At 38.0% G+C, this 72,089-nt stretch overlaps 3 protein-coding genes and 1 long non-coding RNA gene across 7 annotated transcripts; 2 read left to right on the forward strand and 2 right to left on the reverse strand.

Moving 5' to 3' along the window:
• Positions 1-8,009: 8,009 nt before the first annotated feature.
• LOC130715064 (protein DETOXIFICATION 30-like) lies at positions 8,010-35,434 on the forward strand. Of its 3 annotated transcripts, none has more exons than XR_009011547.1 (5): positions 8,010-8,379; positions 8,467-8,550; positions 8,803-9,260; positions 12,911-12,979; positions 18,219-18,428. XR_009011547.1 is itself a non-coding variant. In XM_057565062.1 (5 exons), exons 1-5 carry the CDS (start codon positions 8,077-8,079, stop codon positions 35,388-35,390), a joined length of 1,020 nt encoding a protein of 339 aa, XP_057421045.1. In that variant the 5' UTR covers positions 8,010-8,076; the 3' UTR covers positions 35,391-35,434. The 3 variants fall into 3 exon arrangements, 2 of the variants coding, with proteins under 2 accessions (XP_057421045.1, XP_057421044.1); XM_057565062.1 differs by lacking the exons at positions 12,911-12,979; positions 18,219-18,428 and adding exons at positions 23,200-23,286; positions 35,303-35,434; XM_057565061.1 differs by lacking the exons at positions 12,911-12,979; positions 18,219-18,428 and having other exon boundaries at positions 8,803-9,555.
• A 4,311-nt stretch (positions 35,435-39,745) lies between these two features.
• On the reverse strand, positions 39,746-40,427 carry LOC130714916 (60S ribosomal protein L27a-3-like). Its single transcript, XM_057564897.1, has one exon. It carries the CDS (start codon positions 40,358-40,360, stop codon positions 39,914-39,916), a length of 447 nt encoding a protein of 148 aa, XP_057420880.1. The 5' UTR covers positions 40,361-40,427; the 3' UTR covers positions 39,746-39,913.
• Positions 40,428-43,482: 3,055 nt separating this feature from the next.
• LOC130714901 (uncharacterized) lies at positions 43,483-47,631 on the reverse strand. Its single transcript, XM_057564879.1, has 4 exons — positions 47,051-47,631; positions 45,459-45,611; positions 45,123-45,328; positions 43,483-43,853 (listed from the first exon to the last, which is right to left on the reverse strand). The coding sequence occupies exons 1-4, from the start codon at positions 47,483-47,485 to the stop codon at positions 43,649-43,651; spliced, it is 999 nt and encodes a 332-aa protein (XP_057420862.1). The 5' UTR covers positions 47,486-47,631; the 3' UTR covers positions 43,483-43,648.
• Positions 47,632-48,303: 672 nt separating this feature from the next.
• On the forward strand, positions 48,304-54,401 carry LOC130714902 (uncharacterized). 2 transcript variants are annotated; one of them, XR_009011475.1, is made up of 7 exons: positions 48,304-49,153; positions 49,293-49,492; positions 49,637-49,736; positions 51,443-51,507; positions 52,436-52,549; positions 52,651-52,717; positions 54,052-54,401. It is a non-coding gene; the product is annotated as an uncharacterized LOC130714902 (long non-coding RNA). The 2 variants fall into 2 exon arrangements; XR_009011476.1 differs by lacking the exon at positions 52,651-52,717 and having other exon boundaries at positions 48,306-49,153.
• The last annotated feature ends 17,688 nt before the right edge of the window (positions 54,402-72,089 follow it).

Genomic DNA, 72,089 nt, shown 5'->3' on the forward strand with positions numbered 1-72,089 from the left:
ACGGGAGTTTTTTAACGAGGCATCCCTTGATGTAAAAATTCAAACAAATCAAATACAAAAGCATATTCTTAGTAATACTCCTAACTATCGAACTGAGACGGCAACCTGGTGGGAAAAATTCCCTGAAGGTGGCGATCCCAACACGACCTTGATGTATGGGGATCGCTCCGGAAAGTCCGGCGCTGACCGTAGCCCCTGCAGGCGACGTGTGCGGATGAGCTTCCCGTCGCCACCCGTTGGCGGCGTGCGCGAATAAAGCTCCTTATCCAAAGAACCTCCCCGAAATTTGGGCGAGTCGAGTCTTCCTGAAACGCGGGAAGCATTTTTTAACTAGGCCAAAAGTGTCGGGTAAACTCATATGGCCATTGGGCCCCGAGCAACTGTAAGTCCCCACCTAATAAGGCTGGAGGGGCCGCACCTGCTCTTACGAGAAATATTGGTGCGAACAAAAGCCTCGGTAAAATACCGAGCGAAAGTCCTAGTTATACGCAGCACACTCTCGAAAATTACTCATGCAAAACTGGGAGACTAGCACTGAAAACACGTGCTAAGCGGCGATCAACGAAAGGCGAAGATAAGTAGCGGGCCGCCCGCCTCGCCCGCTTAACTATCCTTCGCTCATTTAATTATTCATTTATTCCTTCATTTATCTGTTTGTGTCGTGACGATTTACTAACTCGGTTATTTGTTTGCTCGTATGATTCATAATGATGCACGTCAAAAAAATTCGGGAAACAAAGCTTTTATTCAAATATTTGACTTTATACATTCAAAAGTGGGGATCTCTCCTCATTTTCCTACATTCTTTGCGTTGCTTCCCAGGTCTTCGTTCGAAAGCCAATGATTTCTTCTTCATTGAGGGGAGCCCCTCCCGGAGGGGGTGAGACGACGGGAGGAACGCATCGCAAAGGGGTGGCGATAGTAACTTTGCGCTTAGGGTTTTTGGTCTGACGTTTTGGTGTCATTGTGAAAGGGGTACGAGGGGTGAAGGTTACTCTGGTGTGCGAGAGTTTGCCGGAAAAGGAGGTGATGAGCAGAAAGTCGCAAAAAGCCAAAGTAATGAACCGTGAAGCAAGAAATCAACACCTTTTTAAGCGGGAAGTGACGTTTGAAAGGAAACGTGTGAAGAGAGGCTAAGGGACGTTGTTGAAATACATGGAGGAAAAGTGGGGAATCGTGCCCCATGACGTCAGAAAATGGTATGATGGTAGTTGCGGGATTTTGGGAAATGGGAAGGATGCATTATATGAAAAGTTACCACAGTTAAAGCTTATTGGCCCAAATTCGGGACGACAGGCTTCACAAAGATTCGAGGGGACGTTTCAGAGATAGCAGTTAGGATTCTAGGGATTTGCTGACCTTAACACTACCTCAGCGCTCAACAAACAGAAATTAAAAGAGATTTAATTCAGATAAAAGAAGGTGTTAGTCCTCGGATTATAACATTCAAGTGCAACAAACCTTCATTGGTTACAAAAGATTAATTCTTCATTTTGTTTCCCTAATTCGTGAGAGTTGATTAACTAAGCGAAAATCAATTCACAGTTTCCTAAACTAAGCGATTAAGAAACAGTTACGAACTAACATGAACTAAGCGAACATGCATCAACTCTTATTTCTAAAACTACGGAATTAAGCAAACCCTAGATCAGAAATAGAGATGAAGAGAATTAATAAAGAAGAAATTTGCATTAAGAACAGAACCTCAAGTTTGCAAACACAAGACTATTAAAATTCCTAAGACTAACTATGGAGTTTAGCAACTCATACAAGAAAAGATGGAGAGAGATATTAGGAGAAGGTGGAAGAGGTGATGGTGAGATGTGGTGAGGTCTAACAAAAGCCTAAACTCACTTATTTATACTAATAAATAAACTTGTTCATCAAGTAACAATCTTTATTATCTAAATCTTTTCTAAATCTTCACAAAATCGGGCCCACATAAAGGAGTAAGCTGCTGAACAATCAGGCATTCGCGGGTCCCACAAGAAGTCTGAATCTTCAATTGAGGTAGACATGAGAGTTGTATCTCTTTAAATCAGCTTCGCGGGCCTTCAATCGGATCCTAATTCGGAGCTCTATAACCCAAGATATGATCATTTTAGTGCAGACTGTTCCAGACTCGCAGGATTAGCGACAGCAACTTTGAAAGGAAATTCTGACCATGTTAGAGGATGATTCTAGAATTGTGCTGAACATGAAAGTTGTAGGGCTTCGAGTTAGCTTTCCAACGACATATTATTTGCCTTATTTGGATATTTGTAGCTCAAGATTCAACCCGTTCTAACAAAACAGTCACAAAAACTAAAAGTGTAGAATTAAGCTCTTTTCCATGAATAATCCAAATAAACACTAATGGTCAAAACATGGATAAGTCATAACAATTAAGCACAAAAATGTATATAATGAAGCTTAGAAAGACACACGTAAAGTGCATCAATTATGCGCTTATCAAGTACCCGTAGGACCCGCTGTGAGGACTGATGCAGTCATTGACCTGATCGTCTTGGATTCAGATTCAGACGAAGATCATGGTGATGCGTAGCTGGGAGTGGTGTGTAGTACTCCTCTAGTCAGGATTAGGGTAGGAGTAGCGTCGTGGCTCTGATCTTCAGTTTTTCTCATTTTGGGGCAGGGTAGGTCCCCGACCTTTAGCTTTTTGTGTGGTTCTCTTTACGGGAGTCACAGGGAGTTGGTCGGATTAGGACGTCTTCGGGCTGTTTTGAGCTGACCTACTTTCGTTTGGAGGACTGTATTCAGAATACTGACCTTATATTTTGTTTTGTACATATTTGCCGACAGGCACTACTTTCCCGTCACTGGAGGTTACTCGTGATGTGGCATGTTGTTTACTGTGGGGATGTATATATATATCTGTATATTAGTCATGTTTATCTTTCGTCGATACGTCTTTAAATTCGACAAGTCTTTTATTTACTGAAAACAAATATCGAAAAAAAAAATATTTACGTTTTTCCGCTTTTATTTTCTTTTTGGTTACTAAAGTGACGCCACCGAAATCGGGGTGTTACAGGTGCATTATGTATGTATGTTAGAGTACCAAATTCGTCAGAAGAGTGTTTTTATGGTCAGGAAGTTGTGGTGGACTTTTTTATCTTCTAATTCTTGTTGATTCTCACTTTCCATTTATCTGTAACTTGTATATATCTGACTAATCTTCTGTTTTGAGAAGTGTTTGTGTTTGAAGAGCTTAAGCAGCTGAAGAAAATGTGATTTGTTTTGTGCTTGAGGACAAGCTTTCTTAAGTTTTACGCTTGAGGATAAGTTGTCATTTAGTATAGTGGTGTGATACTGTGATGACCAGGGATATTGAGGTCATTTTACCTTGTTTAATTCTCATGTGGGTTACTAACCCACAAGTCAATAGACCAATAGAATTTTTTATAAATAAATTAATAAATAAAATATAAAAATTTCAACTCACTTATCTTCAATGTGATTGGACGATGGGTTACTTAACCCAAACTTTTCATGAGTCATTTAGACAATCCCTTATTTTTATCTTTTGGAGTCTCATTTAGTGTTTTAGCCTTAATTGTGTCTTTTTTACACTTTCAACATGGTCTTTACATTTGAGTCATTTTTAGTGTTTTTATTGCCCTTTTAGTCCTTATTTTTCTTTATTTAGCTTCGAGCTCCCGGTGTAGGATGTTAGAGGAAATAAGGGCAAGAATGACAAATTTTCCATGTGCTGAATTATGATATGAACTCTTGGTTGATTGTACTTAAATGGATGTTAGCCAGTTACAAATGTGTTTTGATGAGTTCATTTAGTGAGCAGCCTTTCATTAATGCTCATGATGGAGTATCTTGAAATCTTTTGATGGAAGAATAGCAAAGGTTGATGAAGGTTAGAGCTGAAGGGAAGGTTTCAAAAACTTGCAATGAAGGGAATGAAGGCCCATGAAGACCATTAATTGCATTGAAAGCCAGAACTTGAGCTGAAAGAAGTTGATCAAGAGGTCCTGAATATGATGCTCTACACACATGAGCTTGGCTAGGAGTGCTTGCTGAAGAAGCACCCCAAGCATGAGTGTGCATAGCCACCCTCATGCGTGGCAAGGGTCAGTGAGCTTGGCTTCTCAAGGGTCTAGGCACACATGAGCGTGCATTAAGTCACGCTCATGTGTGGCCTGTCGGTTATTTTTCTATAAATAGTGAATTTTGTGTATCTTAGTTTTTATCCTGGTTTTTCTGAACAAAGTCTTGAAATGTTTTTCTTAGAGCTCTCTTGGATGCTTGTTTCAGGTTAGATTATGTCTTATTTAGCCATATTTGGCTAATTCCTTTTTAGAACTTGGGATGTGATCCTTTTCTAAGTTATGTATGAACACGGTTTTCATTCTATGAATCTTTTCTCTGATTTTATTCAAGCTTGTGTGCACACAAGTTTATTGCTTAATCCCTCTACGAACGAAATTAAAGTTTGATTAGATTAAGGGACCTGAGATTAGATTGATTTGTTTATCAATAGCTTAGAAATAGAGTGGCAACTTATAGTGGTGACCTGAATATAGCAACTCTAATCTCCATTTTACGTAGTTTAGGTGTTAAGTGATTAGACCTTTAAAATTAACCTGGAAGTTTTTCTTGTGTAAGACCATTAGCAAGTAGGGATCAAGGCTAAATCACCATAGATCAAATTTCATAAGTTTCATACATGCTTAGTTTTCTTGAACGTAGCCTGAATTGGTGAAGCAAAATCAAAGTGTTATTCTTAATCGTCATCAAGTTTCACTTTTATAATTAGTTCTTATTATTAAATTTAATCACAAATCAAAATCATATTCGTCATTTATTTTTTCTGATCTTGACAATTAATGTTATCTCTTTTTTTTTTAATTTACAATGTTAATCTCTTGTAAATTGGTTATGCACAATTCATGTGGTTCAATATTCTTTTATACTACTTCGAACGATCCATGCACATGCGTAACACGTATCAATATTTACAACGTCCAGTACAATTTAATTAATCGCAATCAAATTATATGGACACAATTCAATCACTTATTATGTCCATGTGGTTTAGCCTTCAGATTTGAGTAAAAAATTTATCATATAAGAACTATAAAGTTATTTGTTCTTATAAAAGTTTAGAGAAAAACACTATATATACAAAAAAAAATCCAATGACCTCGAATATATATAGCTCAAGTGGTAAGAGTTATAAGACATATATATTGGGATGAGAGAGGTCCAGCCGACCGGGGTCATTTTTTGGAGAGTGCAATTTATCTTTTTCATTTAAAAATATAAAAAACTTGCAACATCTCTGCTCCCTAGTAATCTTGTATAGTATCACTATTATATTGATTTGGGTATTTTGAGACTAACACTTATATCTAACTTTGTAGGATTTTAAACTTAAAGTGTTGGAAGATCTTAAGGGGAAATCTTCAAGATCGTTCCAGGGAGATGTACCGAGAAAATGGGTATTGAAGATATATCAAGAAAATGTTCAGAAAGAAACAGGAGCTAGCAGACCAGATCAATGACATATTGAATTTGATTAGTCATGCAGATTAGCTATAGTTTGATTTTACAATAGTTAGTACTACTCCGTTCCTTAATAACTGTCTACTTTAGAAGAAAAAAAATTGTTTCTATATATTTGTCCACTTAGAGTTTCAACAGCACTAACTGATGTTTTTCCAAGAAATGTCTTTGCGGGAACAATAAATAAAGAAAGATAAAATACATTCTAAAGGGTGAAATAGAAAAACAAATACTCCCTCCGTTCTTAAATAACTGACACTATTTCTAGCTAAATTTTGTTCCTAATTATCTGCCACTTTACAAAGTTCAAGAGAGCATTAATTATACTTTACCAATTGTACCATTCATTTATTGGTGGTAGAAAAGTTGAAAAGTTAGAATTAATATGAGCGATAAAAGGTATAGTAGGAAGTTAGATTGTAATTTTAATAAAACAAGAACATTAATTGATATTTCTTAATACTTGTGCAACAACCTTAAAGTGTCAGTTATTTAGAAACGGTGGGAGTAATATTTTTCTGAAAATTAATAAAATTAGTTGCACTTCTTAATATGTGTGTTTCTTATCTTTCTGGACCGTTAATAGGAACGGAGGAGGTAGTAGTGGTTACAACTTACAAGAATAGGGATCCCAACTCCCAAGAATAGTTAGTGATGGAAGCTGTGTAGCCAATGCACCAGGATTAAACTTTTAGTGACTATGTACTTTTTTCTTTCTCATGTGTGTAAACAGGCACAAAAATGTAATCAAATTAGTGATGCCCATTGTAACTTGCAATGTATTTCAAATCTGGAAGAACAAATGAAACGAAGTAAAAGCTTTCAAAATTGCTCCATAAATTTGATATTGAAAAAGTAAAAGAAGCAACTTTCACAGTTGTGGGAAAAAAATTAACAACCATTTCATTACAAAATCACAACTTTATCATATCATTATATAGTCACTTGATACAAAAGAAGCATCTTTCCCAGTTGTGGACATTTGTAAAGATTGGAACCTAACACATCAGTCATCAAATATTCAATTCTATACTGGATGAGGCATAATCCAACTTCAATCCATGCCTCATCCAACTTCAATCTATGAATTTGGCACTGTCGAACACGATCAACATTTGTTAACTTGTCCTAAGACTCTTCCCTTTTATGGCCAGACACTGAACATTGTTGCTAGAAGCTTTGGCTGTATTTTTAATTAATAAAAGATTGTTGCTTGCTGCTAATCTCAGTCCAGAATTACTAAATTCTTTGTTTGTATATTTCTTCAACCCTTAGCTTCCAAAGATGCACCCTTGCATTAATAAATGAACTAATTTGCATCCTGATATGAACTAAAGATAATTAATTAGAAAACATGGAATAGGACTAATATCTCTGATTGCATCCTGATATAATATATATATATATATATAGGGGAATGCTAACTTACTCCCACTAGATTTTGTGAAGGAGTAAGTTAGCACTTAACACCTTTTACTTTGGACAAAAAAGTCCCAAGTTTGTTCTCTTTAAAAACAATGTTATGGTGGGTACTTAAGTAATTTACATCGTCATTAATTATCTTTTCGTTTGAATTTTGAAAACCTGCAGCCCGTTTCTCTCTCTTTTTCCATCTTTTCTCTCTCTTTCTCCAAGCTTCAGTGATACCTTGAACCATGGTTGCTGTGAAGAAATTGAATTCAATTAACACCACCAACTCTTCCATTTTGTTTATGACTTAATCTTTTGTGCTAAAATTCAGCAATTGCGATGATGACTCACCCAATAAGTTCATCCAAATCAGTTCTACTTCAACTACTCACTAATATTTTCTTGACATTAATTCTCTGTTTAACTATGGAACATAAAAGTCCAATTGGGTTTCGTTAAAGCACCTGGATCCAATTGGATCTCATTTTTTATTCAAGTGAAGTGGGTGAAATCAATCGGAAGATTAAAAAAAAAAGAAACTTGGCAGAGCAAATCCCTCTAGCCTTCGAAACTGGTTTTGATTAGGTCCATGAAAACCTCAATACCGATTTAATGGCTTCGATTGTAATGGGTGATGGTCGGATGCCGAGAGTGTGGAAGTAACAGAGAAATGTAGGAGAAGGAGAATGAAGGAAGAGAAAGGTAAAGTAGGTAATAAATGAAGAAAGAGAAAAATGTGAATTTTAAGAATAAACAAAATTATGATTACATAAATACCCCTAACTTAAATTACTATTAAAAGGAGAAAGTCTGACTTTTTTTTGTCCAAAATAAAAAGGTATTGGGTGCTAACTTACTCCTTCACAAAATCAAGTGGGAGTAAGTTAGCATTCCCCTATATATATATAGACATATATGAGAAACGCATGGATTGGGCCCCTGGTTAGTCAGTAGTTTTATGAAGCAAAGAAAAATCTTAAAATAAAAACGCATGGTTGATTATTTTTGTATAAGATGACTTTGAAGTTTAACCTTCAATTCTATTTTATTTTTTGGTACAACCTATCCTTCATTTAAATGAAAATTATGCAGTTGAGAATTTAATTTGCAATTTTTGTATTGGCTCTTTAGTCTTTAGGATTGACCATGGATGAAAATATCAGCCAAAATCATCCACTCCTCACACCGCTAAACCACCACGACACTGCTGTGTTCACAACAAAATCTGATGACATCCCTCCGATCACCGGCGCCGGAGACTTCGCCAGAGAATTCCTCGCCGAGTCCAAGAAGCTCTGGTACCTCGCCGGCCCCGCCATCTTCACCTCCATCTGCCAATACTCCCTGGGTGCCGACACTCAGGTCTTCGCCGGCCACGTCGGAACACTGGAGCTCGCCGCTGTCTCCATCGAAAACTCTGTCATCGCCGGCTTCTGCTTAGGCATCACGGTTAGTTCCACAATTATATAAATATCAAAGTAATTTCACAGTTCAGTAATCTGTATACTTGATGGGAATTAATATACATACATGCAGTTTGGGATGGGAAGCGCGTTGGAAACGCTTTGCGGGCAAGCTTTCGGCGCAGGACAACTTCATATGCTGGGAATATACATGCAGGTTCTTTGCATTATGAATATTTTTTTTTTTACATCGGAAAAATAAAATGCTCCCTCCAAAGATTGATCTCTGACCTCTCCACCTAACTCACATGTCCAGTAACTTTTACCACTTGAGTTATCATTCGGAGGGACCGTGTATTATGAATATAGCTAGTGATCACTTCTAATTTCCCAAAAATCATTTGAAGTGATTAGTAAGTGAGATTAATGTTTCTGTTTCCAACTTATATATTTATGTAATGCATGGCAGAGATCGTGGGTAATTCTTAACACGACGGCAGTGCTGTTGAGTCTTCTGTACATCTTCGCAGAGCCTCTTTTGAAGCTGATAGGCCAAACGGCGGCGATATCAGAGACGGCGGGGATGCTGTCACTGTGGATGATTCCGCAGCTTTTCGCGTATGCAATGAACTACCCGATTCAAAAGTTTTTGCAAGCGCAGAGCAGGATCATGGCCATGGCGTGGATAGCCGCGGCGGCGCTGGTGCTTCACACGCTCTTCAGCTGGCTACTCATGCTGCACCTGGGGTGGGGCCTTGCCGGTGCCGCTGTGGTGCTCAACTCATCTTGGTGGTTCATAGTAGTGGCTCAGCTTGTTTACATCTTGAGTGGGTCGTGTGGTCAAGCTTGGAGTGGCTTCTCATTCAAAGCCTTTCAGAATCTTTGGGGATTTGTTCGTCTCTCACTTGCGTCTGCTGTTATGCTCTGGTATGTTGACTTTCTTTTGTTTAATTTGTTTGAGATGATGCAAAGAAATGTATCACCCGCTTTAATTATTATCACGTGTCTTTATTTAATGGCAAATCTTAGTTATTTAAGATCACGATCTCCTCCTTCAATTCCTAATTCAACAGTTAACAACCAGCAGCCCCACAATTGTATGTAAACACACTACAACATAAAAGGTTTTTCGCAGCGACAATTTTCGCTGCGAAAATCCGTAAGTTGTTGGGAAAAGTACTTTTCGCAGCGATAAAAATGTCGTTGCATGTCGTCACGAATAGTCCCGGTGCGAAAAGTTTTGCAACGATATTTGTGGTCGCTGTCATTTGTTTATGTTTTCACAACGACTATTGTCGCTGCAATAGAAAAACTTTATTGATGCTATAAACTATTTGTTGGAACCACTTATGTCGCTGCTATATTGAACATGTCTTAGCGACTTTAAAGTCGCTGCAAAAAGGTTTTTTTCCCAACAAATCAAGTTGTTGCGAAAAGTAATTTTTCTCAACAAATAAAGTCATTGCAAAAAGTATTTTTCTCAACAAATAAAGTCGTTATATAACATATTTTTCTCAACGACTAAAGTTGTTGCTATAAGAAATATTTTCCCAACAATTAAATCGTCGCATTGAGTTACTTTTCTCAACCAACAAAATTGTTGTCATAAGTTATCTTTATCAATAACAAGAGTTGTGGCGATATGATACTATTTGACAACTATTATTTGAGTTATTAGTAATATTAAATTTCATTTTAATGAAAATATTTTAAAAATTAATATTAATCACACCTGCTAATTTCATTAACCAAACTATTCAAATTGTTAATACCAAAAGTACTAACAAAGCAAACATAGTATAGTTGCATAAGATAAATAACATTTACATAGCTTAATGAGTCATAAAAGACATAGATAAATAACATTTACATAGCCTATATATAATCTAAAAATAACCACAACATCAACTTCTTGTCTAAAATTGTTGAGCACGTCATCATAAAGTTGTTGAAATACCACCAATTGACCTGCAATTAACACAATCAAATTGTATTTTAGAAAAAAGAAATGATAATACAATCAAACAAGGGGGAATAAAACAGGATCAGCTAACAACATAACAAGCCTCACAACCAGCCTCTCTTACAGGACCTAAATAGCATAATCCATTTCTAGTTTATAAAGAAAAACTACAGCCCATTTTTAAAGCCATATGCAACTAACAGAACATAATCACAAGGCACGGAGTACAACACTATAGCATGTACAAAACGTGATAACCAAACAAATTGACAGATGTAAAGCAAGAAGATAGTGCAGTCTTGAAAGCTTCACAAGCAGAGGAGCACTATATGAGAGGGCATGTCTACAGTATAGAGCAAACCAGAAAAAATAGGCAGCAAGGAGTAGGAACAACAACTGAATTAAACACCAAGTCATGATATTGAGGAGTGAACTCCAGCAAAGGCAAGATTTTGTCCACCCCCTTTGCTAAAAGGTCTGCCAAAGAATTAGGAAATTTGACATAGTTTAATACTTTTTTTAAGAATCAAAAGGATATGTTGATAGAGAAGGGATGTTACCCCTAACAGATATCAATACAGCAAATAGAAAAATAAAATAAAAGGGGGGTAACAATCCCAAAGCAAAGAAGAAAGCTACTGGTCAATTAAAGAAGCTAAAACAAAAGCAGGTCAAAACAATAAGTTGGGCAACACACATATAAGGTGAGAAGCTTGATAGAGAAAACCCAAACTCTGTCCTAGATAGAAGCAAAACCAAACTCATGAACCACGCCATAAAAACAAAACAGAGCTTGGGCAGAACCTAGAAGACACAAAATAGAAATGCATACTTTTTTTAGACGACAAAATGCATGCTAGAACTTAGGAAAAGTAATTATAACTTACATGTGTGCAACCCTGTTCTCAGTAGTTTCAACCTCATGAAGATTGTCCAGCCTATTAAATATTCAAAACATCAACTTATAAAAAGTTCAACATTGCAAAATAGTAGAACTTAGAAAATAAATTTAGTAACTCATCATAATGTTGTACACTTAAATGATATTCTTACTTACCGAGTGGAATCTAAAAAAGAAGGCTGCCATCCTTTCCTCAAGTTTCTTTTCCATTCTTTCCTCAAGTTGCTTTTCTACTTTTTCTTCAAATTGTTTTTCCCTTTCTTCAAGTTGCCTTTGACTATCTTCAATGCGCGCAACCATTTCTTCTCTCTTGCTACGCTCTTCTTGAAGTTGAGTCTCAACTTCTACCAGTTTCATTTCCATGCCCTGACGCTTTTCTCGCTCGCTCACTAATTGTCCATGTAAAGCTGTAGTAGATTTTCCTTTTGTTGGTTGAATTTCAGCACCAAGACCACGACAATAAAATGAACGTTCCCCTAAAACTGATTTAAAAGCACCATTGATAATTGGATCTTTCTCAGCCTCCTCATCTGCTTATTCTAACATCTTCATGGAAGTTTCTTGAACCTTCATCTATTAAAGATAAAAAGTAAAACCATAGTATAATTAAAAGATTAAAAAATGAAATTGATGAGATTGAACTTACAATGCATCTACAACCTGCACACTTGCTAAAAGAAAACATCACACATGAAACTAGTCATAATAAGAATTTATATAATAAATCATATAAATAGGGTCTTACATGAACTTCCCTAGAAGCCTCATTTACCCATTCTCCATTGTTGTTTGTATGAGTCATTCTCCATAAATCTTGATAATTGGGCTCCTTTTGAGTTTCAGGATCTCTCTGAATTTTTTTTCATAGCCATAGAGAATAATCACTATAAATTATTAATTCAATGAGCAACTTATATTCAAACAGTTTAGTGTTTTTGGTATTACCGCATCATAGCTAACAGCTTGAAATGACTTCCTTCCACATCTATGGTTGATAACTTGTTTTAATTTATTTGCTTTGTTCTTGGCACTCATTTCCTGAAAAAAATACAAGTATAATTATTGTAGTAACGTTTTTTTTAGGCATAGTACAGTTGCTGAGTTAACTTATAATATTTGCATTAGGAACTTCTATATTCAAAAAGAAAATAGAATATACTCAAAATCAATCTTGTCAGTCAGCAGTAGTGAAGTTCCACAAGACTGTATGGGGGCAGTGTAGGTTTTTCTTTTTTCTTTTTTCCCTCCAATATATATAACTACTTCTTTATGGCTTTATCAACTTCTACCTTATAGGTATATTTGCAATAAATATGATACCAACATACCTTATAGGTAGGACTTGAAAACTTATCTACCAAGTGCTCCCAATCTTCCTCACTTATCTCATCATGCTTATGTTCCAAAGCCATCTCATTTGTTTCATACTTTTTAAAGTGTTCATGAAGTTTACCTCTATGGCTTCCATAGAGTCTTTTTGTTGTATTAAGAATAACCTCTTTGTTATGCTCCGTTTGATCAATATCAAAAGTATCCTGCACCCAACAATTACATGAAATATATTGTAAGTATTGTATTAACACAAAAGAAAACAGAAAAATAAATTAAATAATGACATTTACAAAAACTTGTGATAGTATATGATCTTTTGCCGTGTCAGGAACTTTTTTCCACCCTTTGACATTAAAAGGAGCCTTTTTTTTACAAGCACAGAAATTTCAGTAACAAAATCTGGAGCTCCTGGTCCAACCGCCACCATCTTGTCAAGAGGAATACAAAGGGGTAATTTTCCAATAGCACTCTTCATTTTATTTTTTGTAACACTTGTTCCAGTTGTTTTTCCTCTTCCAGTTTTTTTTGTTCTTGAACCCTCTATTGAATTTTCACAAATAATGGGGAAAGAAAGTTATCACTAACATAATATAAGAGTTTAAGATAAGAACATAAAAAATATTATAATGAAAATAAAATTAAAATAAAAAAACTTTGAAGAAAAGAAAATTATAGTACCTCCTTGTTGTTGACTCATAGTAGCATTTGAAGAATTTGGATGTGTTGAATCCATTACCTGAGTTGGGGGTGCCATTTCTAAATAAAAGAAAAATATGCATATTAAATAAGTGAACTAAAAAGCAAACCTACTTGGGCATTAAAACGACTAGGGGCAAAGAGCAAGTCACATATAGCCAACAAATCAAAGAAGAGAGACCACCTAATGCAAAGACTACATAAAAGCCAATGAATCATTTTTATTTTTATTTTTGACAACAGAATTTTTTTATTGATTTGCAGTAATAGATTGGAAAAACCCTCCCACATAAGTTAAACCATTTATTCCTCAACAACCAACCCAGGCAGTAAGAATGAAGTCCAACAAAATCCTACAATAGTCCAACCCCAATGACATGCATATATAGCCAAGATTAAAATTTGCACAAAAAGCATAAAGCAACCCACAAACCCACAACCAGAATACGCCTAAGAATGAAGTCCACAAAATCCTCTTCACCTATTGAAAACAGTATTGTGTTGTTGGATTTTCTGCTAGTAACCTTTAATCGAATCAACAGTTCAGCAATGTTAGCACAAGGTCACCAATGATATTGAAGCAAAAAAAAACCCCAAATCAGAGATTGATCAAAAGAATACAGCCCCCAAAATTCTCAAGTTACCACCAAAAACCCCCAAGATTATCAATGGGGATAGGAAAGCTCAATAGTCTGCACCGCACAAAGGAACAACACCACCAAACCACCTGGCACACAGCAAATAGAAGCCAAAATTTCACAACTCAGAGAACCAAACCTGAGGTACAGGGATACTAAAATCCCCCCTCACCTCATACAGACATCTTCCTGTAGTGAGAGCATCAAAAATTCAAAATTGCTTTCTTTTGTTTATGAAAAATGATCACGTTTTGCATAAACATAAGAGAGAGCAAGGGAAATTCAAATCCAGGGCATCAGGGCATGAATTGCATAAGACTGAGAGAGCAAGAAAAATTCAAAACCAGGGCATCACTCATAAGGGCATGAATCGCATAAGAGAGTGAGACAGAGACTGCGAGAGAAATAGGTGAGGCTGGTGGTGGTGGCCGCTTGGCCGGTGGACGGTGGTGAACTGGTGGGCGGTGGCTGGTGCGTGTGTGCTTGACGGCTTGACCTAGGGTAGCGACATGGCAGACTGCAACTCTCCATCTCCTTTCTCACCTTTTTTCATCCCAGTTCCCACTCACAAATTCGTGGCTCTCTTCAATTAAAAAGCTGACAAATTCATGTACTTTTCCATATGACTGATGAAACATATTAGGCATATAATTTAGGAACACAAAGGCGAACAACAAACAAGATAGGGCAGGTTGGCGCAGGACAAGAGAAACCGCAAACAGAACATAGCCACCCAAAAGCATACAATTAAAAATTACTGACCTCTATTGTTGTGGAGAAACAGAGTCTATAGCTTGCAACACAGCTTCAAAAGAAAACCCTTTCGTTCAGAAACAAACACGCATCGATGGGGAGATTAGGAACAAAGAGCTGGTATGAGAAATAAGTGAAACTCCTTCATGATATGAGTGATTTTAGAACTTCTGAACATAACCAGGAAAAAAAACCCATTCACGATGAGGGAGATGATGAGATATGTGTTTAGTGCTTGTAGACAGTTTCTCAAAAATGGGAAAGTAAAAAATTGAGCGCTAAAAAGTAGCGCCAAAAAAATTAGTAAATATTTGCTTCTAGAAATTTCATAAAAGCTTGAATTTCAAATCTGTTGCTTTAATTTTTGAACGAATTTCAGATATGTTGCTGATAAATAGAATTTAAAAAACCTGTTACTGATAGATATAATTTCAAAAGAAAATAATTTTATTAAAGAAAAATAAATAAAATTAAATGCTTTATAAAGTTCATTAAAAATAATATAATAGTTCTTAATCAAGTAATTGATAGATTTGTTAATAAAATATAATAAAATCTTTAAACTGATTTTTTTTTCAATTGCATTTACTATTCAAATACAAATAAAGTATATGATTGTTTCAAATAATACATAAAACTAACGTAAAAGATAGCATAAAAAAGTAGTTTTTATAAATATTCGGTACCCGGTCACACTTTGGATGTCGCCAAATTTGAGATTTAGTCATAGTTAAGGTTCATCATCCCTCCCCATAGTGTATTGCGTGGGGATCGAACCCGAAAGTTCTTCCCACACACTCAACCTGCGTTGCCAACTGAGCTACACCTCTTGGGTATAGAAAAGTAGTTTCAATTGTTGATGTAGATTAAAATCATTTATCTAATTGTATTTTTTTTTCTAATCTTCATAAATTTTGAAATCATTTATGAATTTTTTATGTTTATCAATTTTTTTTTGCGATTTCAAAATTGTGAGTTATTCTGATATAAATTTTGAGATCAAATTAATTCACGTATAAAGGTGTACTTTGAAAAGAAAGGTGGTACATTGAAATCTCAATCAGAAATGGTGGTAGCGTACAATGAAAACCAATCATCATCAACCTCCCAAATCTGAATATCAAAGCCATAACCAGCCCACCCGGAGACAAAGCAGAGATCTCGCAGTCTCTACGGATTTTGACCGGAGAAAAAAGGGATTTTGCGTCAATAAAAGTCAAAAATAAAATATGTCAAGATTAAAATTAATTAATTAAATCAGACACTATTTAATGTGAAATTATAAGGATAAATACTTGTGTTAAAATTCAACAAAATATAAAAAATAGGTATTTTACATATTTCTTCTAAACTTTACCAAAAACTAATAAAAAATTCAGGGCCAAAATGTATCTTTTATTCTGTGTCAGAATCTTCTTTCTCAGACAAATCATATTCGCTTGCATGAGATTCTTCTTCATCACTATCTGAGTCACTTGCATCATCCAATTCTTTTTGTTCTTCTTCCTTGTCAATAATACTTTCATCCAAGCATAGACCTGCAACATCATGCCTATTTAAAACCTCATCGTCTTGATTTACTAATGGTGCATCATCATCCTCATTTAAAACAACTTCATCTTGGTTTACTGATGGTGTTTTCAGTTGTCCATGTGTATCACCCAACTCATTTAGTTGATATGCTTCCAAGTCATCGTCAACTTCAACATTTGGCAAGTCAAAGACATGTCTTGGCTTGACTTTAACAACCGTATACCAATTTTCCTTGTCACTGTATTTTACATAATAAACCAAACCAGCTTGAGAGGCCAAGATATATGGATCACTTTTGTAATATAACTTTGTCATATCTATACTAATAAATCCATATTCATCTCTCCTATATCCCATGCCCTGATTTCGGCCTTCGGAAGGAGCCTCAAACCAATCACATTCAAATAGTATAGCAAAGTTGCTATTCAAATATCTTACTTCAGTGATCTTTCTAACCACACCATAAAAATCAACATGTCCGGTTAACTCATCCCCTTTCACTATCACACCACTGTTTTGGGTTTTTAGGTGTTTCTCAGCATCTTTTGTACGAAACTTGAATCCATTTAGAATGTATCCTTTGTGGTTGAACACTCGAAAGTCCGGCCCTTTTGATAATATTTCTAGTTGTTTACTAATCCTCTCATCACCCAATTGTTGTAATCGCAAAACCTACATTTAAGTTTTGTTAAAACCATCATACCATATAAAACTAAATATAAATGATTATCACAGTATATAAAATTCTATCGACAACTTTAGGTATAAGTTAAACATCAATCTTATTACCTCATTTTCAAACCATTTGGGGAATTGCTCCTTGTGCCTCTTTTCTATGTTTCTATGACTTTCATTTTTTATCTTCGCCATGTGCTCTCTGAAAATTGTTATGAGTATACAATAATTAGAAATTCAGATATATTATAGTCACTACTAATAAGAATAAAAGTTAGACTGATGACACTTACTCAATCCAAGGCCTGACTTCTTCACAATTTTGTAATATGTAAAAATGAGCTTGTTGAAGTTCAGAAGAGTTTATACATTCCCACGAACCTCCTCCAATAGATCGACCATTGCTTTTGAACACTAACAAACCAACAGATTCATTACTTGCATAGTCCATATATCTATCTGGCCAATTTAATCTAGAATCCATGTCGGTCAAATATCGAGCACAAAATGTCATACACTCTTCAGACACATAGCCTTCTGCTATGGAACCTTCTGGCCGTGCTTTGTTGCGCACATAACTCTTTAGAACGCGCAAAAATCTAACCATAAACAAAAAAAATTACATATAAAAATTTGAGAATTAAAATATTTGGATTTATATATCAAAAATATTTAAACTAACCTTTCAATAGGATACATCCATCTATATTGAACAGGACCTCCAGTTTTTGCTTCATTTGCCAAGTGAATTGATAGATGAACCATAACATCAAAAAATGATGGTGGGAAGATGCGCTCCAGCTTACAAAGTGTCACTGCAATTTGATTCTGTAAACGATCCAGCTCATTTAATTCTAACTCTTTAGAGCATAAATCACCAAAGAATAAAGACAACTCAATCAAAGGATCACAAGCATCCTTGGGAAGCAATCCTCTTATGGCAAGGGGAAGAAGTCTCTCAAGTATAACATGATAATCATGACTTTTAAGTCCTGAAATCTTGAGTTCATTTATATTTACGCAACGACCTATATTTGAGGCATATGCATCAGGAAACCTCACATCCTTCAAGATACGACAAAAATTAATCTTTTCTTCCTTTGACATCGTGTAACGTGCTGGTGGAATCATATATTTATCCCCAACCTTTATAGGATGAAGCTGCTTCTTGAGTTCCATACGTTGCAAATCTAATCTAGACTTTATTGTATCTTTTGTTTTGCCTTCTAGATCCAACAACGTCCCAGTAACACTTTCACAAATATTTTTCTCCACGTGCATCACATCTATGTTATGCCTCAATAAATTTGTTCTCCAATAAGGTAATTCAAAAAAGATACTTTTCTTCTTCCAATTATGATTCACGTTTGCAGTTCTTTTTCTTTTTCTTGTAGCTTTTCCAAATGGTAGCAGCTCAAGACTCTCCAGTTGTGCAATCACTTGATCTCCAGTTAATGGTTCAGGTGCAATCCTTAACTCTCGTGTGTTATCAAAAGGGCTCTTTTTCATACGCCAAGGGTGTTGAGTAGGTAAGAATCTACGATGGCCCATGTAGCATTGCTTGTGACCATATTTCAAACGACAAGAGCTGGTTTCGGAATGACAACAAGGGCAAGCTAGTTTTCCTTTAGTGCTCCATCCAGATAGCATGGCATAAGCCGGAAAGTCATTGATTGTCCACAATAAGGCTGCATGCAATTGAAAATTTTGTCTCGATGCTGCATCATAAGTTTCAATACCTTCATCCCACAAATCTTTTAAGTCATCAATTAGCGGCTGAAGATAAACATCAATATCTATCCCAGGACCTTTTGGGCCTGGAATAAGCAAAGTTAAAATGAAATTTGGCTGTTTCATGCACAACCAAGGAGGCAAGTTATAAGGAATTAAAACAACTGGTCACACACTATAGTTGGTGCTCATAATACCAAATGGGTTGAAACCATCAGATGCTAAGCCAAGTCTTACATTACGAGGATCTGAAGCAAAAAGTTCATGGTTATCATCAAAACGTTTCCATGCTAATGAGTTAGCCGGGTGCCTCATAACTCCATCATCAACTCTTTTATTCTTATGCCATTTCATATCATCTGCAATTTGTTTTGACATAAATAATCTTTGTAGTCTTAGTTTTATAGGGAAGTATCGAACTACCTTATTAGGGACAACATTCTTCTTCTTATTTTCTTGCCACCTACTTTCCCCACATTTTGGACATTTATCCAGATTTTCATATTCTTCTCCTCTAAACAGAATGCAATCATTGACACAAGCATCTATCTTGACATAATCAAGTCCAAGATCTCTAATAGTCTTCTGAATCTCATACATAGAGTTGGGAAGAACATTTCCTTCAGGTAAAGCTTCAACGAGTAGTTTTATTAGTGAATCAAATGAATTATTGCTCCATCCATAAACACACTTCATTTGAAAAAGGCGCATAATAAAAGATAATTTGGAGAATTTTTGACAACCAGGATAAAGTTTTTGCTCAGCATCTTTCAACAATCCATAAAACCTTTTAGCATCCTTATTAGGCTCCTCATTCATACTGCTAGGCCCAGGATTATCAAACACATTACCTCTATCCATGTTAAGTGATTGATGCATGTCATGAAGCATGGAGTAAGTTTGAGCATTATCACTTATTTCAAGATCAACATCGCAATCGTTGCCAGCGTCATTATCAGATGATGCATCACTTAAGCTTTCGCCATGATACTCCCAACGCTCATAACTTGGTTCAAATCCCCATTTTAGTAAATCATGCATCACATCATCTCTTGATTTATAATTAAAATTATTGCATTTAGAGCATGGGCACCTGATGAACCTTTTCGGTTTCGATCCAGAGAAAGCAAAATTTAAAAAATCATCAATTCCTTTCAAGTACTCTGGCAAAGTTCTATCCTTAAGTTTTATCCATCCCCTATTCTGCTTATCCATGATCCCAGTATCTACAAATTTAAAAGAAAATATGTGTTGTATTGGTTAATAAAATGGATTAGACATATTATAAAGAAAATTATAACAAATGAATTTTTTTTTGTTACAGTGAGAAATTAGGGTTTCGTATATGAACTTAACTTCAAAATAATATGTTAATATGTTATTATAAGGAGTATGATATTTTTTTTGTGTTTTTTTATTTCTTAAATGTTTTATTTTTTTTTTAAAGAAGAAATATATATATTGATACAAATAGTCTTGGGAACACACTCTCACAAGTAAGATCAAATAAACAATAAAAAATAACTAAAAGAGATTGAGTTAAGAGTAACAGAATCTAAAATAGACACAAGTAAAAACTAAAATTATACTATAATATAGGATTACCAATACCAAATAAAGGGACAAAGATAAAGACCAGCAAACGTGGTCTATGATTTTTTTTAGTATTATTTTTAGTGCTATTTTTTATAAAATAAAATAGTGTTTGTTATATCTTAAAATTAGCCTATCTTATAATCTAAATGCTTATCTAAAATCCAAAATAAAATCTTAAGGCTTTTCTTATTTTCTAATGTTGTACCAAAAAAAAACCTTATTTTCTAATGAAGTCTCACGTGACTTTTTCTTTTTAAAATAAATTTATACTTCTTTTTCAAAATTTATACTTATCTTATATTTTTTAAAGGCTTATCTAAAAAAATAGTGTTTGTTTCTCTTTGTTATTTTTTAGTATTATTTTTAGTGCTATTTTTTTAAAAAAAATAGTGTTTGTTACATCTTAAAGTTAGCCTATCTTATTAATCTAAAAGCTTATCTAAAATCCAAAATAAAATCTAAAGGCTTATCTTATTTTCTAATGTTGTACCAAAAAAAAAACCTTATTTTCTAATGAAGTCTCACGTGACTTTTTCTTCTTAAAATAAACTTGTACTTCTTTTTTCTAAATTTATACTTATCTTATAATTTTTAAAGGCTTATCTAAAAAAATAGTGTTTGTTTCTCTTTGTTTTCTGGTTTGTATTCTCCTCCCCCCCCTTTAAAGGACCCACAAAATTAGTAATTTACCCTTTATTTTATTTTTAATTTACCCTTATTTTATTTTTTAATCAAATAACCTAATTAATGCCCAACTTAAAAAATCAAATAAATAGGAGATAATTTAAATATATTAATCTAGTTTAAATTTAGACTGCATTAAATTTGGAAGGCATACAAATCAATTTAAAATTATAATGAAAATGGCACGAAATCATATGCATTTATAATTTATGACATCAATTCACAGCACAAAACAAAAATAAAGAGAGCATGCGTGCTTACTTGGTTGAAACACAACAAAAAATCTTCTTTGAAGCTTCTGAATAGCGGATAACTTCGGTAGCTATTTCTCACTGTCTTACCCTCAGTTGCTCTCACACTCTATTGAATTGAGGTTCAAAGATGGAACCCCAACTCTCATAAGGGATGATCAATTTGCCACTTTCCACTGAATGTGTCTTTTCACTATCAATGCTCATTTATTTATAATCATTCTCCTAGGTTTGGTTGTTCCCTAATATGATAAGATTTTAATTTATTTTCAAATTTTCAGATAAAATTTGATTTATTTTTCAATTTTAGGTGAAACACGATCACATTTATATAGATCTATCAAGATTCAGTTAATAATCAAATTTTAATCCGATTATTATTTTTTAGAATTTTTTATTATTTTCTAGTAATTTTTTTTGTTACATCGGAAAGATAAACTGCGCCTGCCAGGATTTGATCCCGAGATCTCCCCCTACCCAACTCATATGTCCTCCAACTCCTACCACTTGAGCTATCATACGGGCACAATAATTATTATTTTTAATCATATTTTTTAGCTTTCTGATTTTTAAATTATTTCATAATTTGACTTTTTTTTTACATTTTCTATTTTATTATTTTCGAATTTTGATTTTGTGAGTTTTTAGAATTAATAAATTAACAATAAAAGAAAAGAAAAAGGTAAGGTAAAATAAGATGTTCACACCAAATAAATTATGATATTCATATTTTGAATTCAAATTTGATATTAAATAGAATTTTTTAATGCAAATAAATAACAAAACTCAATTTTTATTTATGAAATTAAATGGTTGTTTAACAACAACATTTCAAGTTGTTGTGATATGCATATCCTTTCGCAGCGACAACAGTTATCGTTGGGAAAAACATATTTTCTCAGCAACTAACGAATTCGTTGGCATATATGTCCACCTTTTCACAACAACAATAATAGTTGTTGTGAAAAAGTCGCTGTGAATAGTATATTATTTCCCAACGACAACTAAAGTTGTTGGGACAAGTGCATTTTTCGTAACGACATTAGTATTGTCGGGGAAAAATTACTTTTGCCAACAACATGAAAATGTTGCTGCCATATACCTATTTTTAGTAACAATTAAAATGATGTTACGAAAAAGTCGTTGCGAATAATATGTTATTTCCCAACGACAACTAAAGTTGCTGGGACAAGTACATTTTTCGCAACGGCTTTAGTTTTGTCGGGAGAAAAATCACTTTTGCCAACAAAATGAAAATGTTGCTGCCATATGGATACTTTTAGTAACAATTAAATGTTGTTGCGAAAAAGTCGCTGCGAATAATATGTTATTTCCCAACAACATCTAAAGTTGCTGGGATAAGTGCATTTTTCGCAACGACTTTAGTGTTGTCGGAAAAAAATTACTTTTGCCAACAAAATGAAAATGTTGTTGCCATATACCTACTTTTAGTAACAATTAAAATGTTGTTGCGAAAAAGTCGCTGCGAATTAACTCATCTCTTGTAGTGACATTATTGCCCCCACAATTATATAGATGCATGCATATAATTGTATATTGCATACGGTGAACGAGTTGCTTTCATGTGAGTGTGAGAGTGAGTAGGGTGGTAAAATGAGCTTGTTCCAGCGCCGGCCCAATGGTCAAGTAACCCAAACAAGGGTTTTAGGCCTCAAAAAAAAATTTACTAAGTAAAAAAAAGTCTCATATTGTTTGTAAATAAGGCCTCAAATAAAAAAGAAAATGCCTCATATTTTTGTAAATAAAACATGTTAAATAAAAAAAATAGATAAAAATATTTCACTTAAAAATTTGCTTTAGGTCTCATTTAGTGTTGGATCGGTCATGACTTGTTCCATTAAACTAATAAACTTGCATAGAGGTTTAATTGTGTTAGGCCTAGCCCGTCCTGCTAACTTTGTCACCCTTAGATGTGAGACCAACATTATAGTTAATTGGTTTTCTTTCTTCTTCACATGACTCAAAGGGTGGATATCTAGCTTATTATCTTCTTCTTTTTTAACATAGCTCTTTATCTTCTTTTTCCAAAACCTAGCTAGTTCTTTTTCACAAATTTTTTGTTACATTGTTTTTGTTCACAAATTTTGTGCAGCCTAGAAGTGTGGTATTTTATGGCGTTGATTCTCTTCGCTGGATATTTGAAGAATGCAGAAGTTTCAGTAGATGCCTTGTCTATATGGTAAGTGACCAATTTTTTTTTATAAGCCAAAAAATATATTGAAATGAAGTACAAGGGGTACTTCAACCCAATACAAAGATATAGAGAAACAGTTAACAAGAATATTACGGCTCAAATAAAGACTTAAGGAATCCCCTTGGAAGCTAGACTTTCTAAAAATGTCTCATTAAAACCTTATTAGGAAAACCCCTTGGGTTTACCTAGAAGGAAAAATAGTACATAATTTAAAAAGTATAAAACAACGCCTGCAAGAAGAAAAAAACAATCACAAACTGATCCTATATAGACTAATACACTCCTCCTACCTTGATAATACATTCCTCCTGCCATGATAATTTTTTCGTTTTCTTTGAATTGAGCATTTGCATGTATGGGAACATGTGTCATTTTATCTCTGTGTATTTTACTAAGTAAAAATTAATTTTTTTATTTTTAGAAATTATGTTTTGAAAATTTTAGTTGTATATTTTCTTTGAGAAGTACGAAGGTGTAAGATATTTTTTTTAGGATTTGTCTAAATCACTTAATATTTATCACAGTCAAAATTACCTTAGGTTTAGAAGAAATAATGGTATTTTGATGTGTCTTATAAATTTCTAGGTCATGTCATATGTTAAAATATTATTTAATCACATAAGATTAAAGTGATTTTACTCAATATTTATCTTGTGATGAGTTTAAGTTTAACAACAAATTACGCCATTTTAATACATCACATTCTTTTTTTTTTTGAAAGTGAACAAATCATGTTATGTAAGAAAATATCCATAGGACATGACAAGAGAAAACTACGTTATAAATCCCAAAGATAACCATTACCCTTTACATAGGTTATAAGGCCAAGATTCATGCTATATACTCTTTACAATTCATTTGCAAGTATGCTAACTTGCTCAGCCATGACCCAAAAATAAGGTTCAAACCTCGTCTTCCCCATCCTCCTCCCCTATTTTCATGAGTAAAATAGAAAAAGAAAGCAATCAACCCTTAAGTCTCAGCTATCTTTAGAAGAAAAAGCTTGTTAGCTGCTTCATGCTTGAGGGAAACCGAAAGGAATTGGCTTGATGTCCCTACATCGCATGAAAGTCAAAAATTGTCCAGGTAGTTCTTCCAAAAGAGCTTGCAAAACAGAGATTTGCCCACTTTGTCCTTCTCTCATCACATTCATATTATATTTATCATCAACTTTATCTATTTTAATATATAATTAATCTCTAAAAGTGATTTTGTTTCAAATCTATCCTAATAATATTATTTATTTAACTTCTATATATATATATATGATTCTGGATCACAAATTCATTCTTAAAATTTATTAATTTGTACTACTTAGGCTTAGCCATATATTCTGCTCATTTGTTTTTTTATTACTCATTATTTAATTTAATTAAGTTATGGGGCCAGACTATTGTGATTAAACTTTAGGTATTGCACTTCACCATCCAACAGAGATTAACGAGTGATGTTTTGTCTTATATACTCCCTCTCTTTCTATATATAAGTCACAAATAACTAATTCTCTTAGATTAAGAAAAGTAGTTACTAGTAATAAATTTGTAAAGAAAATGATTTACTTTCCTAGATTATCCTTATTTACTTTCCTATGATTTTCTCTCTCCAAATTAATACTTTTAAAGTTTATAATCTCTTTCATATTAATTATGAGGGTGAACTTGGAAAAAATTATTTAATGTTTCTTAGATATTAGAAAGTGACTTATATTTTGTAATAAATGTTTTTCAAAAAAAATGACTTATAATAGGGAATGGAGGGAGAGTATTATTTTGGAAATTGAATAAAAATAGTAGTTAATACTTAACAGATACTATGCTACAAGTCTACAACGCTCATTTTGACATTTTTGTTCAACACTCTTTTATTGAATGGTTAGAACTTATGTGAGTTTCACTAAATTAAATAAATGAGAGAATGTTAAAAGAAATATCAAAAATAAGTACTACTATCATTTTTCACTTGAAATATATATGTACAAAAATATCATTTTCCTATCTCTTTCCTGTATATGTACAAAAATATTGTAAAACAAGCTAAGTGTTGAAATATAATTATTTTTTAAAAAAATAATGGAAGACAAGTCAAACCATGTGCTTACCCACTATTAGCATTTGTTCATGATGGCGACCAATTATAAAGTTTCATTTCACACTCTTAATATTAACAAGAAAATAAGGTGCTGGAAAAAATTAGGAAAAAAAAAAGAAAACTTAAAATGTGACTGGCGATAAAAGAAATAGATAAATAAAAAATATACTGAAAATAGTATGGTGTGAGAATGAATTATAACTCTTAATATTAACAAGTTAAGTTAAGAAGAAGTAATAATTTTTTCTAGTTTTCAAAAGAAATATTCTAAATCAGATTATATTATCACACCAGCCGTCTCTTTCTCTTGGAACGTATTGAATCATTCTTTTTTTTTCTTGAAATAGGAATTATTGAATCATTATTTTATTATTTTTCTACTTGTTAGTCAGTTACTGTTAACAGGTTAGTTTAACTAGTTAGGTAAGTTTCAAAAAAAAACTAGTTAGGTAGACATTAAATGTAAATGAAATTATAGTCCTTTGGTAGCCATTTCATTTAGTTTTCATGTTTGTACATAAAACTCAAAATGTAAGTTGTTTCCGATACAATGAATGAGAATCACATTCACACCGAATGTGCATGTTCTTTTTCATCACTGCAACAATGACGGTTATGGTATCAAAGCAAAAGCTATGGTCCATCGTGCTTCCGCAGCAAGATTGATCTTTGATTTCCCCTACTATACCATCGTTGATTCCATTTTGACCTATATTCAATTTCTCGATCATCACTGCTTCTTCATCATCTTTGGAGGAAGATCGATCTTCTAGGAAAAGTAATAGTGACTCTTTAGTGATTGTTAGGTTTTTTTCCAATGGGCTTAACATCCACTAAGGAAAGCAATTACACAGCTTTGTGTTTGTTGTCTTTAAGCGCGCACCGAACCGAACAAGCTTCATAGCGAAGTGAGTTCTTAGAGCATGGGTGGTGAGTAAGATCTCGAAGAATCTAAGGGGGACAAAGAGAATGTTTTCCGAGCCTTCGATTATAAGACTTTAGGCATATAAATAGACTCCATCCAAACGAATTCTTCGATCTCTCTCTTAACCCCCGCACCTGACTGTCTGCAGGTTATAACTGCGTGACAAGGATCACATTAATATACGGAAAAAAGGATTCCATATCCAACCCCAAGTGTACCTGGATCCCCCTTGTTTACCGGATCTAACGATTAGAGGTCTTCCCGTCCTAATTGTTTGATAGCCTTGTGAGAACCTAGTTTGACTGCACCAAACTGAAAGGCGAGGTGATGATCCTGAGAAGTGAGAGCCTTGACCGGCACATGATCTTTGCATTCGTCAAGAGACGCTTTTGTCACTCGCTAGGAGGTCATAAAAGTGGCGTTGTACAGGAAGCTTTCTATAGCAGGCAGGCCAAAAGTCAAACTGGTGAAAGCAGGGGAACCAGACAAGCGGGTGAACATTCAGGCAAGAAAAGGGCTGTGAATGTAGGGGCTTCTAAGTGTAAAGAGGCTACACAAAGGTCCAAAGCTGAAGTAATACCAGCCAATTTGAGAACATGAATAAGGCAAGGGGTTATGGACAACGTGACGCACCCGTAAGCATCGGATGAATGAGGCAAACTTGAGCGCCTGAAGTCATGAGAGAAGGACGCGACTTCCTTCAGGGCAAAGGGGATATATAGACCGAGTTTAGAGCCACAACCAAGTACGTAGGCTGCCTTATGCAACATCCTTGTGAGATGTGCACATAGATATGGGTTGAGAGGCCTCATACGACCCAGCCATAGTTCAAATAGTCTCCGAGGATAAAAGCATACACTCTTCAATCGTTCAATTCAAAAGACGAGATAAAGTGCTGGATCCGAGGATGAAAGCATACACTCCTTACATCCCCTGACGGTCACCTCTCCCAATACGGTGTGGTTCGGGGACGAACTAAGCGGAAGCTGGTGGGCATGTGACACCCAGGGCCAACGAGGGTGGGGAATGACCGTCAGGGCTGTGGAGTGACCGCTTAGGCGAAGGGAAACATGACTGGACTGATGTCGCACCCGAAAAAGAGGTATTTCGAGATTGTATAGGTATGAGACTATACAGTTCAGGAGGGCATGTAAGATTTGATTCGTACTACTTAAAACAACAAGATGCATCTTCTTTTCGGGAGCCCAACTCAAAAAAAACTTCAAGGTAAAGAGTGCTTGCCTTGCAGCAATGTTGAGATGGTTGACCTCCTGGGAAGTTTTCTGAAAAAGCGCGCAAGTGAGAACAAAGTGCGCTGGAAAAACGGTTTATTATCGTGAGGTAAGTCGTCAAGTCGGGATAGTGGGTGCGCCAGACTAGTTACCTTCAGCCTTCAAAACACTTTAAGGACTTTCCACAATATTTCACAAAGATACAACAAATATTTTACTTGTCTTATCAGGGTATACATGTAGTGCGTGCGCCTCTTCAAAACACCAAGCTTTTTAAATAATAGTAAAGAATTAAAATCTTCCAATATAAACAAGTTTCTAGCTTTAATCACATGATAATGATATTAAAAGCTCAACTTAGAGAATGGATTAAAAACATGAAGAAACAATATTATAAAATTATTAATGTGACTCTTACCTAATAACTTAAGTTTTGGGGATAATTGGTTGTTTGATATGGTATTAGAGGTTCTATGGTCAAGCGGTCCAAAGTACGATCCTTTCCGCTCACAATTCTTCTAATAAAAAGTTAAATTTAAACATATGGTAGGTGAACATGTACATTTCTTGCATGAGGGGGTGTGTTAAAGAAATAATATAAAACCAAATACCCAACAACTTAAGCTTTTTGGATAAATGGTTACTTGACAAGATGTATGATTAAACATCTACAAAACAATTATAATTATGAATACTGAAGGAAATCAATTCCGTGACTATTATTGATAATGAAATACCCTATATATACAACTTACCTAGTTGACTAACAATAAATATTAAACCCTAATTACAGGCGTAATTACAAAGAGAATAAATAATATCCTATTCTATCACACCCCCGCAGTCGAAGCGGGAGGTTCACCGATGCTGAGACTGGAACGAAAATCATCAAAAAGAAGCCGAGGTAGGCCCTTGGTAAAAATGTCCGCAATCTGATGACGGGAAGGAACATGAAGGACGCGAGCCTGACCACGCGCGACCTTTTCCCGAACAAAGTGGATATCCATCTCAATATGTTTGGTACGCTGATGGTGCACTGGATTCCCAGAGAGGTAGATGGCACTAACATTGTCACAGTGGACCAATGTTGCCTGAGAGAGAGGAAAATGAAGCTCCAGAAGTAAATTGCGGATCCAGCAGGACTCGGAGACAACATTAGCAACACCGCGATATTCAGCTTCAGCACTAGAGCGAGAGAGAGTGGGTTGCCGCTTGGAGGACCAAGATATGAGGTTGTCACCGAGGAAAACACAGTAACCAGAAGTGGAGCGTCTGGTGTCAGGACAGCCCCCCCAGTCAGCATCAGTGTAAGAAACAAGCTTTTCAACCGGGGAGGGATACAAATGTAGCCCATAAGTCAATGTGCCACGAACATAGCGGAGAACCCGCTTGAGGGCAAGCATGTGCTCGGTGTGGGGTGCATGCATATGTAAGCAAACCTGCTGAACAGCATAGGAAATGTCAGGACGAGTAAATGTGAGGTACTGTAGGGCACCCGCAAGGCTCCGATATAGGGAGGCATCCTCACAAGGAGTCCTAGAGGAAGAACTGAGCTTCTGCTTAGTGTCAACCGGTGTAGCAGACGGGTTGCATGAGGCCATGCCGGCGCGAGCAATAATCTCAGTAGCATAAGTGCTCTGACTGAGGAAAAGGCCACCTGCATGTCTAGTGACAGCGATGCCAAGAAAGTAACTCAGAGGACCGAGATCCTTCATAGCAAACTCGGATGCAAGAAGTGCCATAAAGGATTTGCGGAGATCATGCGATGATGCAACCAGGATGATGTCATCAACATAGAGAAGTATGTAGGCAATATCAGAACCCTGCCGGAAGATGAAAAGAGAATGATCTGAAGTGCTGTGCCGGAATCCAATAGAGGAAACATAATCAGCAAATCGCTGATACCAAGCACGAGGCGCCTGTTTCAGACCATAAAGGGACTTCTTCAGACGGCAGACATAGTCCGGGTGGTGAGGGTCGCGGAAACCCAAAGGCTGATGCATGTAGACAGTCTCATGGAGATCACCATGCAGGAAAGCATTCTGGACATCCAACTGATGTATGGGCCAGGATCTGGAGAGAGCAATGCTGAGAACTGTCTGGATGGTAGCCGGTTTCACCACTGGGCTGAATGTCTCATCACAATCCACACCTGCAATCTGAGACCTGCCATCACCTACAAGACGAGCCTTATACCGCTCAAACAAACCATTAGACTGCTTTTTATGGCGAAAAATCCACATGCAACGAATAACATTAACATCACAAGGACGGGGAACCAACTCCCACGTATTATTTCTAATAAGAGCATTAAATTCAGACTGCATAGCGGACTTCCAATTTGGATCGGATAAGGCTTGTTTTGGGTTACGAGGCAAGGGTGAGATGGACGGGTCATCAATAGAGACCGAAAGACTAAAAGGCTTTTTAGGTTTGGAAATGCCGTGCATGCTACGGGTAGTCATGGTCCGTACGGGTGGTGCAGGAGGGACCGGAGGCAAGGGCAAAGGTGAGGGAGAAGCGGTAGGGGAGACGGGAGCCGATAAGGGAGGCGAAGAGTCAGTGGGACTCGACGGCTGGACCGGAGGGTCAGGTGGGCGGGAGGATACGGTTTGCCAATGGTGGATCAAGGAAGGAGGGAGGTCCTCGGTGAAGCACTCATAAGAAGGGGCAGGAGTCAAGGATAGGTCAGCAAAGGGAAATCGGGTTTCGTCAAAAATGACATGCCGCGATATTAAAATTTTTCTGTGTGACAAATCATAACATTTATAACCTCTGTGATTCATCGGATACCCTAGAAAAACACACGGAGTCGATCGTGGTTGAAATTTGTTTATTGTAGCGGAAGGAAATAGAGGAAAACATAGACAACCAAAGACACGTAAGTGGGAGTAGGAAGGGTCGCGATGATACAACAGCTGAGTAGGAGAATCATTCTGAAGAGTCTTGCGTGGAAAAATGTTCAGAAGATATGTTGCCATTTGAAGGGCATGATGCCAAAATGAAGGAGGAACTGACGAATGAGCGAGGAGGGTGCGGATCATGTTGTTAATGGTGCGAATTTTCCGTTCTGCTTTGCCGTTTTGAGAAGAAGTGTGAGGGCAAGAGAAGCGAAAAATAAGGCCATTAGCATCACAATACCGATGAAAGGATTCATTGTCATATTCACGTCCATTATCACATTGAAGACATTTAATATTTGCTGAAAATTGTGTTTGAATAAGTGTAGCAAGAGTAGTAAACATTTCATAAACCTGAGATTTCTTGCTAATCGGAAACGTCCATAAAAAATCAGTGTGATCATCCAAAAACAAAACGTAATAACGATGACCAGCAGTACTTAAAACAGGAGACGTCCATAAATCACTATGCAAAATATCAAATGGTCTCAAAGTAATAGTTTCAGATGAACGAAAAGGCAACCGGACATGTTTGCCTAAAACACAAGAGTCACAAACAGAACTAGAACGCGAAGGTTCACAAAAAATAAGTTTATTATTCCTAAGATGGTTTAAAGCTGAGGAAGCTGGATGACCAAGTCGATTGTGCCAGACACTAGAAGCAAGACCAGCAAAGGGAGAGGAACGAGTGACTGGGTAGAGGTCGCCGAGGCTGTTACATCTCAGGAGAGGCATTCCCGTCTTGAAGTCAGACACCGAGAATCCAAATGGATCAAAAGAAACAGAAACATTATTGTCAGTAGTGAGTTGTCGCACAGAAATTAAGTTTTTAATAATTCGCGGAGTGTGCAAGACATGATTGAGTGCTAAAGGTTTGTGAGGGGTAGGAATAGAAGTGTATCCTGAACCCTGAATTGGAATGCCCTGACCACTACCAACTATCAGTTTCTGATTTAAATGACTTAAATTAGAATAAGACGTGAGAGTACCTTGAGATGCCGCAGTATGGGACGAGGCGCCGGTGTCCATGTACCACGTGGTGTCTGTAGGAGTCAAGGACATGGTGTGCATGACAGCAGCGATATCAGTGGGTGCTGGAGAAGCAGTAGCGGTGTAGGCCTGAGGACGCGGACCTAAAACGCCGGGTTGCGGCGGAGCACCCATGGGACGCGACCACTGAGATGTGGGGTAAGGACAAGGAGGCATGCCCCAAGGGGAAGGAGCCCAACCAGGGGGAGGAGCCCAGCCCCAGGGATTCCAGGATGCCTGCGGTGGTGGAAGCCAGGGTGGAGGAGATGCAGCAGAGGAACCAGAGGAGCCAGATGATCCAGGATAACGGGAGCCACCTTTCTTCTTAGGTTTACTAGAACCACCCTGATAATTGCGAGTGTGCCCTGACCCATAACGATGGTTGGAGTGGCCCTGATCGCTGCGGTAGGTGGGGCGCTGCGGAGAGGAGTCAACGGAGGCCTGTGGACGGGAAGCAGAGGTGTGCAAAGCAGTCTGAGAGGCCGGACCGGACATCCTGGCGAGACCAGATTCCTCTAGAATCAACATGGAGCGGACCTTGAGGAAAGAAGGCAAAGGCTCGCTCTGACGGATCAGGGTGGCAACACCACGAAAAGGCTCAGTGAGACCAGAGACCAACTGAAGAACAAGACGATGGTCACTGACTGGGGCACCAACATTGCGCAACTGATCAGAGATATGTTTCAGACGCTGACAATAGGCCGAAACATTAGGAAAATCTTCCATGCGTGTGGAGATGAAATCCTGGTCGAGAGCGACAGCACGAGAGTTCTGATTGTCCTCAAACATAGAAGCGATACGGTTCCAAGTAGCCATAGCAGTAGAACCTTTTTCCATAACAGTGGAGAGAAGATCAAAGGAGATGGTGGAATAAATCCACTGCTTGACAGTAGAGTCAAGAGTAGCCCACCGAGCATAGGAAGCATCGGTGCGCACAGGAGGCTCCAAACCAGCTTGTGGAATGATGTGGTGGAGCACCTGAGTGGCGTGAGCATGAGTTTCAAACAATTCAGCCCACAGAGCATAGTGGTCCTTGTCGAGCTCGAGTTTGAAAGGAATGTTGTTTTTGATGTTAGTAACAGCAAGGGCCGGATGAAACTCGGGCTTGACAGTGGGGGACGAAGGGGCCGTAGGTGTGGCAGTGGGCGTAGGAACCGTAGTGGTGTCGCCGGTTGGAGAGCCAGTTGTCGAGTCGGAGGTAGCCATAGAAACTGCAAAACAGGAAAAAAAATAAGTTTTTTTTTTTTTTTTTTTTTGGTTTCTAGGTGGGCGGTTAGACCGGGTTGGCTGGAACCGGTCCGGTCCGGGCGAGTTGGATCCTGGCGAACCGGAAAGAAATAAAATAATAATAAAAAAAAGGAACTTGGATCCTGGATCGGATCCGGCTGGGCACGCGGGTCTGCTGCCAACAACAAGGGCTGGAAGCGACGGGAGGGCGTGCGGTTGAAGGCGCTAGGGACAGCGGTGGCCGGCGGGAGGGACGGCGGTGGTGGCGGGACGTCCGACGAGCCTGGAGGCGCAGAGAGTCACGCAGGCACAAGGTGAGAAGACCTGTGCAGCGTGGTGAGAGTTCTTCGATGGGAGAGGAAGAACCGGCGACAGCGAGGAAGGCCTGTGGCGGCGGCGACGCGAGAAGGAGAGGAGTGCGGCGGCGACGGCGGTGTGGCGGGTGCTAGGGGAGAGACAGCGGCAGTGGGTGGGTTTGGAGGGAGAATTTAGGAAATAAAATAAAAGGATTAGGTCAGATTGGAAGAGGGGATCTGAACCTGCTCAATGATACCATGAAGGAAATCAATTCCGTGACTATTATTGATAATGAAATACCCTATATATACAACTTACCTAGTTGACTAACAATAAATATTAAACCCTAATTACAGGCGTAATTACAAAGAGAATAAATAATATCCTATTCTATCAAATACAATAATGTTTCATTCACACGTAAAACTCACTCACACCTATAAAGAATATAGAGAAATGAGAAATATGATGGATGATGTGATAGAAAACAAAGAGAGATAAAACGGGAAAATGAATGAAAATTAAGTGATAGAGAAAGTGAGATGTGGATGACTTAAAACCTTCTAAATATAATTTTTGAATAAAGTTTAAAAATATATTTTATTTGGTAGTTTTAAACATATATAAAAATGTTTCGCTTAGAAAAAAATACGGATAACAAGTTATGCTTGTGTGAGGAATCTACACATTGATGTTGAAATTGATAAGAGAGATACTTGGTTAAGGTGATTAGGTGATTACTATAATACCACAATACTTAATTTGAGTGTAATACATGAGATGATGTGTACCAACTAAATAAATTAAATCCAGAGTGTAATTAATTGAGCATTTTCTCTTATTATTATTTTTTGTCATAAAGGTTATTATAAATTTCATTATTTACTTAGTAGTCCTTAGTGAATGTATCAATTGAGAATGACCCTCCTATTCCACCACTCCCACCACCAACACCACCTCCTCCTCCTTCTCCACCTACACCCAGCAACAAACATAGAATTTCACCAGCCCCAAACCCTACCAAACAAACACAGAATAAGAAAAATTTCATTACAACTTTAACCCTAAATCCTCAAATCGAGTGAAAGAAAGAAAGGGGTGAGACTGTGGTGCCTGAGTCGCGGTTCGTTCAAATGGTTCTTTGTGGTGTGGTTTTGTTGAGTTGTGAGCGATGGCAGGTGAAGGATCGTAGTCGAGATCTGATGGTTGTTGTTGTTGTTGCTGATTTTCTTCTTCTCTAGTGCAAATTGGGATTGTCACCACTACTGCCTTAAACTTCTACCTGATGTAAAGTGCTTCCGGTTAAAAAGCGCTTTCCATTTTTCTTCACCTTCTTTCCTTAACCTCTAGATCGAAAATTCCAGTCGAGTCCTTTCTCCTTCTGCGTTGTTGTCGTCACATCTTCAACGACCACAAACAGGAGTTGTCTCTCACCTGGTTTGGGTTTCTGGATTTAGGGTTTTGGTTTTTGCAAGGGATATGTTGATGAAGATGGAGAATGAAGATGAACTTTTTTGGGTTTTTCCAGATCTGTGTTGTGGCTGGGTTTGGTGTTCATGTTTTCTGTTTTTATTTTTTCCAAATCTGGATTGAAGAAGATGAAGTGAGGTTTTAACTTTTGAGTATGAAGCACGGACACCTCTGACATATCAAGTGTCCCGGTGTCGGACACCGACACCCGTACGACATGTGTCAGACACTTCTTCGCGGTGTCGGATTAAAAAAATATTTCTTTTACGGCTCAAACACTTGAGCCGACACCTCTTCTTGGCTGGATACCTCTAGGACAATTGTATTTATAAAAAAAACAATTTTTAAGAGTGAAGCATGGAAGAAATTGCTAATTTATCACTTGAAGAACCATAGTCTAAGACATTTTCAATGATGATGATCAATAAGGAAGTGAAAACCAGTGGATAGATTAACTCTTTTTGTAAACAAGTTATCATTTTTTACAAAGAAAACATCAAAGAAATTTCCTAAGCTTTATGACAAGAGGTTCATAAAAAATATCATAAATATGCGGTGTCTCTCGGTCTTATTTTTTTAGAGTTTAGCCGTGTTGTGTTGTGTCTGAGTGTCCGTGTCCGAGTCCGTACTTCATAACTTTTGACTTTGGTGAGGGAGATGTTGATGAAGAAGATGAAGAATCAGATAGACTACTTAACTGAATTATGAGAAAATGTTAGGACTATAATAGGGATATCATAGAAATCACCCTTGGTTAATGTCTTAATTTTCCTCGGCTAGCTAGCTCTCTCTCTCACACACGTATCTCATTTGTTGGTTAATTGAATTCGCAGCATGAACATACTGGGGTGGACTATCATGGTATCCTTTGGAGTTAACGCAGCCGTAAGGTTTGTTACTTTATTTAGCATGTGCCTTTAATTATCTGAAAATTCTTTTGTACAAGTGTTTGGTTTAGCTTAACTTGAGTCCTAAAACTTCACATTCAGTGTGAGAGTTTCAAATGAATTAGGAGCATCTCACCCAAGAACGGCAAAGTTTTCACTTGTGGTTGCTTTGATCACTGCGTTTGTGATGGCTTTGTTGCTCGCACTGGTTCTGATAATCTTCAGGGAGCAATATCCTTCCTTGTTTTCAAATGATTCAGAAGTTCAAGAGGCAGTGAAGGAACTCACACCCATGTTGGCCATTTGCATTATCATCAACAATGTGCAGCCTGTTCTTTCAGGGGTTGCTGTTGGAGCAGGGTGGCAAAGTGTTGTTGCTTATGTCAATGTTGCTTGTTACTACCTCTTTGGCATTCCTCTCGGCCTTGTTTTCGGGTTCATCCTTGACTTCGGTGTAACGGTGAGGTCTTTTTTCATCTTCCTTCCGTTATTTATATTTGTAGTTATTAATTTTATCCACACTTAAGGATGTGTTCGGACTTGTACAAGGAGAAAAAACATCATACTACAAGAATAACGCTAATTCGTGTGGGTCAAAAGTTGATACTAATGAGATAAAAGTCAACTCTATACTATTAAGTGTCGGCTTAGTGTTAGTGTTGTGACTAATATTAACTTGTTTGACTCAAAATATTAGCGTCGGCCAACGCTGATCACTAGTATAAAAAGTCAATGCTAAATATTCAAAATTAGTTAGTGTCGGCCTTATGAATTTTAGCGTTGGTCAGACCGACATTAATGGTGATAGCAAAAAGAAAGCTAGGCTAGACACTACCTCAGTTATTTGTCTTTCTCAATTTTCATTCACAACATTGACTAGCTAGCTAGTGAATCTCCAAGTTTGTAAGGGTCGTGGAATTTGTCCTTTAACATGATAAAATAACAATAGGGTACTCAATATTTTTTAAGGTAGCATTCATTGAAAGTTCCGGTAAAAAAAACTGATTAAATAATTTATTGCTAGCTATTTTGTTAATTAAGTTTATGTACTTATTTAACCATCCTTGTCATTATTGAAGACGAATTTTGAATTAAATGCAAGATCGACAAAAGCCAAACAAGAACAAGTTAAAAACACTCAAAAAGTCATGCATACATTAAAAATTAGAAAGTCGTAACCTGAAAAAATAAGTAGCTTTAAATCATGCTATCGAGCTCTAACCTTTTTGAGGTATTTGCTAGAGTCATGAAAAACATATAATTAAATCAAGGAACCTAAAAAGTGTTTATTCTTGGGAGCTATACAGCTATCCATGATAAACAGCCAATGGAAACTGATGGAAATAAATTTTTTATGATGAATGATTTTCAGGGGATATGGTCTGGAATGTTGTTAGGGACTATCCTACAAACTACTGTTCTATTCTTCATGGTCTATAGAACTGATTGGAATACAGAGGTAAACGTTTTTTGTCGTGCGTAGGTATTTTTTGTAAAGAAAAGCAACTAAGTTATGTTCTTAAGGATGTACATAACAAACCTAGTAAATATGTGCCTTATAGGCTAATTTTGTGTGCAAATGGCAGGCATCCCTTGCGGAAGATAGGATAAAGATGTGGGGTGGGCATGAAGAGTCAAAAGTGAACAAAATTGGGAAGAAGGATTGCTATACATGAAATGTCTTCAAATTCTAGAAGCTAAAGTACCTATTTATTTTTTGTTGATGAAGAGACTACAGTCTTTAAATTCCGAAATATTCAATGTTTCCTCAATTTATTCACTACTGTTTATCTTTCTAAATGGTTACATAAATATTAATTGAAAACAAAAGTGTCAGTCTCAATCCTAAAAAACAGAAATAAACTCTCACAGACAAAACATTAACTCTCACATACGAATATTAATTGCCACCCTCCCCTAAGGGGGTTAACCCCCTTTAAGGGGCTATCTACCTTTTTTGAAAAGATTTTTCTTCTTTTGATTGAGAAATAAGCCCCTTTCTATTAGGGAAAGGGGTGAATCTTTGGCTTTTTTTTTATCATTATTGTGGAGGGACCTAGGGAAGGTTTGTGGAGGTGAATGCAGGTGATTTGATAGAAGTATTAGTAAAAGAGTGGGTGGTGGTGGTACAACTATGTTCTGGCGAGATAAGGGGGTGGGCGAACGAAGGACTCTAGGGATTGAAGTATAAGGGTAATTTGATATCTCTTCCCATCATATTATTGGTGAGTTGGGGGAGTGGGTAAATAGAAGGTGGGGGTGGAGATTTAGGTGAAGCAGGGAAAATTGTGTGCGAAAACCAAATATTTGATTACTTGTACAAGATATTAGTTCTATCTTATTGGATAAAGGGGCAGTTGTTAAGTGTATTTGGTTGGCTTCGAAAAATGGTGATTTTTCAGTTAAATCTGCATATATGGTCTAGCAGATCAAGCAAAATTTCCAGGTGCACAACATGCTTCACCAACTCTATGGAAGATCACAACAACCTTTAAATATCATAGTTTTTGATTCAAAAATAATCTTAAATCGAATTCAAACTAGACAAAACCATAGAAATATGAATCTGGTTCATAAAGGGGAAGGAAGGACTCTGTGATTGAAGGAAGAGTTTATTTGATATCTCTACCCATCAATTGTATTGGTGAGTTGGGGGAGTGGAGATTTAGGTGAAGCAGGGAAATTTTTGTGTAAGAAAAATAACTATTTGATTACTTACTGCAAGAAATTAGTTTTATCCAATTGAATCAAGGGGCGGATGATAAGTGGATTTGGGTGGCCTTGGAAGATGGTGATTTTTTAGTTAATTCTGCCTGTATGGTCCAGCAAATCAAGAATTTCTTGGTGGACAACATTCTATACAAAACTCTGAAAGATTTTGATGAATTTGGGTGAGAGGAGATTGGGAGGAGATTGAGGAAGCCAAATTAAAAGGCTCATTATAAACTAGGCTTTTAAATTTGGCTTTCAAGACCAAACTTTTACAAAAAACAGGACAGGACAAAATGGCATTCATCAAGCTAACAAGCAAAGCCTAGCTCAACTTATTTTCATGTGCTGAGGATGGATGCGCATCTTGAGAGAAAACATAAGCATACTAGACCCGACTAGGAGAAGCTCCACAAATCATACATACAAAGTACCACCTCCACATTGTCCGGTCATAAAAAACAAGATAGTAGTATTTTCATTTTCATTGGTTTAAAAACCAGCTCTAGTGTTCATGTAAATAAAAGAAGTCCTACCCAGGCAAGTAGCTCTAGAAAACACCAGCATTAACTGATACGAACTATGGGCATAATTAACGATTAGAAAAAGGAACTATACCAACCATGACAACCCTGCCTGTAGCCTGTGCAGCACACAATCATGCAGTAATTATCTTAAAGCTGTCATGTAGCAAATAAATATAATAACCATATTTGCTTCCAATCGCAGATTCAGACGCCCAACATTTTAAGAAGCAGTAGGTAGTGATAGCAGTTTAGTTCCAGAAACGCGACACCATCAAATGTACAAAATTTAACAAACAGTGACATAGTTATAGCAGTTTAGTTCAAGAAACTCGACACCATCAAAGATATTCCATGAGGTTGCAGCCATAATACAACACAAAATCATGGCAAAAGACAAATAGAATTGGAATGAAAATCATTGATAAACACCTAATTACGTGAACCTCTACTCTCAGTCTCCAACCCAACCCTCACCCCCGCCCCCAAAAAAAAAACTCCAAGTACCATGTCAACAAATTTAGTGAAGACTTGATAGGGGTGAAAGTGCATGGTTGAGAATAGAAATGACAATCTTACATTACAAGAGCACAAACAAAACATAATCTTTTAGGGCTTAGAAAGATGATATCTTTTTTTTTGAAATTTCAAAATTTATTGTTGGCAAGCATTAACCATCACAACAATCCCAAAAGTAAAAGAGAAGCATTGTAATTTATTAATTAAATACTTGGAAACTTGTCAAATTTATCAATGAAAGGATGTTGACTCACAATATCCAACCAGTCCGATTCCTCATTCGAGTTAGGTGTTGGCTTGGTTGGGGCAAGAAGAGGCAGGGTAACAAATAACACTATACTTAACATTCATTCCCCTAGCAACACACGACTAGTTTCCACCTTCTCCATTTCAGGCATTCAGACCCCTACTTCAAAATCAATATCAAAATCAAACAAGCAAAATTGTTCTTTAAGTACATCTTAACACATGAAAATGATCCATACTCTGAATAAACCCCAAGAACAAGTTGTGACCCATAGGTGAAAATATCAAATTTGGACATTATCAAAGCCTACACAACCAATCACATTTCACAAAACAAGCAGCCTAATTCAAATCCATCAAAACTCCAAAATTCATCAAAGAACCCAAACAATGCAGCAACAAAATTTGTTCATAGATTAATGCTAATTAAAACCAACCATTCATGTCACTACTTCAAAATATCAAAAACCATAAATAAACACCAGGTTTATAGAAATGGGAATTCAAACAGCTCAAAATCCTTAATCAAAAATGAACAAAAACAGATTCAACACAAACCCTAAGCAGTAAGAAGAACAGCGCCACCAGCCTCTTTGATCTTCTTCTCAGCGATCTTGGAAATCAGCTTAGCCTTCACAACAAGTGGCTGATTCTCAGGGAGGACACCTTTGCCGAGAACCTTGAAGAAACCATACTGCGTGACATCGACGACAGGTGCGGTGCCCTTGGATTTCGCGGCCTTGTCCTTCGCCTCTTGCGGCAGGAGAGACCAGAGCTTCTCGACGTTGACGATCGGGCAATGGAACTGGTTCCGGAGCTTGTGGAAGTAGCGCATACCGACCTTGCCGAAGTAACCAGGATGGTACTTGTCGAAGAGGATGCGGTGGTGGTGCATGCCACCGGCGTTTCCCCTTCCTCCGGGATGCTTGCGGTGCTTTCCGATACGGCCGTGGCCGGCGCTCACGTGGCCACGCTTCTTACGGTTCTTCTTGAAGCGGGTTGTCATCTCTCTCTCTCTCTCTCTCTCTCTCTGATAGGGAGTCTCTCTCTGCAGGGTTCGGCGGAGTAGGGTTTCTGTGGAAGGGAAATAGGGAAGGAGAAAGGTTAACTGGGTATTGGGCTTCAGAGTTGGGCTGTGTAGCCAAACCCAGTTCAGTTCATTCACAGTTTTTTTTTTTTCATTTTGCTCCCTTGGAAATGGTCATATCTAATCAAATTTAACATTCGACTGTTTGACCAAAAAAAAAAGAAAAACACATTCAGCAATGATATAGTAATGATACAGTGTAAAGTGTAATCTTGAACATTTTTTTATAGACAAATGTTAGTGGTTAGAAATGTTAGTAAATTAGTCTCTCCTCCGGGTTCGAACCCGAGGCCCTTCACCCTTCATCTCACCCAACCCTTATGTCTCTAGCTTCTACCGCTTGAGCTATCCTTCGGGGACACACCCTGCTTTTGTGGTGATTTCTAACTGTCACTACACTTTGTGGCAGTTCATAAAAGTGGGTGTCTGGCAGTGGTTTGCACTGTTTGGGTGTCCACGGATCTTTTTTGTTTTTGAAACACATTTATTTAAAGGGTCTTCAATTTACACCCTCATCGCTCAAATTTGCAACCTCCACATTAAAGTAGTAATTTACTATACTACCCTCAGATAAGTTACATTCTGAGTTCGGATAACCTGAAATGTAAAAATTTAGATGTATTCCAAGATTTAAAACCCGGAATGTTGTGTTTGTGAAATGAATTTTTTAACATTATGAGATTTAGAATCTAGAATTACAAAAATATGCCAAATTTAAGACTCGAAATTTTAAATTTGTGAAATGAGGTTTTTAACATTCCAAGATTTAGAACGTAGAATGTAAAAATAGATATGTATTTCAAGATTTAAAATATTGAATGTCAAATTTATGAAATGAGTTTTTAACATTCCAAGATTTAAAACCCGAACAGGAAAGTAGTAATTTACTATACTACCCTCAGATAAGTTACATTATGAGTTCTGATAACCCGAAATGTAAAAATTTAGATGTATTCCAGGATTTAAAACCCGAAATGTTGTGTTTGTGAAATGAATTTTTTAACATTGTGAGATTTAGAATCTAGAATTACAAAAATATACATGTTTACCCAAATTTAAGACTCGGAATTTTAAATTTGTGAAATGAGGTTTTTAACATTTCAAGATTTAGAACGTAGAATGTAAAACTAGATATGTATTTCAAGATTTAAAATATGGAATGTCAAATTTATGAAATGAGTTTTTAACATTCCAAGATTTAAAACCCGAACAGGAAAACATAATTGCAACGCTTTCAAAATGCAAAACTCACTTAGCTAAAGTGGTAAAAGCTAGGAGACATAAGGATTGGTTAGGGTGAAGGGTGAAGGGTGAAGGGTCCAAATCCTGAGTAGGGACTAGTTTAAAAACAACTAACATTTGCCTATAAAAAAAACATTCATCGCAAAAAAAAAGCTTTCAAATTAATGTTTTCTTATATCTAAAATAAATTTATTCTTTAATCCATAAATTTTATTTTGGTAAACGTAACAAAAGTTAATATCCTCCGTGCATCGCATGAGTACAAAGATCATATGCGTATTTCAAGATTTAAAACTCGAAATGTTAAGTTAGGACTATAAATGAAAATAAACTTTTAGATCTAGTAGCATATGGAGATGACGATTCCAAAGATATTAGTCAAAGGACATCACAATTTCATTTGGGTGTTTGAGTTGCGTAATTCCGACCGACATATGATTTAGTCATTTTCATTTGATTGCAATCAAGAATTTCACTTTGGACAATGTAAATTTTGAAATCAATATGAACATATTAAAAGAGCAAGGGTTATGAAAACCAATTGTTGATGTGTCATCACCCAGTTGATTCTACTCTCTGGTGCATTCTCACAATTAGTGGAATTCTAGGGGTTGTTCTCTCCTTTCTCCTGCTTCTCCCCTAATTATGTGTCATCCTCTCTTTCTCCAGAACCTTTTCACATGGCGCTCCTCCACTCGCCAACATGGCTTCTTCCAGGTTCCCCTTCCAATTTGTTGCTTATCTTGAATTTCAAATTTTGAGTTCCTTAGTCTTTAAACTCTAACTGTTGCATTTTAAATTTCAAATTCCTCAATCTTTAAACCCTAACTATTGCATTTTAAATCGTTACTCGATTACCAAACTCCATCTCTCGATATTTTCTTTAAACGCCACCCTACTGCCCAATCGTTGTTCTCCCAAATGCTTTTCCCAACCTCCCCTTCCCGTGTTCAATGTATTGTCCAATTATCTGAATGCATTTCCACTAACCTCTGTAACCATTGTATTGTATTGTTCGAAGCCCTAAAGCCCCATTGAGTTGCTTGAACCCAATGTTGAATTTGGCACCCCCTGTAACTATTGTATTGTTCAAAGCCCTAAAGCCCCATTGAGTAGGTTGAACCCAATGTTGAATTTGGCACCCCTTTCTCCCTCTATTTAAGGTCTCTGGTTTTGTTTTCTCAAATAATAATTTGTTTAAAACTAAAAAAATCATACTGAAAAATTTTAGAAAAAATGATTTTTTTTTATAAATAAACTGAAACAAACGCACTTTTTAGTAACTTTTGAGATAATCAATTATTTCTAATGTTTCATAAGTAAAAAATAATTGGCTTATTTGTCATTGCTTAAAAAAGTGATTTTACTTATGAAAAAAAATTGATTTTATTTTAAGTGATTTTTTAGAAAGCAAGAAATTTATTTATGTTGCTCTAACTATAATTAGTGCTTTTAAGTTTATGGAGTGATTATAAGTTATCTGGATACTAAACATTTCAAATAATATGGACATTTTTTACCTGGTAAAAGTTTTAGTTTTCGTTTCATTTCCTTTTCACCATTTTCCACTTTCATTTCCTTTCGTTTCACCATTTCCCACTAAACAAAGTGTTAAGTTCCTGAAACCTTATGTCATGTTCCATTCCATCTTAAAATTGTAACAAACACAGATTGAAACCAGTATATCCTGTTCCGTTTGCTTCCCACCTGTTTACTACCAAACGCTATCGCCTTTTCTTAATTGAACTACTCCATGTATTCTTGTAATTTCAAAAGAAAAACACAACACTGGGGAAAAATAGGTAAATAACATCTTTATCTATGTGATGCGTAGAGTTATATTACAATTACAATTTACAAATCTATTCCAAACATACAACTTTACAACATGGACTTCACATTATATGAACAAAAATGACAATTGTGATAACAACAAATGAAAATCATCACAAATTGGAGAACTCATCATCTTTGAATAAAGACAGCAGCTCCAAGTAATCCCAACCAAATTGTCAAACCAATCCACAAAGCTCGATTTTTCTCTAACCCAGAGGGAGGTTTCCATACAAGAAAGTCAGCAAGGTAATCTTTAGACCATGGAAGCTGATTGGTGACTGGTCCACTTTTTCGATCCTTGTCCTTGTATTTATCGCTCCATGTTCCCGCATAACTACAATTATGTCATAAGACATTCTTCAATCAATATATCTAATATATAATTTGCTCAAATTCACAGAAGTAGCATGAAGGAGATAAATCTCATTTTTAAATTTGCAATGTATATGCATTTATAGTGTTCCTAAATGGGTGTCTCTTTAATTGGGAAACTGAAGCATTAAGGAGATATATTTCTGATTTTCAAGAAACAAGGAAATTAACTGAAACAGAAATATGAATAGAATAGGACAAAGAGACAATAACTGTATGATACAAGTAGAGCATATTGGAGCAAATCCAATCCTCCTTATACCCCTAAACCCTATAAGCCCAAAAAAAGACAAAGAAAAAAGATAGAGATAAGACAATGAAATTTGCCTTTTTTTTCCTTCCACAGTTTCACAGCAAATGATTCGGCTACTACTAATTATATGTCATCAGTTTTTCTTCAGCATCTATATATAGAGGACATATATTAATGTTTCTTATTGAGTTAATTATAAACAATAGCATCATTGACAATGTTTGTTAAATATCAGGGAGTACATATTTAGGCCTCCCTCTAAAATATGCATAGAAATACTAGGAAATAAACTGTGGTAGCCATGAAACTAGGGAATAATTTAGTCCAGGTGTAAGATGTTAATAGGCAGAGAATGAAGAAGTAGAATATAGAAATATACTATTCTTGAAATGTGAAATGGAAACCCTGGTAAAACCAAACTTTGCCCCCACAATTTGCTGCAGCAAAGGTGATTATTTCGTATCCTATCAATCTGCAATTCTATTTACAAAAAAAAATTAAATAATATTGATTGTTGGTTATCATTCAGTTTAACCGTCAGTTCAACACCTCTGCACAGAGCAGTGGATTCTGAAGAGCCAACAATTACACCACTGCACCATGAAAGCAATGGAATGACATAACTTAAAAGTAAATCACTTATTTAGCAATAAAACACACCACATACAAATCCTCCTAGCTTCGATCCTATTTCATTTCAGGCTACATTTTCCATCTTATAAGAGGAATTCAAGATTTAGTTAGGGAGGAACAAACATGTGCCTCCTAACCAGCAAGTAAAGCATTATCAATCATCCAAAAACTCTTGAAACTGACCAGAAAGAAAGCATATTTGTTCAGTAAAACATAAGTTGTAACATTTTAAGAATCCAATTAGATGGGAATAATGCTACACTATGTCAATAACTATACAGCAAATGGAAACAGACACAAAAAATAGCATTCTAATTCACATGAACGAGTCAACAATCAAATCACCTGTCATAACTAGAACCAATCAAGGGAATAGTCACCATTTCCTCCTGCGATATCTTGAGCTTTGGTGCTTGCAAAATGTATCGAAGCTCTGCAGCTTGGCGTTGAATGCTAATACACGGGTGAGTCTTTTCTAATTGCTGGTACAGAGCAATGCAATCTTTATGGCGGTTATTAGCCTCATAAGCCATAGCCAGCCATATGCAAATCTGAAATTTATAATTAAAAAGTAAAAACAAAACTCCTTGTACTTCCTCTTTATACCATAAGAGACAAAAATAAATAAAAAACCAAGGAAGGAATATGCAGATATTGTTATTTAGGCTAGAATGAACTAACCTCACCACCAAATAATGTAGGTCTGGGAATGATAGTGAGTGCCCCTTCAAGAAACTCGATGGCACGTCCATACATGCCTCTTCCATAAGCTTTTTGGCCCAAATCAAACATCAACTGAGCCGTGGCCCTTCGCTCCGCCTGCTCCTTAGCCACCTGATTCATCAAACCAAAAAAACATCAAGTAAAGAAGTGCCAATTCAATCATCACCCTCAACCAAGAAGTGAAAAAGGTAAACTTAAATTTTGGAGAATGAGACTTGCTTATGTTCACAAACCATCACGACTACAAGATAGGGTTATTTGTGAAAAACAAATAATCTAGCGTTAAAGCTTCAAGAGTAAAAACCCACTTATTTATCAATCACTGCATCATTAGAATTGTGTTATTCCTACTCATTTTTTCTATAATTAACTTTTCAAGTGCCTCACCTTTTATCACTCACCTTACACATTTCTTCTCTCCCTTCTGCATAAAAAGTTGCACAAATGTTATTTAGAAATAGGATTACTCTTCTAAATATACTCTTAAAAAAATTAATAGGACTTCGGATGAGGATACTCTCATGTGAAAATTCTAAATCCTCGTGTTGAAAATGTGTGTCAATCTCTCTCCACATGATTGCATTAAGAGTAATTATTTATCTCCTACAAAATCCTCCCATAAATCCTCCTACATACTAACTGAAGCAAGTATTTTTTTAAAAAGCACCAAATTCCAATGATGAATGAATAAAGAATAATCACTGGATGCATTTCTCGTCTGTTCTGTTAACAATACAAAATCCCCCCATCAAAATGGGGAAGGCCTTGACAAAGCATGATGAGTTGTTTCTGTACACGCCCTAAACCTAAGCTCTTTACAGTTGGAAAAACATAAAAAAAAAAAAAAAACACTGCCGAGTTTCTAAATCATCTGTCATGGTTCCTGTTCTTATATGCATACCAGACAGCAAAGCCAGATATACCGATGGCACCAGTGACTGGACAACCAAAACGTAGTCTTCCTAATGTCATGTACCACATATGCATGCCACTACTGCAGGTGATATGTAACTCTATCAGGGTTGGTGAACATGCACACTCTCACGAACACTCAACACAACATTCCACGTCTCGGGGAAGATGGAGACAAGAAGAAGTTCCAGGATTGCATAAGCAAGTTGTTTCACACATATAGTAGACTGACTAAAGTAAAAGCATTAAATGAAAAGTAAATGAATTTTGTATCTTAGAAGTGTAGAAAAATATTAAATTCTTGCTCCATTTAGTATGTAGGAGGATGAAGTAGGAGATATAGCTTCATCCTCCACCAATCATAGACTACCCCTTAATGTAAATCCCCTCGATTTAGAAGATCCTTTAACAGGAATCATCTCAACATCTATCACGTATGCAATAAATATGAGCAATTCTTACATAATTAGAGTGACTACGGTCATAGTCATAACTCATAACAATCAAAAGATTAGCATATAGTAGTATTAAATTAAGATAAAAAACAAAATCTATTCAAGTTAACATATTATATTCAACAAACTTAGAACTGTTAATTAATTAATAAGGAGAGCATGAAAAAGCACACACACACGCACCTTCTCAAGCTCTTTCTTCACTCTCATCCTCTTCTCTTCTTCAGTCTCCTCCTTACCTTCTTCACCATCATCATCAACCTGATTCTGCAACTCCTCCGCCATCTTCTCCAGCTCTCTCCTCTCCTCAAACTCACCAACTCGCCGCCGCATTTCCTTCTTCCACTCATCCCCATCCCAAAACCCTCCATCCTCGTCACTCGCGTTGAAGTCGACGCCGTTCTTCTCCGAATTCGACTTCTTCCCACGCGCCACCACCACGCGGCTCCGCGACAACTCTCCGTCGGAAGGGTAACTGCAGCTGCAGGCGGAGTCCCTCTTTAACGGCAAGCTCAGAAGCGCGTCCGCGCCGGCGAGGCGAGGTTTTCTCTCCGAGATCAAGCTTCGCGGTGAAGCTATGTCGAGTAACAGTGCTAGGTTTCCCAGATTCACAGCCATCGTCGTGAAGAAGGAGAAGAGAGAGAGAACGGAAAGGCAGTGTTGATGGAAGATATTTATTGGCGTGCGTGTTACGGATGAAGATGGCCATGGAATCGTGTCGTTTCTAGGGACATGATGGGAACGTGGCACTGTGTAGGCCAGTGCCGTGTGGCACCCTCTCTGCCAGAAACGCTGTCGTTTCATAAACACAATTCGGTATTTCGGTGCTGTTAGTATATGCAAGTGGTTTAGAGCATCTCTAATGCAAGGTTCTTAGAGCATCTGCAACAAAGAAATTTTGTGTGTTTCTTTGTGACATGTCATCTGAAATAAAGTTTCTTAATTATTGCAGAAAATAAAGTTTCTCCATGTGGCAAGCAATTTTGCTCCACAGAAACTTTGTTCAAAGTTTCTCTTCCAAATTTAATAATTAAAAAATAAATAAAAAACAAGAATTAATTAAAATGAAATATAAATAATAAAAATATAAAAAGGTGAGGTATATTATGGGGTCCATTTAAGAAACTTTTTAGAGTTGCTGGGTTTGAGTAAAAAGTGAGTAGAGTTGATTAAAGTGGTTTAAATGACGTGGCATTGTCAAAATTTAAATTAGAAACTCTTTTCTTGGATAATGATGGTCTTAGTTCTTATTTTTGAGTTAAGAACTAAGATGTGGAGTTCTTAGTTCTTAAAAATAAGAACTCAATTCTTATATGAGTTTGTCTACCGTGCACAAGTTTTTGGTTGTGTAACCTTACACAACCATATGAAATAACCATTTTACCCCTCTTCCAAGACTTAATTCCTTTATGTATCCTTCAAGCTTAATTAACCCAAATCATCCAAGAAAATCTGTCTTGCTTCTGCCACCGCTTCACAGGGTTCCTCTCCACACCGGCAACGTCCTTGAACTCATCGGTCGCTCCTCATCCGCCAAAACACACATCCTCATTCACGTCAGTAATCAGTTCTCCCCTCTTCTCTTCTCCTTCATCGCAATCCCCCAATTTCACTCCATTCTTCAAATTTCTGGTTGCAATCAGTTGCATTCATCGTCGCCAGATCTTCCGTTAACCTCTACCACATTGCCGTCGTGCGCCGCCGCGGAGATCATCTTCTTCAACAGGTCTTGGGTTTTTTTTGCTGTCAAAACAAATCTGAGAAAAAAGTGGTCATTTGAAAAAGGGAGGGGAGAGGAATCTTCTATCCTACAATTGAAGGTTTTAAATTCACTGTTCATGCACCAACTTTTTTTTTGGACGGGATAACTATTGGGCTGGGCCTATTGAATCATGTGGTGGCCCCCTTCACTGCGCAACTTCACCCTCTGTTCTTCCTCTTGGCGTAGGATTCTGTCAGCTTCACCCCTACACAGCCGTCAGAGAAGCTTTTTCCTCTCAACCACGAATTTATTCAGCCCTAGCCCCAACCTTTCATCCCATCCCTATTCCCTATTCCGTGCGTCCCATCTGCTATATTCACAGGCACAGCTGTGTCGTCCTTGCTGTATCTTCCATTGCAGGATTCTCGCTTGAAGATGGCTGGCTGGCTGCTATAACCTACGAAATTTATGTAGCACGTGTTCTCCTATTTCGACTTTCCATGCTTTCTTGCTTATAGCTGCGCCTTTAATGCTTCGCAGGTACCTGCAAGCTCTCAAAACAAGCTGGTGATGTTGCTTTACAGGTTGTATGCCTACGCCCTACCTCCCCCCTCAATCTCTTCTTTACAGCTTTGTATAAATTTAACCCTTTGTTGTGCTGTGCGTTTACTCATCTGTTCTTTGTTCATCCAGTTTCCCTAATTCCAGTTACTTTTGTTTCAGCTGCTTTGGTAAGCTACTCTTCACGATGGCAGGTTTGTGTTTGCGTTCCAGATTCAATCCTTATCAATGAATATATAACTTCACTCAATCTATGAAGACCCGCAGAGAAACCTCAAGATTGATATTATGAGGCTGAAAAGAGATCATATAAGGGTTTCATGTTTGAACATATTCAGATCTTGATTTTTCATCAATGAAAGGTAATCTCCTTTAATAACACAGCCACATATAGCAACACTGACTGATATGAACTCAATTATGTATTTCATTATTTAAATTGCCAATAGTTTTTTAATCTGGTTGTCTAAGTATTATATATTCTCTGGTTCTGGTATTTTCTGCAGAGGATGCTCAGCTGACTTTTGTTTAATGTCTTGGAGCTGGAGCATGCACTAAAATAATTGCCTACTCAATGGATTTGGTTAATTGGTTCGAGTTGTGTAGGTAAATTTTTCCTTCAATTGTTGTTTTGGATTATAGTGGTTCCTGAAAATGTATGAAGATGATATCTGTAGATTTTTTTGATTGTATACATGTGCACTTTTGGTTTTATTCCTAAAGTGAAGACGGTGAACTATTCTGGTTAGTATATGTTTTCTTTAATTTTTTTTTTTTTGGAGAATGTTGTTATTATTAGAAGTAAAATGAAATACAACCATAGCTCCATATAAGACATAAAAAAATCAGGAAGGTTTCCAAATCCTTGCAGATTCAAATCCTTGCAGATTCAATCCGTGCCAGCACTAGGTTGTTAAAAATGGGAAGTGTAAACAAACAAAAAACTAAGAACCAATAGAGATAATGTCTACCAAGATATCTTCTATCATAACTGAAAATGGACTTGTCCTACAATTATTTCAGATTAACTTCACTGTAAAATTCACTGCCCTCAGTTTGCTGGAAGATATCCTTGCCATCCTGCCACGGCAAAACCTCAGCAGCATCCACTAATATACATGCAGGGATTGCCTCGGAAATGGACGCAATAAGGGATTTGCCTATTAACTTAAATAATTGATTTGGACATCAAAAAGAAGTGCACCTCCCATATTCAAGCGTAATCTTTAATTTATTTTTACTCGTGTCTTAAGCTTTTCCAATTTGTAGGTAAAGTTGTCAGTTTAATAATTGGTCAAGGGTTATTTTTAATTCTCATATTAATCAGCCTGGTATTTTCAAAATGAGTATGGGAATTGTTCAACAATCTCATTTGGGGTGCTTTGGTGAATCCCCTGGAATATGAAAAGAATAATTTAGTGTATTAGGTTTTTGCTTTTGTGCAAGTTTCTACTTTTTTTATTTTCTTATCTTATACGATAGTAAAGCAGCTGCATAACCGAATAGATTTGATATTCTTTCACTGGAGTTTGGGCATATTTATTATTACCGAGTAATGATATATACACACCTCATTTTTTAAACACTTCATTTCCACCTCTTTTTATTTCTATCTCTCTCATCTTATCATCTATCACATCTCATATTTTCTCTCTCTTACTTTTTCTTTTCTTCCTATCTCTCTCACCATTCCACCTCTCCACCTCAAAAGAGAGGTGTGGATGAAACATTATACATTATTACCCTCTCACTAGAAATTGTACATGATATATGTACTGTTGAACTTAATGATGCATTTTAGTTAAATCACTTGCTTCTATTTTTTTTTTTTTAGTTTGCAAAGACTTGGAAATTGGAAACATAGGCAGAATGTTGTTCTTTATAGCAGTACACTATAACCAACTTGAACTGTTTGTTTGGTTCTCTGAATTACATATCAAGGTTAAGACTATCTAAAGATAGTGAAATACGAACCCTTTTGAGGATGGCTGAATCTTAGAACACTAAAAAAGTTTCTCTTTTCAAGGAGATAGATATGTTAGAGAAGTGAAGGATTAGAAAAGACTTCAATGTTTGCCCTTTTACTCTTATTTCGTCTATTTTTATGATTTGCCTAAATGGTATTTTGTTACGATTGATTAATTAATTTGGGTTGTTTATTTTAATCAATAAATTTGTTTCAGTGTTTTTCATAAAACCCTTACCTGTTAAGCTTAAAATCTAGGGGGAACTCTTCAAGGTGAAATCAATATTCAGTTAATTCTTTTTTTTTTTTTACAGTTTGACATGTTTCCTATTCTGCTTCTTCACAGGTTATGGATCAAGCTTAGGGCCTACACCCTAGATCAGAAACCCACCTCCTCATTCTGCTTTACAGGTTGGCTGTACTTCAAATCTTGCTAGGTTCTTATCTGTTTGGTGCTTATAAATTGAATCATTGGTGTGAGTTAATTTTTTTAGCTTCAAATTATTTTCTTACCTTATTTCCTTTAGTTTATCAAATTTCTTTGGCAGACTCACTACAATTCATCACATCAATTCCCAGACAATAATCACATAGGTATTGATCAGCACTCAAATAGCCACCGTTTGAACTCTAAAGCCTCATTTAATTGCTTGCAAATCCCTCTCAGTAGCCTTCCCACTATAAACCTTTAACCAACCATTTCTATCCTCACTTTGACCAATAAAACCATCTGGAATCTTAAGCACTTGTACTGCTTGTATCAAATGAAGCTATACCACAAGTAGAGAAGATATTTAAGAAGTTGGATCAAAGTTATCAGTCATGATGAAGCAAAGTAGCAAGCTAATGGAATTGGAAACATGACATGGTTTTGAGAGGTTTTTGGCACATGTAACAAAATAATTTGGTGCCATGAAACTTTACAGTAATGCATTTAGCATATGAAGCATCATTAGTACTTAAACAATAATCACTGGCACAACATATCATTAAGTAAAAGTTGTTCCTTTTAGTAAACTATATTGTAGATTGAGTATCATCATTGCATAGTCATTCAGAAAGAAAAAAAAAAAACTTCATCAAGTAGGAACAACCATCAAAGGAATCTTCAAAGTGTGGTTGGCTTGATTCTGATTGTGCAGTTCATGTGACTACCATATATTGATTATTTTTCATAGCATTTATCACATGGTGTGATTTTCTTTTAGACCATGAACGAAAGAAATTTGTCAATCCACCCTACATCTTAAAATTTGTATATAGCTTCATTGATTTATTCACGGAGTGAGTTGAACTTGGATGATTTTATTGAATTTTCCATTTTTGTTTGCTTATACAGTGCAGGTTGAGTATTATCCACGACTGATTAGTTTTTGGGAACTCCTTGATAATTCTTTGGTCAAGCCATCCTACAGTTATTCAAGGTCTTGATGTGGGTAGTTAGTTAATACAGGTAGAGAGAGTACTTATGCCACCTGCAGTTTCTTGTGATCTTCCTCCATATCCAACTTCGCACTAAGTGCTTAGTACTGAGCTATACTTACATTCTGACAGGTCTATTATTTTTTGTTAATGGAACTTCAAGAATGGCTGCTATTAGTAAAGAACATGAGTAAAGCAGGTCAAGAAGTTGCATCCTGATATAACTCACGGATTCTCTTTTCATGGATTTTCTTTTTGAGGGCTATATTGAAAATAGTCCTGCAAATGAAGCCCAATTGCATTGGTTATACAAATATCTAGGCTCAGTGAGATTAACTAGATTTATGTCCAGAAGGTTTAAGGTTTAAAACATGCATTATGACTATACTAATGAGGCATCAAACCTATCAACCTTACCCTGGAATTGTGAACTGGTAATGAATGAGGCATGGTTAAAATAATGCCTTAGAAACTTTGGAAATTTGATACTTTCTGGAAAATGATCAACCTTTTCAAGTCTACACTTTGGGATCTTGTAGGATACATAGTGTGTAGAGATTGCTAGAAAGGTTTTAGTTGAGGTTTAGATGCATGGTGTTGAGTCCTTTTAAGAGATTTCTCTGTACTTTGCAAGGTTTTCAGAGTTCAGACCCGAAATCAAGTGAAAGTGGAAGGCTATTAGCTAATAGAATAGGCATATCACCTCTACTAACAGGAGGCCAAATTTGTATAAGCATGTCTTTGTTCCAAATCCATTGATCCATTCGAGATTAACCATGTTCTGGCTCTGGTTCAAAAATTAGTAAATATATGTGAGAGGGGGAAATACGCTGAATCATTTAAGTTATTTGTTTACTTTTACAACTCCATCTAATTCATTGAAAGATAAAGAAGAGAAGTGTAGAATATCAATTTCTTTCTCTTTGTTGTGTTCAAAAGGGAAAGAAAATGATAGTAGTGCTGTTATGATGATTTTTAATAGTTGTATCATGTTATTTCTCTTTTAGTTAATTCTTTATATTAAAAATTTTGCATAGGTTTTGAGGGAACAATTATTTGAACACTAAATGTACTTTGCCTGTAAGTGGGTTTTCTCACATTGAAGATGGTAACAAGATATTGAAGTAGTCTATTTCATGATAATTTATCTCCTATTGGTTTGTATTATAAATTTTTTGTATTTCAAATTTAGTAGAGTGGATACATACTATGATTTTTCTTTCTATGTACTGGGAATTTTATTGTGCTTAACACCACATGAGAGGTCTATGTTGTGAAGTTTTGTGGTTCGGATAGAGTTCAATACTTGTGTGATTGGACCTTGTGATCATAGAATCCCACTTGGAAATAACAGCTTCATCTTAGTATGGTATGTGACCAAGTTTGTGGAGCGTAGCAATATGAAAAATCTGGCTCACAAATTCACATCACTATAGTTTTTTCATCTATGCAGCATACTTTTATGATCAGCATATTTTCTTTCTTCTGTAATTTCTATAACCAACATTGATGATGGTTTCACTCTTGCTGCAGCTCATTGTCTTTTTGGGCAGCCTTGGAGTTCTATCTGCTGAAAATTAACTGACACCAAGTGAATGATTTTATTGGTTTGCTTATGAGAAAGATTTAATACTCTTTCTGTTGTAAGGCTCACTGACTTAATATTAGTGCTGAGTTCAACTGTGTGGCAATTTGCTACTGTTTAGTTTAGATCTATAAATATTATTGGAACGTGATGGATCAAGCAGAGAAGCAACACTTCATGCCCTGGTTTGTTACTTTTTTATGCAAGTTTAATCGGTCATATTGTCAAAAGTTCCTGTTACTTTTGTCTTCCACATGGCTTTCTATAGCCTATTAGTTTTTTTGTTTGAATTCGGTAACTTAGGAGCAGCATTCTTTATTCATTGGCACTTAATTTTTCTGAATGTAAAAAGACTTGGGTTACAATTTTTTTGGTGCTCTCCATGGGTTCGGAGAATTCTTTAGCTATGATATTTTTTCATTGAGTTCGTTCCTGACCCTTTTAAATCTGAATCTGATATTATATGTGTTCATCATTAATTTTTAACCATGATCTGATCATTGCAACCCTAAGTGGTGGCCATTTGAGCTGCTAACCTTGCATAGTCTTCTACCGAATCCAGAGGTTGAAACTTTAGTGGTTGTGGCGAAGGTTTGAGGAGTGTTTGGCCGCACAATTGACTGAGGCCCAGTCCTCCTGCTGGTTCTTTTTTTTTTTTACTTTCCTTAAACTAAGCTTGTGAGAAGCTGCCCAAGTTAACCCCAAACTGCATATTGAAGAAAGTCAAATTTACAATGCATATATACAAATTATTTACACAAATATTTTATTGTGTTTACTTAGTGTTCCCTTCTACTAAAAGAATACCCGTTGAATTATATCACTAGTGATTGTATATTAATCCTCAACAATTTCCTTTCTTTAAATCCTTCTGTAACACCCCGATTTCCAGGTGTCACTTTAGTAACCAAAAATAAACTTTATGCGGAAAACAGGTAAATTTTTTTTCCGTCTAATTCCTTTTAAAACAAGCAATAGGAAATAAAGACATAGCCCAACCACTAAACTAACCAATATACAGTATATACATCTGTACAGCCTCAGCTGCACTCCATGTCACGCGAAGCCGCAGTGACTCCAAAGTAGTACGCCCGCAGGCAAATATACAAACCAGAACTGTGAGTAAAAGTATCAAAATACAGTTATCCAAGAGAAAGTCGGCACTCAAAAATGGCCTGAAAGGAAGATCCCTATACTCCGACAGACTCTCTGTGATCCTCCTCAAAAGAACCACACAAAAAGCCACACATCGGAACCTACCCTGTCCCAAAAAGAAACTGACGATCAGAGCTCTACACAAAAAATGTCGTTAATCCTAACCTACCTTCCCAGCTCAGCTCACCAATCCTCCTCCTCCTCATCGCTGCTCGGCGAGTAGCTCTCCCCACTGCTCTCGGAGTCAGAGTCGGAATCCACCGTAATCATCTCGGTGTCCAAATCCATAACCTCCCTCCTCACTGTCCTGCGCACCGCCCTAGTCGAGCCGGTCTCCACATCCACCTCTCCTGTGAGAACATCCTCCTCCTCCACCCTCATCAAGGGGTCCACACGGTAGCCGTGCGGTGAAGAGAAAGATAAGAGACGTGAGGCAGATGGGACAACAGACTCCCTCCTCGGCTGTACGAGCCTAGAGGACGACGCCACGTCGATAGAAGCGATGGCAGTAGCCGGAGGTGGCACAACAGGTATAGCAGCAGCAGCAGCAGGCTCGATCTCCTCTGGGTCCTCCTCAACAGAAGGTGAAGTCGGAGGTGGTGCAGGTGGTGCATGTCCAGTGCCTGGTCCACAATGAACTGAGGGCGGCAAGTCAAAACTCAGCTCCATACGCCGTAGCACTCCGCTCGTCAGGCGTCCTCGCTCATCCGTCCGGTCCTCCATGACCCTTCCCCTATACGTCGCTCGGTGACCAGCTACATCGATCACCCAAGCGGTGGGGGCATCCCGATCCAGCAGCTCATATCTGATCCCCCCGAGGGAGAGACCGTCGAGAACCAGTCGGCCATCGACATCTGGCAGCAGGCCGACCGCCCAAAGACAAACATACAAACAAAGCCAAGGCGCTAGGGTCAACTCACAGCAATAAGTACATATACACACAACATGTGACAGGGTATATATATAAGTTGTTATTTAAGCATATAAGTAATCCTAGCATGTTATGGCTCTAACATTGCTTCAATAAACAAACAGCACACAGTCTCAGTCAGCATGAATGTATGCGTGAAATGCAATTATGAATCCGGATTTGTGACGCGTTCCCGTTCGCCACAAGTGAAGCATTCCCGTTCTTCACTATGGATGGACCATTCCCGTTATCCATCCTGGATGAACCATTCCCGTTATTCATCCTTGGTGAACCATTCCCGTTATTCACCATATGATGAACCATTCCCGTTATTCATCATTTATGCAAGGTGAACCATTCCCGTTATTCACCATGATATGCACAGGTGAACCATTCCCGTTATTCACCCGATTGAATGCAACGTGGTTAGCCAAACAACGAATCGTCCTTACCACGAAAGTGTTTAGCTCACAACCCAATCTCAACAAAACCATGAGTTAGTGTCGGTCAATACAACACAACTCGGAGTAAGTGTCGGTCAATACAACACAACTCCATCCACAGAATACACAAGGGTCTAGTGTCGGTCAATACAACACAGCCCAAACAACAAGAGCACTAGGTGTCGGTCAATACAACACGGCTCCACAACACTCCCCAAGAGTACTAGAGTACTCGGTGACTTTCAATCATCACCATAGCTCACCTTAGTGGCTTTCCCAATTCCAATAACTCTCCAAACCCACAACAAAAGTCGACTTTTCCCCGTCTTTCGTAAATATTTTCCCTTTTAGTTCTCCTATGATTATTCGTTTAGTAAAAACGTTTCGAATTGAATTAGTCAGGTTATGAGTTTATTTCTCAAAGTCTAAGTCTCCCAAAGTCTCTAGTTTTCGAAATTCTATTCATTCTAGGTTTTCCGAAAACCAACCACCCAAAAGAAGTTTCTCGGGGAAAGTCTAAGAATTCCAACAAATACCAGCAAGTGGCTAAGTCTCAAACCCCTCGTTTGAACTTGCCTAGGGTTGTTCATCCAACCCGAAATATCAAAGATCACCAGATCAATGAATCTCCACTCCGAAGTCGCGTCAAAACGCTCAATTCCACACCACATCACATCATAAGTTATGAAAACATTCATAACAATAAACCATCATCATAATTAATATCATAGCAAAGCATAAGTCGAACTTATCGACGCCTATCATGCAATCATAGCTAATATATATGTAAGTTGCCCTAACCTCGAGCTGTTCCAGCTTCGCAAACAAAGTTCTCCTCAAACAATTGCTCTGAGTATTCCAAAGTTCCTTCAACTGAACCTCGGAGGAAAACAAAGCAGAATCCAAACAAAATCGATTAGTTCGATCGCAAAACAATACATAAACGATAGACAAAGCATTAAAGCTTCAGAATACGACAAACGGGTACGAAAGGACAAGTTTTCGAAAACGAAAAACTCCCCCCCCTTAGGAAATAACCCACGGCCATAAGGAGAAAAGGGCTTCGGCTCTTTTTCTTCGATCAAATCAGTTTACAAGGTAGTTTTAGGGTAGAACTAAGGCAAAGAAACTGTCGGAACAATTTTCGGACAATCGGGTCGAAATACGACTATCCAGAGGCATTTTGGTCCAAAATAAAGGCTCAAAACTTCAAAGTTATCAGTTCTGAAAACAAATTTGACAGCAACGATCCTCATGACATCCGTGACAACAAATCCTAAAGGCACGAAGTCAGATTAAGTCTTTTTGACAATAAAGTTTCGAAATGTGAGACAAAAAGGATTTTGAATCAGTTTTTCAGATCCCTGTCAAATGGATCGCAATCAGAGTTTACTGACAGAGGTTTTAGGCTCTTGGGAACCTAGAGAACATAACCCAAGCAAGAAATCAAAGAAATCGGACCATTTTAGAAAAAGCTCAAAACTGTGAGCACAGAAACGACTTCAGAAACGCAACAGAAACAACAATCAGAGGTAGGAATCGTGTTAGTTACCTCGATACCTAGAAGTAGGGACGAACTGCACGAAGATTAATCAAGTTTCCGCGAAAATTCCTCTTCTCCCTTGCTCTCCAAACTCGCGGCCCTTTGAGGAAAGAAATGAGAGGATTTTGCTTTTTCGCGCTATTTATAGGCGGGTGAAATCGCGGGAAAATGAAAATTTCGCGATTCCGATTTTTGCAGCACGATCATCGAGAAATTCTAAGAGAGATTCTGGCGTCAGAATTCCAGAACTCAAAACAAATATCTAGGATTTGGGGAAAACGATATCCAAAACGCCAAAAGCGGTGTAAGTTAGTCTGTCCCGAAAAACTACTTTTTGCTGTGATGCTCAAACGACAAAACTTCCTACTGAAGAAAGATTGGAAACGTCGAAACAAGTCTGGCAACGCGGACGGAATCTTCGTTAGAAGTCCCGAATAGAAAAAGTCTTCATCCTTCGCTCAAAACTAGGGTTTCGAAGCAAAGAAATTAGAGTCGGCGGACATCCGAAAAGTGAAACCTATCGTGCGTACAGTCCAGAGTTCCGAAATGAAACGCTGGTCTATGGAAAAATAAAGAGAATCTTTAAATTTTCCGAGAGTTCGAAATCTCACTCAAAACGTTGCTTTAAGAGCGAAATAGCCTATTCTGGACACGCTCGCCCTAAGGCAAGGGTGCAGACGACTCGCACTAACTCCGAAAACGACTACGCAACATTCCTCAAGCAATTCCTGAACTTTCTTCTTCATTAATCTTCCTCAAATATCAAACTCCTGTCACGCTTACACTGATTCTACGCGTGAGTCGGAAACTAGCTTGTTCTGAAAATCCAGGTCTTACAATACTCCCCTCCAAAAAGAAAGTTTCGTCCTCGAAACTCAGAGTTCAGCAAAAAGTCCGGGGTACAGTTCCTTGATCTTGTCTTCCAATTCCCATGTAGCATCCCCCGTATCCTTGTTCCATATCACCTTTACCAACGGAATCTGCTTTCCCCTCAGCTGTTTCACCCTTCTATCCCCAATACTCACTGGCGGTGTCTCAAAAGTCAAATCATCCTTCAGTTCAACGTTGTCTGGCACGATCACATGAGTCGGGTCTGGAATGTACTTCCTCAACTGCGACACATGAAATACGTCATGAATGTTGGAAAGAAATGGTGGTAGTGCAATCTGATACGCAACTGGTCCAACACGTCGAGTGATTTGATAAGGCCCAATAAACTTTGGCGTGAGCTTCCTCGACTTAATAGCTCGTCCAACTCCCGTAGTCTGAGTAACTCGTAGAAACACATGGTCACCTTCCTCAAACTCTAGGGTTCTACGTCTCTGATCAGCATAACTCTTCTGTCTGCTCTGTGAAGCTCTCATCTGTTCTCTGATCTGCTTAACCTTCTCAGTCGTCTGTTGCAGCATTTCTGGCCCAATCAACAAACTCTCCCCATCTTGATACCAACACAAAGGTGTCCTACACTTTCGACCATACAAAGCTTCATACGGTGCCATCCCAATGCTCGCATGGAAACTATTGTTGTAGGTGAATTCAATCAATGGCAGAAGATCATCCCAGCTTCCTCTGTTATCTAACACGCAAGCACGTAGTAGATCCTCTAGCGACTGAATAGTTCTCTCTGTTTGCCCATCAGTTTGTGGATGATACGCCGAACTCAATCTCAGCTTGGTTCCTAACGCATCATGAAGAGCTCCCCAAAAGTGCGAAGTAAACTTCGGATCCCGATCAGACACAATGCTTGTCGGAACTCCGTGTAGTCTCACAATCTCCGCCACATAAATCTCGGCCAACTTCTCCACATTGTAGGTAGTTCTCACTGGTAGGAAATGCGCTGACTTGGTCAAACGATCTACAATCACCCAAATCGAATCGTGTCTCTTCTGTGTTCTTGGCAAAGCCACCACAAAATCCATGGATATACTATCCCATTTCCATTCTGGCACGTCTAAACTCTGTAGCATACCAACAGGTCTTTGATGCTCTACCTTTGCCTTCTGACAAGTCAAGCATGCAGCTACATACTCAGCCACTTGTTTCTTCATTCCTGGCCACCAGAAATTCAGCTTCAAATCTTGATACATCTTTATCATTCCCGGATGAATACTCCATTTGCTCTTGTGTCCTTCATCCATGATTAGCCTTCTCAATTCTGGATTGTTGGGTACACACACTCTGTCCTTACATCTTAAGATATCATCAGTTCCGATCTTGAATTCCGGGTCTTTCCCTTGAATCACTGAGTTCCTCTTCTCCATCAGAAACTCATCTTGCAGTTGTTGCTCTCTAATCTCTTCCATCAGTCCACTGGCAATTCTGATCATACCGAACTTCAACTTACCCTCAGACGGTGTCACGCCTAAACTCATATCTCGAAATTGTTCTAGCAACTCCAGCTCTTTAACCATCATTGACGAAACATGCATCTTTCTGCTCAACGCATCAGCAACTACGTTCGCCTTCCCAGGGTGATATTGCAACGTAAACTCATAGTCCTTGATGAACTCCATCCATCTTCGTTGCCTCATGTTCAGCTCCTTCTGATCAAACAAGTATTTAAGGCTCTTGTGATCGCTAAATATCGTGAAAGTACAACCATAGAGATAATGCCTCCAGATCTTCAGCGAAAACACAATGGCAGCTAACTCCAAATCGTGAGTCGGATAGTTCCTCTCATGCGTCTTCAACTGTCTCGAAGCATACGCCACCACTTTTCGATGTTGCATCAGCACACATCCCAAGCCTTGATACGAAGCATCACAATAAACTTCATAAGGTTCTTCTGGTTGCGGCAAAATAAGTACAGGTGCTGTCGTCAAACATTCCTTCAAAGTCTGAAAACTTGATTCACACGCTTCAGTCCATGCAAAAGGTTGATCCTTCCTTGTCAGTTGAGTCAAAGGTCCAACGATCTTGGCAAATCCCTCAATGAAGCGTCTATAGTACCCAGCTAAGCCCACAAAACTTCTGATCTCCGTCACTGTCTTCGGTTGCTCCCAAGCCAAAACAGTCTCCACTTTCGCCGGATCTACAACTATGCCTTCCTTTGAGATAACGTGGCCTAAGAAATTAACTTCCTTCAGCCATAATTCACACTTGGAAGGGTTCGCATACAGCTTCTTTTCTCTCAACACTTGTAAAACTTGGCGCAAATGTCCTTCATGTTCTTTTGCGTCCTTCGAATATATCAATATGTCATCAATAAACACCACCACAAACCGATCTAAGAACTCATGAAAGATACGGTTCATGTAATCCATAAAAACAGCAGGTGCATTTGTCACTCCAAACGGCATCACTAAGTACTCGTAGTGTCCGTAGCGTGTTCTGAATGCAGTCTTCGGTATATCCTCAGTCTTCACTCTGATCTGATGATAGCCTGACTTCAAGTCTATCTTGGAAAATACAGCAGCCCCTCGTAACTGATCCATCAAATCATCTATCCTTGGCAACGGGTATCGGTTCTTGATCGTCGCCTTGTTCAGCTGTCGGTAGTCCACACACAATCTCGACCTTCCGTCTTTCTTCTTAACTAACAACACTGGCGCTCCCCACGGTGAAACACTTGGTCGAATAAATCCTTTTGCCGAAAGATCCTCCAACTGAGATTTCAACTCTACTAACTCCGCAGGTGCCATACGGTAAGGTGCAATCGAAATCGGTCCAGTTCCGGGTACAATGTCGATCACAAACTCAACATCGCGTACAGGCGGCAGTCCAGGTACATCTCCAGGAAAAACATCTGCAAAATCTCGAACCACCGGAATACCTTGAATATCCGATTCCTTCTTCCCCTCCAGACTTAGCAATGAAAAGTACTTCTGAGTGCCCTCGCTCAACGATGCACTAATGTGGTTGATAGAAAGATACTCGAAAAGATCCGAGTCCGGGAACACCACTTTCTTTCGACTACAGTCCAAAAGACAATGGTAGTGGGATAACCAATCCATCCCGAGGATTACATCTAGGTTTTTAAGGGGTAGACATACTAGGTTGGCATGAAAAGTTCTATCTTTATATACTACTGAACAGTGCATGCATGCGACATTAGCAATTAGAGTCCTAGCAGGTGTAGTTACCATAAGATCAAAACTCAAAGTAGTAATAGGCAGATGCAGTCTTGATACGCAATCCTTAGAGACAAATGAATGAGTTGCACCAGAATCAAAGAGTACAGTTAGAAGATTACTGTCAATTTCACATTCTCCTCTGATCAAACCATCAGCTCCTTCAGCCTCTTCTCCATCCATGGTATACACTCTTCCCTTCGCCACTGGGCGCTTCCCACTAACAGCATTCACAGACGGTTCAACCTTCGGTGCCTTGCATTCCGTAGCCAGATGCCCAGATTTGTTGCAATTGTAGCATCTTGGTGGCCTCGTGCAATTGTTGGCATAGTGTCCCGTTCCTCCACAACGGAAACAAGTCACTTCACGATTTGGGGTACGGCTTCCCGACCCTCCTGAAGTAGCAGCAGCCATAGGCTTGTAAGATCCCGGGGTAAACCCTCTCCCCGCAGGACGTTGATATGGCTTCCTCGCCTGAAACCTCCCTTTTCCCTGAAAACTCTGTGGTGTCGACCTCACCGGTCCTCCTGTTCCAACCCTGTTGTATCTCCGATTCTTCATCAATTCCACCTCAGTTGCCTTCTCAACCAATGCCTGGAATCTCATGATCCCCAACGGTCTCACCGAATCTTCAATATCAGGCCTCAATCCCCTCGCAAATCTCTTGCACATGTAGGGTTCATCAACTTGATCACGGAAAAACCGAAAGTACTTTGCCAGAGACTCTAACTTGGCAGCATACTCCGGAATGCTCATGCTTCCTTGTTTAAGAGTCAGAAACTGTGATTCACGCTCGTCACGAGCACTGTCTGGGAAATACTTCTCGAGGAAAGCAGTTCGAAAAGAATTCCAGTTCACCTCAATATGATTGGCTTCCATCATCCCTCTGGCGCCTCTCCACCAGTACTCAGCATCTCCCAACAACAGATAGGTTGCCAGCCCCACTTTGGCTCCCTCAGCAGTCTGTAACACACCAAAGATCTTCTCAATTTCCTCTATCCAGAGTTCCGCTTTGTCCGGGTCAGTACCCCCCGAAAACTTAGGCGGATCCTGTCTCCTGAAGTCATTCAACCCTTTGTTCTGATCCAGAGTCGCCTCCCTCTGACGCTGGTGTTGATCACGCGCTTCCTCCGCAGCACGTCTCAAAGCATTGTCATTCGCTTGGTTAGTCATTGCCTGGGCCATAGTGGCCATCATCTCCGCTAGCTGATTCGTGTTCACCATCGTCTGTTAGCCCCAAGAAAACGGTTAGTCCTAATCGTAGAATAGCACCAAAGCTACTCCATATAGTTAAGTAATAATAATACAATCAATTAGAACGAAAAATCGTTCTGCAGACAATCAATTTTCACTCTTTGCAGAGTCACACAACCTAGCACAGAAGACCTATTCCCCAAAGACTCCCAAAAGACTCGACTAAGCTCTGATACCACAATGTAACACCCCGATTTCCAGGTGTCACTTTAGTAACCAAAAATAAACTTTATGCGGAAAACAGGTAAATTTTTTTTCCGTTTAATTCCTTTTAAAACAAGCAATAGGAAATAAAGACATAGCCCAACCACTAAACTAACCAATATACAGTATATACATCTGTACAGCCTCAGCTGCACTCCATGTCACGCGAAGCCGCAGTGACTCCAAAGTAGTACGCCCGCAGGCAAATATACAAACCAGAACTGTGAGTAAAAGTATCAAAATACAGTTATCCAAGAGAAAGTCGGCACTCAAAAATGGCCTGAAAGGAAGACCCCTATACTCCGACAGACTCTCTGTGATCCTCCTCAAAAGAACCACACAAAAAGCCACACATCGGAACCTACCCTGTCCCAAAAAGAAACTGACGATCAGAGCTCTACACAAAAAATGTCGCTAATCCTAACCTACCCTCCCAGCTCAGCTCACCAATCCTCCTCCTCCTCATCGCTGCTCGGCGAGTAGCTCTCCCCACTGCTCTCGGAGTCAGAGTCGGAATCCACCGTAATCATCTCGGTGTCCAAATCCATAACCTCCCTCCTCACTGTCCTGCGCACCGCCCTAGTCGAGCCGGTCTCCACATCCACCTCTCCTGTGAGAACATCCTCCTCCTCCACCCTCATCAAGGGGTCCACACGGTAGCCGTGCGGTGAAGAGAAAGATAAGAGACGTGAGGCAGATGGGACAACAGACTCCCTCCTCGGCTGTACGAGCCTAGAGGACGACGCCACGTCGGTAGAAGCGATGGCAGTAGCCGGAGGTGGCACAACAGGTATAGCAGCAGCAGCAGGCTCGATCTCTTCTGGGTCCTCCTCAACAGAAGGTGAAGTCGGAGGTGGTGCAGGTGGTGCATGTCCAGTGCCTGGTCCACAATGAACTGAGGGCGGCAAGTCAAAACTCAGCTCCATACGCCGTAGCACTCCACTCGTCAGGCGTCCTCGCTCATCCGTCCGGTCCTCCATGACCCTTCTCCTATACGTCGCTCGGTGACCAGCTACATCGATCACCCAAGCGGTGGGGGCATCCCGATCCAGCAGCTCATATCTGATCCCCCCCGAGGGAGAGACCGTCCAGAACCAGTCGGCCATCAACATCTGGCAGCAGGCCGACCACCCAAAGGCAAACATACAAACAAAGCCAAGGCGCTAGGGTCAACTCACAGCAATAAGTACATATACACACAACATGTGACAGGGTATATATATAAGTTGTTATTTAAGCATATAAGTAATCCTAGCATGTTATGGCTCTAACATTGCTTCAATAAACAAACAGCACACAGTCTCAGTCAGCATGAATGTATGCGTGAAATGCAATTATGAATCCGGATTTGTGACGCGTTCCCGTTCGCCACAAGTGAAGCATTCCCGTTCTTCACTATGGATGGACCATTCTCGTTATCCATCCTGGATGAACCATTCCCGTTATTCATCCTTGGTGAACCATTCCCGTTATTCACCATATGATGAACCATTCCCGTTATTCATCATTTATGCAAGGTGAACCATTCCCGTTATTCACCATGATATGCACAGGTGAACCATTCCCGTTATTCACCCGATTGAATGCAACGTGGTTAGCCAAACAACGAATCGTCCTTACCACGAAAGTGTTTAGCTCACAACCCAATCTCAACAAAACCATGAGTTAGTGTCGGTCAATACAACACAACTCGGAGTAAGTGTCGGTCAATACAACACAACTCCATCCACAGAATACACAAGGGTCTAGTGTCGGTCAATACAACACAGCCCAAACAACAAGAGCACTAGGTGTCGGTCAATACAACACGGCTCCACAACACTCCCCAAGAGTACTAGAGTACTCGGTGACTTTCAATCATCACCATAGCTCACCTTAGTGGCTTTCCCAATTCCAATAACTCTCCAAACCCACAACAAAAGTCGACTTTTCCCCGTCTTTCGTAAATATTTTCCCTTTTAGTTCTCCTATGATTATTCGTTTAGTAAAAACGTTTCGAATTGAATTAGTCAGGTTATGAGTTTATTTCTCAAAGTCTAAGTCTCCCAAAGTCTCTAGTTTTCGAAATTCTATTCATTCTAGGTTTTCCGAAAACCAACCACCCAAAAGAAGTTTCTCGGGGAAAGTCTAAGAATTCCAACAAATACCAGCAAGTGGCTAAGTCTCAAACCCCTCGTTTGAACTTGCCTAGGGTTGTTCATCCAACCCGAAATATCAAAGATCACCAGATCAATGAATCTCCACTCCGAAGTCGCGTCAAAACGCTCAATTCCACACCACATCACATCATAAGTTATGAAAACATTCATAACAATAAACCATCATCATAATTAATATCATAGCAAAGCATAAGTCGAACTTATCGACGCCTATCATGCAATCATAGCTAATATATATGTAAGTTGCCCTAACCTCGAGCTGTTCCAGCTTCGCAAACAAAGTTCTCCTCAAACAATTGCTCTGAGTATTCCAAAGTTCCTTCAACTGAACCTCGGAGGAAAACAAAGCAGAATCCAAACAAAATCGATTAGTTCGATCGCAAAACAATACATAAACGATAGACAAAGCATTAAAGCTTCAGAATACGACAAACGGGTACGAAAGGACAAGTTTTCGAAAACGAAAAACTCCCCCCCCTTAGGAAATAACCCACGGCCATAAGGAGAAAAGGGCTTCGGCTCTTTTTCTTCGATCAAATCAGTTTACAAGGTAGTTTTAGGGTAAAACTAAGGCAAAGAAACTGTCGGAACAATTTTCGGACAATCGGGTCGAAATACGACTATCCAGGGGCATTTTGGTCCAAAATAAAGGCTCAAAACTTCAAAGTTATCAGTTCTGAAAACAAATTTGACAGCAACGATCCTCATGACATTCGTGACAACAAATCCTAAAGGCACGAAGTCAGATTAAGTCTTTTTGACAATAAAGTTTCGAAATGTGAGACAAAAAGGATTTTGAATCAGTTTTTCAGATCCCTGTCAAATGGATCGCAATCAGAGTTTACTGACAGAGGTTTTAGGCTCTTGGGAACCTAGAGAACATAACCCAAGCAAGAAATCAAAGAAATCGGACCATTTTAGAAAAAGCTCAAAACTGTGAGCACAGAAACGACTTCAGAAACGCAACAGAAACAACAATCAGAGGTAGGAATCGTGTTAGTTACCTCGATACCTAGAAGTAGGGACGAACTGCACGAAGATTGGTCAAGTTTCCGCGAAAATTCCTCTTCTCCCTTGCTCTCCAAACTCGCGGCCCTTTGAGAAAAGAAATGAGAGGATTTTGCTTTTTCGCGCTATTTATAGGCGGGTGAAATCGCGGGAAAATGAAAATTTCGCGATTCCGATTTTTGCAGCACGATCATCGAGAAATTCTAAGAGAGATTCTGGCGTCAGAATTCCAGAACTCAAAACAAATATCTAGGATTTGGGAAAAACGATATCCAAAACGCCAAAAGCGGTGTAAGTTAGTCTGTCCCGAAAAACTACTTTTTGCTGTGATGCTCAAACGACAAAACTTCCTACTGAAGAAAGATTGGAAACGTCGAAACAAGTCTGGCAACGCGAACGGAATCTTCGTTAGAAGTCCCGAATAGAAAAAGTCTTCATCCTTCGCTCAAAACTAGGGTTTCGCAGCAAAGAAATTAGAGTCGGCGGACATCCGAAAAGTGAAACCTATCGTGCGTACAGTCCAGAGTTCCGAAATGAAACGCTGGTCGATGGAAAAATAAAGAGAATCTTTAAATTTTCCGAGAGTTCGAAATCTCACTCAAAACGTTGCTTTAAGAGCGAAATAGCCTATTCTGGACACGCTCGCCCTAAGGCAAGGGTGCAGACGACTCGCACTAACTCCGAAAACGACTACGCAACATTCCTCAAGCAATTCCTGAACTTTCTTCTTCATTAATCTTCCTCAAATATCAAACTCCTGTCACGCTTACACTGATTCTACGCGTGAGTCGGAAACTAGCTTGTTCTGAAAATCCAGGTCTTACCCCTTCCATACTTTAAAGCAAAATGGTTCACATAACTGGCTATATATTTATACTCAATGTTTGGGGGTGAGTTAAATTATCATAGCAGAGTTGCTGGTGTTCTTCATTGAGTTACCAAAACAAAGCTGATCTCATCAAAGCTCGCAAAACTACGAACCAGACATGTGTGTAGGTTTCTTTTTTTCATTGTTTTAATTGAGAAACTAATATATAATTGAGTGTTGTATTACCATCATCAATTTCCAGCAACTTTTATTTGAGACACCTTTCTTCTGTCTCTCCATATGTGCAGTGAATCCCTTTAATTATTGACGGAAATTAATGTCTCTTTAAAAAACCTTTTAGAACACCAGAAATTAAAAGGAAGTATAGCAATAAGGATTACATATTCAACCAAAAATATCACAACACGGATTGTAGAGAAAGTTAATATTCACAAAGTGTATGAAGACAAAAGTACAATAAGATTTGACATCTCCAACCCTATAATTACGTTTTTGAGTTACTGCTCATTGCTCATGCGCAAGATAGTTTTATAAAAGGCTTAAATAAGTTTTTGGTCCCTAACCTTTACTAAATGCTTGGTTTTCGTCCCTCGCCGGAGCAAAGGTGGGTTTTAGTCCCTAACCTTTGTCAAAAGGTTTGGTTTTGGTCCCTCCGGAGCTCTGGGTCAACGCCGGAGCTCCGGTGGTCCATGTGGCATGGCCACGTCAGTTGAATGAGCTTATGTGGAATTTGATTTTCTTTTTCATTTAAATTAAAAAAAACCTAATTAATTAAAAAAATTATTTAAAATTCGAAAAAACAAAAAAAACTCAATCAAAACAATAAATGGAGTAATAGTACAAAAATGCCCTCTTCCCTCTCACTGTTATTAGTTGCAATTGAAAATTATTAGATCCCTGTTGCAAACAATTGAACTGTAAAAAATCACGCAAAAATAGCCCAGAAGACACCTATAGATTCAAAACACAAGTTTTTTTTAAGGTCTGACATTTACAGAATTAGAGACATGTTGTTGAAACCATGGCCAAATGACCCAAAGTGAAAAGTATACTCAATTAATCCTCCCAGATTTCCCTCCTTAGACAAGTTAAGAACGAGAGCTGGATTTGCCACCCCAACCATAAGATTTCACACCCCTAATTTTCGGATTTTCAAGTTCCGAATTATTTCGGAATCTTAGATTCCGAAATTAATTCGTGATTTTTAGTTCAAAATACATCTAGCACCACACTTTTGAGTAAAAAACCACACTTTTGAGTTAAAAAGTGCTTCGGAAACCTTATTTCCGAAATATTTCGGAAACTGAGTTTCCGTAAGTGGGGTGACATTTCTAATGATTGGGGTGCCAAATCTAATGATCGTTAAGAACCCAAAACAATTTGCAGACATAAACATAACGCAGCAAAGGCTAGAGGAAAGTGACAGTTTAGAAAATGTAACCCATAGATTCAGAGAAGCTCAAACCACTACAAAACGGGATCGAAGAAAGACAACGCAAAAACAATTGAACCCATAACCCAGAAAAATTTAACAACCCAGAACAGATCGGACCTCCATGTGCTACTGGACAACCCAGAACAATCTCAGATCGATCCCGACTTGCGTTCCCGAAACCAAATCAGGGATCTGAGAGTGATGAAGGTTCTAAGTGTGAAAGAACCATCTTCGTGAACCCCTTCACACGGGGCATGGTGGTTAAGCGGAAGGGCATCGTCGATCTGCAAGGAGCATCAAGTTTACACCTTTATCAAGAAAATGGTTAACGACGACGGCGGTGGTGGGATGTTTCTGAGATTCAAGGCCTACCGGAGCACGACGACGGCATTGCGGTCCATTATCAAGAGAAATCGACGAAGAAGAAAGAAAACACGGCGGAGGCGAGCTCGCCGGAGAGGAAAGGGAATGTGGCTGAGGACATTGCAATGGACTGAAGAAGCAGTGAGAGGGAAGAGGGCATTTTTGTACTATTACTCCATTTATTGTTTTGATTGAGTTTTTTTTGTTTTTTCGAATTTTAAATAATTTTTTTAATTAATTAGGTTTTTTTAATTTAAATGAAAAAGAAAATCAAATTCCACATAAGCTCATTCAACTGACGTGGCCATGCCACATGGACCACCGGAGCTCCGGCGTTGACCCAGAGCTCCGGAGGGACCAAAACCAAACCTTTTGACAAAGGTTAGGGACTAAAACCCACCTTTGCTCCGGCGAGGGACGAAAACCAAGCATTTAGTAAAGGTTAGGGACCAAAAACTTATTTAAGCCTTTATAAAATGATAATCTTTATACATTGCTTTAGATAAGAATTAGTAGCAGCTGCACATTTCATGTGTTTTAGAAGCTTTTCCTAATATATGCCTTACAAATATTTGCTTTGCATATGTGCAAGCTCATAAGTGCGAATGAGATTTTATTATTTTAAGTTCATTAAAAATAATGTTTGATTAGATACTTATAAAACCTGTAAAATTTCAGAAATTATGTTGTATCTTGTAATCAAAGTAATCTATAATCTATAATCTATCTATAATCTATAATCTATAATATATATAAAAGCAAAGTTTTGCAGCTTTGGGGGCAAAAAAGTCATTCAACAATTTATTCCAATAACTATGAAAGCTGGGCATGGATATTTTTGTAAAAAGTCATTTTATTTCACTCAGATTTGATCTCAGCCGTTTATTCATATCAGTTTCACTCCTTCTTTAATTCAAGGGATTTATTAAATTTGTGAAACGCTTTTCAGTTTCAACAAAATACAGACGCTTCCCCTTTCACCTTTCCTTCTTCCTTTTCTCCTTCTCTCACCCGTTTCTCTAGGATTCTAAGTTTGTTTAAAACCTTCTCTCAGCCTCTGATTTCCAGCACCTCCTCGACACCCTCCCTCGCCCTTCCACCGCCGTCTGGAACACCCTCATCATCGGCCCCTTTCATGTCTTCCGTTTTCCTTCGACCGTGTGAGCAGAACCGAAACAGAGCACGAGCGAGGCGAGGCAGAACACGAACGAGGCGAAGCAGATGATATTGAAGGCGGATTTCAATCTTCTGGGCTCTATTCCTTATTTCGCCTATTGAGAAGTATATGGTTGCAGGCGGATTTCATATTCTGGGCTTTGTGAATCTCTTATTGTTTGTTCTGGACTTCTGGGGATTTTAGTTTGCTTCTTGCAGGCGGTGGTGGAGCGACCTGCGATCTACCAGGTTCTCATTTTCTTAAATTTTGGTTCTTTTCTTTTCTTTCGTCTTTCTTGCAGAAATTGGTGGAATGATCTGGGATTTAGGGTTTCTGCCACTCTTTCAATCATCAGGATTTGCTAGGATTCAGAACTGATATCGTTTCCCTTTTTTTCTGATCTGATATCGTTCCCTTCTTTTTTTCCCTGATCGTGATGGAGGAGATGGTTGAGGTTTGGCACCAGAAATAGTTCCTTCAATGGTGGCTGCTGGCTGGGTGCCAGGGTTTTCACACTCGATTTGGGTTTTCCTGCAATTTTTCAGGTTTGTTTCTCTTTCTCACATCTGTGATTCGTTCTTCCTCCAAGCATCCGTTCGTTCTCTTTGTTTTTTCCCCTGTTCGTGATGGAGATGATTTTTGGCTAAACAAATTTGATTCAAATTGTTCACTGTGATTTGTGTCCTGCAGATTTGGTGCGCCTTTGCTGGGATTATGGGGTTCCAGTTTGTGCATTGGTGTCGTTCTTCTGCATTGTTCTTGATTGTGGTATTGAATTTTCTTACCCTCACTCTCTCTGTTGTCCCTGAAAGGCCCAATTTTTTTTGTCTCTGATGTTTGATTCCCTTAGTTCTTAGGCTACTGTTATCTGGCTGATAGTAGAATTAGGACTATCTAGGTTCAACATTACATTCCAACAGTGACAGCTACAATCACATTGACAACAAATAACTATTTTCAGTTTCATCAACTACTGTGGTGAATGTGTTAAGAAAAAACTACTATAGTAAATACTAAATATGAATTCAGAGTGTTACTTTCTTCCATGAACTATGCAATCAAAATCTGCAACCTGCTCTAATTTTGAATTTCCATACATCCACACAATCAGCCAAATTAATCTACTCCAAATATACACCCCGGTATCACAAGATAATTGCCTAGCATGTTCAAGAATAAATCTTCTCCAATTGCATAAAACTGTTTAAGGAAGGGTCATGTTTGACGATCCTTTAACTGAATGTGGATGATACAATATTTGTTTATGACTTTGTCTTCTCAGGTACAAGGAGTCTGAGCTAAATATGGGTGAAAATAGTCTCCATTTCATTTAATTATACTTATCATGCCCTAGGATTTTTTCCAAAATATATGTATTACGCTTGGAACATTCTAAAGTTACAGTGTGTTTAAGGATTGTAGAAAAGGCACAATTATCTAACTTTCTTAGACCCACA

Source organism: Lotus japonicus, chromosome 4, assembly GCF_012489685.1.
Source record: "Lotus japonicus ecotype B-129 chromosome 4, LjGifu_v1.2".
NCBI classification, from domain to species: domain Eukaryota; kingdom Viridiplantae; phylum Streptophyta; class Magnoliopsida; order Fabales; family Fabaceae; genus Lotus; species Lotus japonicus.

Coding starts and splice junctions, on each gene's coding strand:
- LOC130715064 (XM_057565061.1), top strand. CDS start 8,077: ATGGATGAAAATATCAGCCAAAATCATCCACTCCTCACACCGCTAAAC. Junction 8,380..8,466: donor GCTTCTGCTTAGGCATCACG/GTTAGTTCCACA, acceptor ACATACATGCAG/TTTGGGATGGGAAGCGCGTT. Junction 8,551..8,802: donor TGCTGGGAATATACATGCAG/GTTCTTTGCATT, acceptor AATGCATGGCAG/AGATCGTGGGTAATTCTTAA.
- LOC130714916 (XM_057564897.1), bottom strand. CDS start 40,360: ATGACAACCCGCTTCAAGAAGAACCGTAAGAAGCGTGGCCACGTGAGC.
- LOC130714901 (XM_057564879.1), bottom strand. CDS start 47,485: ATGGCTGTGAATCTGGGAAACCTAGCACTGTTACTCGACATAGCTTCA. Junction 45,612..47,050: donor TGAAGAAAGAGCTTGAGAAG/GTGCGTGTGTGT, acceptor TTGATGAATCAG/GTGGCTAAGGAGCAGGCGGA. Junction 43,854..45,122: donor ATTGGTTCTAGTTATGACAG/GTGATTTGATTG, acceptor ACATAATTGTAG/TTATGCGGGAACATGGAGCG.